The sequence below is a fragment of the Lucilia sericata genome, unplaced genomic scaffold (assembly GCF_015586225.1).
Source record: "Lucilia sericata isolate MDLA Ls3-8-SP2 unplaced genomic scaffold, ASM1558622v1 Contig001486F_arrow, whole genome shotgun sequence".
In the NCBI taxonomy this organism is placed as follows: Eukaryota; Metazoa; Arthropoda; class Insecta; order Diptera; family Calliphoridae; genus Lucilia; species Lucilia sericata.
The window spans coordinates 21,077-93,165 of record NW_023995414.1 but is presented as its reverse complement, the minus strand read 5'-3'; the positions used below and the strand labels follow the sequence as shown (position 1 = coordinate 93,165).

The 72,089-nt window shown below is 29.8% G+C and overlaps 1 protein-coding gene and 1 pseudogene across 1 annotated transcript; both read right to left on the bottom strand.

Annotated features, from left to right (window-relative positions):
• Nucleotides 1–11,526: 11,526 nt before the first annotated feature.
• On the bottom strand, nt 11,527–66,748 carry LOC119611584 (annotated as a pseudogene).
• Nucleotides 18,988–20,916, bottom strand: LOC119611583. Its single transcript, XM_037967230.1, has one exon. The coding sequence runs from the start codon at nt 20,914–20,916 to the stop codon at nt 18,988–18,990; it is 1,929 nt and encodes a 642-aa protein (XP_037823158.1).
• Nucleotides 66,749–72,089: the final 5,341 nt, after the last annotated feature.

The following is a 72,089-nucleotide window of genomic DNA, read 5'->3' as shown; positions in this document are numbered from 1 at the left end:
TAATATTTAGGTCATTTAATATTATTTAGTAAAAGTAACTAAATCTTCAAATTGCATGTTTAATTTTATGCAAAATTTAATATATTAATAACACACTTTTATAAAACTATAAAAAATCCTTACAAACACCTGCAGTTTGCTGTACAAAAAAATGTCAAACACTTAAACGCTATATTACACACCTTGACGTATGATTAATTTATAAATATTTTAATTTATACAGATTACTAATACGTCTCTATGAACTTTAAAACATAAAACACTTTTTTTAACAAGTTTTAAAGAATTTTAAAAATGTTTGTTTAATTTCTTTAGAATCACTAGATTTTTTTGATTTTTTTCTGTGGTTTGAAAATTTGTTATTTTTTTATTTATATTTTTTCCTTTTTAATTATCCTTCAACTTTAATTTCCATTTGTATTTAAGTTTATATGAGTGTAGTGTGTAAATGTGTATGTTGTTGTTTAACAATCTTTGAACAATGAATGCAGTTTTAATACTGAAAACTAAACTTTAGGAATCATGGTAAAAATTCTTTTGCTTATTCCAAAATACACAATACACAAATGTATTAAAACTATACAAACGCACACTCACACACACATACTAAAGCATTTAGCAAAAACAAAAAAAAAAGAGTCCACTACTATTTTATTCACATGATATAAAACAGAGATGGGTACAACAGAAATCATCATAAAAGTACCTTACAAAGCAGAAAAGGAAACAAATTGTTGAAATTTGAAAGTACTAAAGCAATATCTACAAAACTAAAGTTATTAGAGCAATTAACAACCAACAGGACTTGCATATTAAGAAAATTTTCTCATAAACTTTTGCAGCTGCAGGTTACTTTAATCTAATAAATACATTTAAATAATTTTAAAATCCCTTTTTTGGTACCATTTTTTACTATTTTAGTACCATTTCGATATATCCTTTTTGTGCATTCTTGCTAACAAGAAATAAGAAAATCAACAACAAAACTACATCGTACAATAAAAACATAATCATTACACTCTCACACAAACACTCAAATACACACACATTCTTTTTTTCATACTCACGCTCTTTAAATAAATGTCCATGTAATAGTTGTTGTTGTAGTTGTAGCAGGAGTAATAGTTTATAATAGTTGTTGCTGTTGTATAAAAGCACGAGTTGAATATTATACAAAAAAAAGGACATGGACTAACGTCATCACTAAATGAAATTCACTGTCAGACACAAAACTCACACACACTCAAACGCTCTCACACTTAAACACTGAAAACTATTAGGAGCAGGTTTCTCTGCATAAAGCAGAGTGATAACAAAAACTATTAAGATTTGAGTTTAACTCAAAATGCAATTGCATCAGCTGCTTTATTGGCCAAAGAGAGAGAAGAGAGTGATTATTATTCTCTTTTAAAGAGAACGAGTTCATATAAGTTGCTTTTAAAGGAAGTGTGACAATTTTAATTGTATTTAGACATGTTATATTATTTTTTATAGTATTTTGTTTTAGCAAAAGAACAAATAAGCTATGACGTGTTAACGCTATGACCATGTGGCTCATTTTTTCTACTCTTTATAAATTTACTATGATTATCAAGGTAAAAAATAGATTATAGGGAAGAGAGGTCTTTAAAATTTAATAAGTTTAAAGATAATTTAAAATCTCTATACAATAGGTAAACGAAAATAAGTAAATAATAAATTTTAACTAACTAACTAACTAACTAACTAACTAACTACCTAGACTAACTAAATAACTAAACTAACTAACCTAACGAACTAACTAACTAACTACTAACTAACTAACTACTAACGAACTAACTAACTACTATACTAACTAACTAACTAACTAACTAACTACTAACTAACTAACTAACTACTAACTACTAACTAACTAACTAACTTAACTAACTAACTAACTAACTAACTAACTAACTAACTACTAACTAACTAACTAACTAACTAACTAACTAACTACTACTACTAACTAACTAACTACTAACTACTACTAACTAACTAACTACTACTAACTAACTAACTAACTAACTACTAACTAACTAACTACTAACACTAACTAACTAACTAACTAACTAACTAACTAACTACTAACTAACTAACTAACTACTAACTAACTAACTAACTAACTAACTACTAACTAACTAACTAACTAACTAACTAACTAACTACTAACTACTAACTAACTAACTAACTAACTAACTACTAACTAACTAACTAACTAACTAACTAACTAACTAACTAACTAACTAACTAACTACTAACTAACTAACTAACTAACTAACTACTACTAACTAACTAACTAACTACTACTAACTAACTAACTAACTAACTACTAACTAACTAACTACTAACTAAACTACTAACTAACTAACTAACTAACTACTAACTACTAACTAACTAACTAACTAACTAACTAACTAACTAACTAACTAACTAACTACTAACTAACTAACTAACTAACTAACTAACCATCTATCTATCCATCTATCTATCTATCTATCTATCTATCTATCTATCTATCTATCTATCTATCTATCTATCTATCTATCTATCTATCTATCTATCTATCTATCTATCTATCTATCTATCTATCTATCTATCTATCTATCTATCTATCTATCTATCTATCTATCTATCTATCTATATATCTATCTATCTATCTATCTATCTATCTATCTATCTATCTATCTATCTATCTATCTATCTATCTATCTATCTATCTATCTATCTATCTATCTATATATCTATCTATCTATCTATCTATCTAAACTAATTTTGAATTTTAGAAAATTAAAACAAAAATTAAAAAAAAAAAAAAATTAAAAATTTCTTGTAAATATTTCAGCGATTTTTTATACATACTTTTTTAAAATATAAACTAAACTTATTTATATTTGAAAGAAGTCCAATTGATTTTACAATGTCGAAGATAAAAATTCAAAATTTACTCGCTCAATACGAGTAAAATAATCTAAATTTAGAAAAAGATTTTCTATTGTTCTACCATAATCTGTGCAAAGAAGTTACGACTCAAAAAATCTAAAATAAACTAAAACAAATCTGAAATAACAATCTTTTGCAACTGAGAAAAACGTATTAGTATAATACGTGTAAGTATTACACCTTATATACTGCATTCGAAAAAAAAAAACGATCCCCAAACTATTGTTTTCTTAAAAGTTTTCTTGTTATTCCACACTGCTGCTGTGTTCTTTATTCTTTGAAAAATCTTTTTTTTTTTTTTTGTATTTTAAGTCATAAATTTTTCAACTTTTTGATTTTGTCAAACAAAAACTTTAAACATTTTCTTCACAACTTTTCTATTTGTGGTCGTTCACACGCCCGTTTGTATATTTTGTTCCGTATGCAGTACTAGTATTACCCTGATAATGATTATGAATTAGATTTCAAAACTGTGTGTTTTTTTATTCCGTGTTGTTTTGGTTTTAAGGCGTTTATTTTTCATTTTAAATATTTTATTTTGTTTGCTTAAAACTTAACGCCAGAGTTCAACGTTACAATTTCTTGTGTAAATTTACACAAAAACTACACATGCGAACATACGAGATTGTAAGGATGTGTGTATTAAGTCAAAATAATAAAGTGTCTTCTAATTATAAGATATTTACTCTTAGACACACATTTCAAGAGATAAACATTAAACATTTATAAAGGAAATACTAGAATGACATAAATCTAAGATGATAAAAAATTTATAAAAAATAAAGAGAAATGTGTGTGTAGGTATAAAAATGTTGTGTACCAAAATAAACACATAAATGTATGGCTAAATAAGTATGTAAGTATGAAAAATATTATATACAGTGTGTAACAAAAGTGATGAATGTAATTCTTGGCAATAGACTCAGTAAATGATGCAAAACAGATTCAGTTTATTACGTTACGGATCTTTTCGTTAAAACGAGACAATTCTCACTTATTATGTGTAAAGGTCAAAGGTCACCTTTTTTATAAACAAGAATTGAAAATTTCCTAAGAAAGGAAATTTCTGAAAAATTTCATATAAAAAGGAAATTTCTGAAAAATTTCATATAAAAAGGAAATTTCTGGAAATTTTCTTATAAAAAGGAAACTTATGGAAAATTTCTTATAAAAAGGAAATTTATGGAAAATTTCTTATAAAAAGGAAATTTATGGAAAATTTCTTATAAAAAGGATATTTATGGAAAATTTCTTATAAAAAGGAAATTTATGGAAAATTTCTTATAAAAAGGAAATTTTTGGAAAATTTCTTATAAAAAGCTAATTTATCGAAAATTTCCTATAAAAAGTAAATTTATTGAAAATTTCCTATAAAAGTAAATTTATCGAAAATTTCCTATAAAAAGTAAATTTATCGAAAATTTCCTATAAAAAGTAAATTTATCGAAAATTTCCTATAAAAAGTAAATTTATCGAAAATTTCCTATAAAAAGTAAATTTATCGAAAATTTCCTATAAAAAGTAAATTTATCGAAAAATTTCCTATAAAAAGTAAATTTATCGAAAATTTCCTATAAAAAGTAAATTTATCGAAAATTTCCTATAAAAAGTAAATTTATCGAAATTCTCATAAAAAGTAAATTTATCGAAATTTCCTATATAAAAGTAAATTTATCGAAAATTTCCTTATAAAAGTAAATTTATCGAAAATTTCCTATAAAAAGTAAATTTATCGAAAATTTCCTATAAAAAGTAAATTTATCGAAAATTTCCTATAAAAAGGAAATTTATCGAAAATTTCCTATAAAAGGAAATTTATCGAAAATTTCCTATTAAAAAGGAAATTTATCGAAAATTTCCTATTAAAAGGAAATTTATCGAAAATTTCCTATAAAAAGGAAATTTATCGAAAATTTCCTATAAAAAGGAAATTTATCGAAAATTTCCTATAAAAAGGAAATTTATCGAAAATTTCCTATAAAAAGGAAATTTATCGAAAATTTCCTATAAAAAGGAAATTTATCGAAAATTTCCTATAAAAAGGAAATTTATCGAAAATTTCCTATAAAAAGGAAATTTATCGAAAATTTCCTATAAAAAGGAAATTTATCGAAAATTTCCTATAAAAAGGAAATTTATCGAAATTTCCTATAAAAAAGAAATTTTTGAAAATTTCCTAAAAAAGGAAATTTATCGAAAATTTCCTATAAAAAGGAAATTTATCGAAAATTTCCTATAAAAGGAAATTTATGAAAATTTCCTATAAAAGGAAATTTATGAAAATTCCTTAAAAGGAAATTTATCGAAAATTTCCTATAAAAAGGAAATTTATCGAAAATTTCCTATAAAAAGGAAATTTATCGAAAATTTCCTATAAAAAGGAAATTTATCGAAAATTTCCTATAAAAAGGAAATTTATCGAAAATTTCCTATAAAAAGGAAATTTATCGAAAATTTCCTATAAAAAGGAAATTTATCGAAAATTTCCTATAAAAAGGAATATTATCGAAAATTTCCTATAAAAAGTAAATTTATCGAAAATTTCCTATAAAAAGTAAATTTATCGAAATTTCCTATAAAAAGTAAATTTATCGAAAATTTCCTATAAAAGGTAAATTTATCGAAAATTTCCTATAAAAAGTAAATTTATCGAAAATTTCCTATAAAAAGTAAATTTATCGAAAAATTCCTATAAAAAGGAAATTTTTTGAAAATTGCTTAAAAAAAGGAAATTTTTGTGAAAATTTACATAAAAAGATAATTTCTAAAAGTTTCAGAATTATCCGAATGTAGCTTTTGATGAGTCTAACTTCTTAATGTTCGAAATTGTTACTACCCACTGTATATTGTGTACCATGTAAGAGTGCAAGTGTTTGTAGGTAACTTGCAAGCGAGAGTGTGTTTCATACTTCTTGCCATACATAGTATATTTTGTATATAGAAATGTAATGAGTATGTATGTTTTTCATAAAACATACATACATACTCTTACAAACATACATATGTATGTACCAAGAAGGAATAGAATCTGATTGAAATAAGAGATGGTACTAATTGGCTAAAATGGGGGTACTTTTGAAAATGGTAGCAGCTAAATAAAAACTAATTATTTTCAGCTTGTGAGGGAAAAATGTTCCAATAAAGTTCCATTGTCCAATTTGTAATCTACTGTCTACCTTCAGCACTACCATTCCCCAGAAAAATCTTTAGGGGAAACATATAATTTTAGTTTTGTTACTCTTACCTTACAGAATAATTTTTTTAACGGAAAATTTAGTATCATATTAGAAGATTTTTTAGAAATTACGGGACAAAATTCCCCCTTAAAATCAACAATATTAGTACTCACTGAGAAAGTAAAAGAGAAATTAAGAATAAAAAACTCTACACTAAAATAAAAATAAATAAAAATATATATATATTAATATGTATGTATACGGAAGTGAAGTGACTTGTGTTTTGGCGCCATTAAAAACTCTAAGTGTACGTTATTTAAAATTCAAAAGTTAAAGCAACAAAATAATGTATAAAGTTTAATGAAAATATAGTGTGTATCAGTATGTAAGTGGATTTTCGCATCTTTAGCAAAGGGCCCAGACCAAATATATGTAAATATGTATATAACACACTCATACACACATACATAATATCGTATTAAGGATAAATGATGCTGAAAGCAGCAGATGTGTAAAACAGCGGAGATATTTATGCAAAATATCAACAAATATAAAGAAGTATTAAAAAGAGTTAATAATATAAAAAAACTGAATTATTAATATAATGATTATTCAATATACAGATGAGATTCTTTTTTGTACTTCAATGATTAACATAGATTTAAGCAAATTTGTATGAAAAAAAAATCCAACAGAAAAGTGTTTTAAGTAAGTAATTAAAGAAGAATGTTGGTAATATACATATAGTACAAGTATATATTTTAGTTATGGAAATATCAATAAATAGTAAAAAAAACTCTATAATGAAAGTTATAGCGAAATTTTTCCTACTTAATTATGTTTGGTACAAGTATTTTTTATGATTTCAAAATTGTCAAACTTTATTGGTGTAAATAAATTATTTACATTTTGCGTTTTAATTACTTTCTTACATTAATTTGGTAGTTAATGGCAAAAGGAAATGAAGCATAATAATGCAAAGAAAATTTTTTGTTAGTTTTTTTAAAAAGTAATTAAAAAATTCCAGTAAAAAGGAAATTTATGTAAAATTTCCTATAAAAAGGAAATTTATAAAAAATTTCCTATAAAAAGGAATTTTACGGAAAATTTCCTATAAAGAGGAAATTAATGAAAATTTCCTATCAAAAGGAAATTTATGGAAAATTCCCTATAAAAAGGATATTTATGGAAAATTCCCCATAAAAAGGAAATTTATGGAAAATTCCCAATAAAATGGAAATTTATGTAAAATTTCTTATAAAAAGGACATTTATGGAAAATTTACTATAAAAAGGACATTTATGGAAAATTTACTATAAAAAGGAAATTTATGGAAAATTTACTATAACAATGAAATTTATGGAAAATTTACTATAAAAATAAAATTTATGGAAATTTCCCTATAAAAAAGAAATTTTAAGGAAAATTCCCTATAAAAAGGAAATTTATGAAAAATTCCCTAAAAAAGAAAATTTATGGAAAACTTCCTATAAAAAAGATATTTATGGAAAATTTCCAATGAAGATAAATTTATTGATTATTTCCTATAAAAAGGAAATTTATGGAAAATTTACTATAAAAATTAAATTTATGGAAAATTTACTATAAAAAGCAAATTTATGGGAAATTTACTATAAAAAGCAAATTTATGGGAAATTTACTATAAAAAGGAAATTTATGGAAAATTTACTATAAAAGGGAAATTTATGGAAAATTTTCTATAAAAAGGAAATTTATGAAAAATTCCCTATAAAAATTAAATTTATGGAAAATTTACTATAAAAAGGAAATGTATGGAAAATTCCCTATAAAAAGGAAATTTAAGGAAAATTCCCTATAAAAAGGAAATTGAAGGAACATTTCCTATAAAAAGGAAATTTAAGGAAAATTTACTATAAAAAGGAAATTTATGGAAAATTTACTATAAAAGGGATATTTATGGAAAATTTTCTATAAAAAGGAAATTTATGGAAAATTTTCTATAAAAAGGAAATTTATGAAAAATTCCCCATAAAAATTAAATTTATGGAAAATTTACTATAAAAAGGAAATTTATGGAAAATTCCCTATAAAAGGAAATTTAAGGAAAATTCCCTATAAAAAGGAAATTGAAGGAACATTTCCTATAAAAAGGAAATTTAAGGAAAATTTACTATAAAAAGGAAATTTATGGAAAATTTCCTATAAAAAAGAAATTTATGGAAATTTTCCTATAAAAAGGAAATTTATGGAAAATTTCCTATAAAAAGAAATTTATAAAAAATTTCCTACAAAAAGATATATTTTCAGAAATTTTTTATATTCTAAATTTTCATTTCATTTAAAAAGAAAATTTAACAAAAATTCATTTAAAAAGAAAATTGACCAAAAATTTCCTTTGAAAAGAAAATTTACCAAAAAAATTTTTTAAAAGAAAATTTACCAAATATACCTTTAAAAAAAAATTTACCAAAAATTTGCTTTAAAAATAAAATTTTTCAAAAATTTATTTCATTTAATTAGTAATGGTTTTCAACTCCTACTCACAACAATTACATTAATAATAATGTTTTTTTTATCAAAAATGAAATAAAAATATTTTTAAATATTATACAAAAATTTCATAAAGAATTTTCTAAAAATATTTTCACTGGCAAAACACATACCAACACAGCATCAGCTTCTATATAAGCTTGATTATAAAACCGACATATCCATGGACTTGAATATGTACATATATGTAAATGATAATATACTATTTTAAGAAATGTTTATATATACATTTTATATACTTCCTTGATTTATCTACCAAAACAACATAGAAACAACTATTTTTATTTCAATTTCAACAACAACTTTCTATTAAAAAAAATAACCACATTGATATGAAAAGGAAAATGTTTTGAATGGTTGCATACAAAGAGACATTTTGCCAACAAGACCACACAAATCTAAATAAAGACACATTGAGTTTCTTTCCAGCATTGGGCCAACAGGTTAAATAAACATTGACAGAGAGTATAGACAGAAATATTTAATAATACTAAAAGCCGCAAGGAAGTTATAGTTTTTTTTATGTATTGATGCTGACAACTCACAGACGACAATAGACCACAATAAGATTCTGGTACAGATTTTGGAAATGTTTATAATGTTGCCAGCTCTTTTAGGAAAATGCTAGAGGGGGATAAATGATTTATTTAAAAAAAAAATATCCGATCAGGTTAGAGTATCCGAATCTGACTTGATCATGATCTTAAAATAAGAAAAGTTCATCTAGCGCGAAACAATATGATGTGAAAAAAGTCGTCCGACTATTATTTCTTTTGATCAATGCAAGCATACTATCTCCTTGGGATACGCTTTTGTTCAAAACAGAGTATCCGAAATTGACTTGATTCAATCATGTCCTCAATCATGTTGAAAAGTTCTTCTGGCGCCGAACCACACGTTGACAGAAAGATACAAAAAAGATCGTCCGACTACTCTCTCTGTAGGACACGCTTCACTTTTGATCAGGTTATACGAAATTGACTTTTTGCCAGAATGATATGAAAAGATCATAGCGAAAAATACTTTTTTTTGTACAAATTTACCTTAATTACACCAATATAAAGGTAAAAATATCATAGGCCAACGAAACTATTCACTACCAGTATACAGAAAGGTAACTAATGTAATGCATAAGTAGCGAAAATTAAGGTAAGGATATTTACGAACTACTAGGGCCGATACTCTAGAAAAAACTAACAACCAACATTATGATTAATTAATGAAACTTAATTTAAACCACTTGGCATTATACTAGTAGAAAGAATGGTAACTAGTATGATTTTAAGCTCTAGTCAGCTAAGACAAAACTTCATTAGAATATCCGAAATTGTCTTGATTCAATGATGTCCTCAAAAGTTTAAAAGTTCTTCTGGCGCCGAACCACACGTCGACAGGAAGATACAAAAAAGATCGTCGAACAACTATTTTATTTGTTCAACATAGACATAAGATCTATCTGTAGGACACGCTTCACTTTTGAACAGGTTATACGAAATTGACTTGTTGCCAGAATGAAATGAAAAGGTCATTATTGTACAAATTTACCTTAATTACACCAATATAAAGGTAAAAATATCATAGGCCAATGAAACTACTTACTACCAGTATACAGAAAGGTAACTAATGTAATGCATAAGTAGCGAAAATTAAGGTAAATATATTAACGAACTACTAGGTCCAATACTCTAGAAAGAACTAACGACCAACATTATCATTAATTAATGAAACTTAACGTTGCACCACTTGACATTATACTAGTAGATAGGATGGTAACTAGTATTAGATTTGAAGCTCTAGTCAGCTAAGAAAACAACTTCATTAGAGTATCCGAAATTGACTTGATTCAATCATGTCCTCAATCATGTTGAAAAGTTCTTCTGGTGGCGAACCACATGTCGACGGAAAGATACAAAAAAGATCGTCCGACTACTATTTCATTCGATCAACGTAGACATACGATCTCTCTGTAGGTTACGCTTCACTTTTGAACAGGTTATACGAAATTGACTTGTTGCCAGAATGATATGAAAAGATCATAGCGAAAAATACTTTTATTGTAGAAATTGACCTTAATTACACCAAGATAAAGGTATAAAAATATCATAGGCCAATGAAACTACTCACTACCAGTATACAGAAAGGTAACTAATGTAATGCATAAGTAGCGAAAATTAAGGTAAGGATATTTACGAACTACTAGGCCCAATACTCTAGAAAGAACTAACAACCAACATTATCATTAATTAATGAAACTTAACGTTACACCACTTGACATTATACTAGTAGATAGGATGGTAACTAGTATGATTTTAAGCTCTAGTCAGCTAAGAAAACAACTTTATTAGCATTAAATTGAAAAATAAATATCGTATTTACTTAAATTTCAATTTTAGCAATTATTACTTTTACTTTATATCCTTCATTTGCTTGATTACTTACAGATGATAACTTAATTATAAGTAGTTATATGGAAATTTTCACTTATGATGTTAACTTTGGTTTCAATTTGTAAAGATCTTAATCATAGAAACCACAGCATTAGGCAAGAAAGTCAAATACAACAAAACCAATATATTACTAATAAAAACCAAGTAATTTCCAGAAATTTACATAAACATTTACATTAACATTTGTCATATTATAAAACAGGACGTTTGATAAATTTACTCAAAATAAAATTATAATTTTTAGACAAACATTGAAACAGTTTTTTAAGACTCAATATAATTTAGTTAGAAAAAAGTTTGAACCTAACCTAGAAATCTGAAACCTTCAGTGTCTTAATTTATTTGTGCATTTTTTTTTTCTTCTGATAACACTTAACCTAAACTACTTTATCAAATTCAAAATTCTCACTTACCTTGAGCTCAACAATCGCTCAGCTTCATCGGCTGTCATAGCATCGGGTAGGCTGCTATCTTCTCGACTAATAACCTCAGTGGGCGCTGCAACTGGTTCCGTTGCCTGCATTAGTTTATCATCTATATAAACATAATCAACTAAATCCACATCACCCTCAATGGTACGCATTAAATCATCTTCATCTTCGCCAGCACTAGTATCGGCATATTCCAAATCCTGCATATCTAAAACATCAACATTATTGATAAGAGCAGCCGCCGGTGGCGGCCTTTCCGGTAATGCTGGTATGTCAGAAGAACCTAAATCTTCATTTGCATCGAGTGAGGCTATGGGTGCCACACCCTTGGCAGTCGAAGACATGGAACGTGAATTGGAAGATGAATTTGCATTGCTGGCAGCCGAGGCCGGTGACATGGGTGGTGTGGATTTAATGCTTATTTCCGAGCTGCGTCGTCGTATGGGCGACACCACACCCACGGGAGGAGAACTGGCAGTTTTTGTGGGTGAACCTACTAGGGAATTTGAGCCCGAATTAGTTTTAGTGGGCGAAGTTATTTTGTCCTGCTGAGGCTTAGCCGCATAATACATCTCTGTAGGATTATTGGGTAATAAATCTGGCTTAATAATGGCATAAACTGTGCTAGTCTCTTGGGCAAAACCATTGGCATGGAATTTCTTATGCATATCGGAAACTTTGGCGGCGGTATCATACAGCTCTGATTCGCCAAACACCTCACGGGCCTCACTGCCGTCGGGATTAAGGCGATAGCCTACATCTACATAATTAAGACTAGGTTTTTCAGCCTCTTCATCGGCTTCGTCTGCGGCCTGTGGTTCGTTGGCCGATTTATGAATTTTGGTGGGACTCTGTTGCACCAGACGCGTTTGATGTTTGGGACTTTCAAAGTCATAGGCAGGCCTTAGTTTGGCCTTAATTTCGGGTGAAGGTTCATTAAAACCACCCTCGTCATTGCTGTTCGTTGAGGAAATAATGCTGGGCGGTCGAGAGCCTAAACCGGCCGCTGGCATATTAACGGAAATGCTTGATACACGTTTGGAGGAACGTTGTGGTGAAGTGATATGATTTTGTACACTGGCATTATCGGTAAATTCCTGTGTCTGGCGTTCCGTTTTATTAGAGCGTCCTGGAAAATAAACAATAAAGATTTCGGATTAAGTTAATAAAGCAATTTTATTTAATTTTAAATTTTATTCAGATTTATTTTTCCTCATTTAATAATTTTACTAAATCATTTTGTAAACTCAATAACAAACAATTGCGCAATTTTATGTCAGAAGTTAAAGATTTTAAATGTTCCGCCAAATAAGAATTGACCATAAGAAAACTTTTATAACGTGACAATTCACGATCTAAATAATCATTACTGCCCGGTTCAGAATCTCCACATAATTCGGCCTTTATAGCCTCCAATAACTCATTGATATCTTCACGCATTTCCTCATAATCAGGGGGCGTTGTGACAGATCTTGTTTCCACGATATCATGCTTTGATGTTTGGGCGGTATTTGTTTCTTTTAGCGAAGAGGGATTTTTGGGTAAAAAATAATGCTTGTGTGTTGTTACAGATAATTGTGATTGATTTTGGGTTTTTCCCTCCACCGAAGTAACTTTACACAAATCCATAAAAGAGGTTAGAGTAGCATCAAAATTATTCAGAAATTCGGGAGTAAAATTTAGCTGTTGCATTAGATAATTGCAAATGATATCTTCATCTTGAGGATGTGGTGAATCAGCACCTGCAGTAGAACGATTGCAATTACAAGGATCAGCTGAGCATTGACAAGGTTTAGGAGGACAGCTACAAGGGGAACTAGTTCCAGCTCCACCACTAGTTAAATTAAAGGACAAATTGGTGGAACCTACAGATATTTGACCCTGGGATTCAACGCCTTAAATAAATAAAGAATTTTTGAACATGAAATCCGTTAAAGAAAGGAATTAACTTATGATCCTAGCTACCTGTAGAATTTATAGTCTTGGTGGCATTTACCACTGTATAAGAAGACTGCTCGGGACTACAAACACTAGGTTTACTGGGTTTCAGAGTCATGGTCAGATTTGATGTATCCCTGGCTGGTAACTGCATGGTGGAATGAGCATTTGGTTGCATCTGCTGCAAAGCCATGTTTGTATTAGGACACACAGCCACAGCATGAAAATCTATTTTTTCCAATTTCCCTCCCTTAACTGGTTCCTTAACGAAAGGCCCATAAAGTTGACGCTGTACTAAGGCGGTACATAAATGACTGATATAAACATTTCTGAGACGTCTATCATTCAAATCTTCAACTTCATAGGTGCACAAATACTCCAACCATTTTTGAGCTAAATTTTGTTCTTCAGAATTGGGTGGAAACGCTTGAACGGGACAGAGATCCAACATAAAGGGGAAATCTTGAGTAAGAACATCGTCGTAATTGATTTCCATGTTAAGTTATTTATTTTTCAAGAATATCTTTTTAAGTTTTTTTTTACTAAAATATTCTTTAAATGAAAATTTTGTAATTTTTCTCAAATTTTAATTTTTTTTTATATGAAAAGTCAATCCAGTCAGTTTATTAATAGAGAAAGTAACGAATACAGAACTTTGAAGTAGTACACTAGGAAAAAAGACTATATTGTAGTCAAAACTATGGACCAGAACATTGACTAGACTTTAGTCCAAACTATAGACTAGATAGTCCAGTCTAAAGCCTAGACTATAGTTAAGACTATCGACCAGATTTCAGTTAAGACTACAATCTAGTCGAGTCTATAGCCTAGACTATACTCCAGTCTATAGGCTCTATAAACATTAGTATATTTATATTCCTCCTAAAATCGCATGAGTCAAAAAAGTCAGCCATTAGACAGACAACCACGTGTCTGTGTTGACCATATGAGAAAAATTTAGGTTGCCTCATGATTTATGAAAATCAATTTATAAACAAATTTTTGTTTCTAAAATATAATCGGAATATTTTATATATATTTATATCTATATAATAAAAATAGATATAAAAAAAACGAAATATTATAAAGAAAACAATAACAATTAACTAAAACATCATAATTATAACACACGTCTAAAATATTAACAAAAGAAATTTTTATAAAAAATCAAAACAACGCAAAATTTTTTCACATTAAAAATAGCAACTAATAAAAATTTCTCAACATCACACTAATAACATAAAACTAAGAAAAATAGTTCAACCCGAAAATTTATTTTATAAAAAGATGAAAACATTAGCAACAAAATTGCGGTTGTCGTTGTAAATTTTCTTGTGAATAGTTTTTTAAAAAATCTCGAAAGTATTATGGAGAAATTTCCATTTCAAATAGTAACAGGTTCACAGAAATTTTAGAGAAATATTTGTTTGCTGCAAAAAAGGAGAAATGTGCTATAATATACATATATTTGTTAGAAATAAGAATATAATTTTGCTCATTTTAGAGGAATTATACATTACACTATATCCCTACAACTAAAGTAGTTTAATCTCATATGGATATGATTTGAAATCCAATTTAAAGTTCAGATTTAGTTCGGTTCTAGTTCAGTTCAGTCTAGTTACAGTTCTAGTTCAGTTCTAGTCAGTTCTAGTCAGTTCTAGTTCAGTTCTAGTTCAGTTCTAGTTCAGTTCTAGTTCAGTTCTAGTTCAGTTCTAGTTCAGTTCTAGTTCAGTTCTAGTTCGTTCTAGTTCAGTTCTAGTTCAGTTCTAGTTCAGTTCTAGTTCAGTTCTAGTTCAGTTCTAGTTCAGTTCTAGTTCAGTTCTAGTTCAGTTCTAGTTCAGTTCTAGTTCAGTTCTAGTTCAGTTCTAGTTCAGTTCTAGTTCAGTTCTAGTTCAGTTTCTAGTTCAGTTCTAGTTCAGTTCTAGTTCAGTTCTAGTTCAGTTTCTAGTTCAGTTCTAGTTCAGTTCTAGTTCAGTTCTAGTTCAGTTCTAGTTCAGTTCTAGTTCAGTTCTAGTTCAGTTCTAGTTCAGTTCTAGTTCAGTTCTAGTTCAGTTCTAGTTCAGTTCTAGTTCAGTTCTAGTTCAGTTCTAGTTCAGTTCTAGTTCAGTTCTAGTTCAGTTCTAGTTCAGTTCTAGTTCAGTTCTAGTTCAGTTCTAGTTCAGTTCTAGTTCAGTTCTAGTTCAGTTCTAGTTCAGTTCTAGTTCAGTTCTAGTTCAGTTCTAGTTCAGTTCTAGTTCAGTTCTAGTTCAGTTCTAGTTCAGTTCTAGTTCAGTTCTAGTTCAGTTCTAGTTCAGTTCTAGTTCAGTTCTAGTTCAGTTCTAGTTCAGTTCTAGTTCAGTTTAGTCAGTTCTAGTTCAGTTCTAGTTCAGTTCTAGTTCTAGTTCAGTTCTAGTTCAGTTCTAGTTCAGTTCTAGTTCAGTTCTAGTTCAGTTCTAGTTCAGTTCCAGTTCAGTACTAGTTCAGTTCTAGTTCAGTTCTAGTTCAGTTCTAGTTCAGTTCTAGTTCAGTTCCAGTTCAGTTCTAGTTCAGTTCTAGTTCAGTTCTAGTTCAGTTCTAGTTCAGTTCTAGTTCAGTTCTAGTTCAGTTCTAGTTCAGTTCTAGGTCAGTTCTAGTTCAGTTCTAGTTCAGTTCTAGTTCTAGTTCAGTTCTAGTTCAGTTCTAGTTCAGTTCTAGTTCAGTTCTAGTTCAGTTCTAGTTCAGTTTCTAGTTCAGTTCTAGTTCAGTTCTAGTTCAGTTCTAGTTCAGTTCTAGTTCAGTTCTAGTTCAGTTCTAGTTCAGTTCTAGTTCAGTTCTAGTTCAGTTCTAGTTCAGTTCTAGTTCAGTTCTAGTTCAGTTCTAGTTCAGTTCTAGTTCAGTTCTAGTTCAGTTCTAGTTCAGTTCTAGTTCAGTTCTAGTTCAGTTCTAGTTCAGTTCTAGTTCAGTTCTAGTTCAGTTCTAGTTCAGTTCTAGTTCAGTTCTAGTTCAGTTCTAGTTCAGTTCAGTCTAGTTCAGTTCTAGTTCAGTTCTAGTTCAGTTCTAGTTCAGTTCTAGTTCAGTTCTAGTTCAGTTCTAGTTCAGTTCTAGTTTCAGTTCTAGTTCAGTTCTAGTTCAGTTCTAGTTCAGTTCTAGTTCCGTTCTAGTTCAGTTCTAGTTCAGTTCTAGTTCAGTTCTAGTTCAGTTCTAGTCAGTTCTAGTTCAGTTCTAGTTCAGTTCTAGTTCAGTTCTAGTTCAGTTCTAGTTCAGTTCTAGTTCAGTTCTAGTTCAGTTCTAGTTCAGTTCTAGTTCAGTTCTAGTTCAGTTCCAGTTCAGTTCTAGTTCAGTTCTAGTTCAGTTCTAGTTCAGTTCTAGTCAGTTCTAGTTTCAGTTCTAGTTCAGTTCTAGTTCAGTTCTAGTTCAGTCTAGTTCAGTTCTAGTTCAGTTCTAGTTCAGTTCTAGTTCAGTTCTAGTTCAGTTCTAGTTCAGTTCTAGTTCAGTTCTAGTTCAGTTCTAGTTCAGTTCTAGTTCAGTTCTAGTTCAGTTCTAGTTCAATTCTAGTTCAGTTCTAGTTCAGTTTCTAGTTCAGATCTAGTTCAGTTCTAGTTCAGTTCTAGTTCAGTTCTAGTTCAGTTCTAGTTCAGTTCTAGTTCAGTTCTAGTTCAGTTCTAGTTCAGTTATCTAAAGATTAACATATTATGACACTGCCCCTTTTTGACCCCTATGATGTAGGGTATTTCTGAAAATACTTCTATTTAAAATATATGCTTAGTTTATAGTTAAAAAGCCAAAAAGTCTCGCAAAATTAAAAAAAAATAAAAACAAAAATAGACAGCAACAAACAATAAGAAAAAATCATCTACAAAACAAAACCAAATGGTAGCCAAAGAAGTCAAATGTTGTCGCGACGTGAGATTTCAAAATTTTTTAAAAAATATAGAAACAATTTTCGAAATTAATTTTAGAACATTTTAGCTAAAATTATATGTATGTCTGTACTTTAATACTTTATCTACCACAAAAACAAGAATACCAATTTTATTAGCTTTAAAATACATTTTTCAAATATTTTTGTTTATTTAAAAATACAAATTTATATTAAAATTTTACACACATACACAAAATTTAACGTAATTTTGACAAATTCTTCGTGACGTCTTTAATAGATACTATAATTGTTAATTGTTAGATTTAATTTTTTAAATTAAATTTAATTTGTTAGGTAGAGATTGACGACATTTATTAAATGTAAATTTTCGATTTAATTAAAGTTAAATAGAAAATTTTGTTAAATGTGTATTTTTTTTTATATATACTGACCTCGACAGGGGTTGCAGAAATTTCGTATACTTAAACACATGGTTGTTTTAAGAATTTTATCTTAAATATTTATTTGCTTTTAATTTCTTTGGTATGTTTTACTTTTTTTGTATTTATCAATTTAATTTAATTATTAGAGATTTTTATGAAAAACACATTTAAGTTTTATTATTTTATTAGTTTTATAGAATTTTATAGTCATTATAATTTCAACTGTAGAGAAGAATAAAATTTAATTTTTAGCAGTTTTTTTAACATAAAAACAAACAATTTTTAATCAAATCAATGTTTAATTTTGTGAAAGGATTTTAATTAAAATTTAATTAAATGTTACAAAATGACATAATGAATCCAATGGACAATGTTGAGGGCGAAAGGTTTAAGATTAGTTCGAAGGACTATAGTTTAATAAGATCTAATTCAGTTTTAGTTAAGTTCTATTTCAGTTCTAGTTCAGTTCTAGTTCAGTTCTAGTTCAGTTCTAGTTCAGTTTTAGTTCAGTTCTAGTTCAGTTTCTAGTTCAGTTCTAGTTCAGTTCTAGTTCAGTTCTAGTTCAGTTCAGTTCTAGTTCAGTTCTAGTTCAGTTCTAGTTCAGTTCTAGTTCAGTTCTAGTTCAGTTCTAGTTCAGTTCGAGTTCAGTTCTAGTTCAGTTCTAGTTCAGTTCTAGTTCAGTTCTAGTTCAGTTCTAGTTCAGTTCTAGTTCAGTTCTAGTTCAGTTCTAGTTCAGTTCTAGTTCAGTTCTAGTTCAGTTCTAGTTCAGTTCTAGTTCAGTTCTAGTTCAGTTCTAGTTCAGTTCTAGTTCAGTTCTAGTCAGTTCTAGTTCAGTTCTAGTTCAGTTCTAGTTCAGTTCTAGTTCAGTTCTAGTTCAGTTTCTAGTTCAGTTCTAGTTCAGTTCTAGTTCAGGTTCAGTTTCTAGTTTCCAGTTCTAGTTCAGTTCTAGTTCAGTTCTAGTACAGTTCTAGTTCAGTTTCTAGTTCAGTTCTAATTCAGTTCATAATTCAGTTCTAGTTCAGTTCTAGTTCAGTTCTAGTTCAGTTCTAGTTCAGTTCTAGTTCAGTTCTAGTTCAGTTCTAGTTCAGTTCTAGTTCAGTTCTAGTTCAGTTCTAGTTCAGTTTCAGTGCTAGTTCACTTTTAATTCAACAACAAGAAAACACTTATATTTTATGTAATTTTATTCCAATTGAAGATATATTTCAAGATCTTATCTACGGAACCTCTCTCACTTCTATATCAACTTCCTCCTCTTATGCAAAAATAAATGAATTCAGTAGCAAAACCCAAACAACTGGCACAAATGCCAGCAATCCACAAATAAAAGGCTCCTTGTAAGATTTCCATATTCAAAACAACTTTCTTTTTATGTTGTAATGTTGCTGGCATACTGGCACCCACTTCATCATTTTCCAACCAATCAAAATCCTCTTCCAAATCTTGAACAAATTCCGAAGAACGATGGTAATAGTTTTTCTGTCGCGCATCAACCTCAAGCCAATGATTTATGAATCCATACTCATAGAATGAACTTACAATAGTCTGAAATTTATAGATGAAAGGAGAACCTTTGGTCAGCACGTAAGAGGAAGTAAGAGAACGTAAATACTCTTTGACTATGTGGAAAGAAGGACGTTTAGTTTCATCGTTATAGGAATGAGCAACAACTTCTTTGGCTAATTCCCCGTGAAGTATAATGGCCACATTTTTATGTTTTTTCACGAGGGCTAGGGAAAAATCATCAGCACTTATATTGCGTGGAACACGTACACCATTTTTATTGATTATATCAAAGTATTTGGGTTCCAATGAGACCTTTATGGCTTGGAAGACTACATCAAAAGCATAAATGGGTACTTTAAGTTGACACAAATCTTTTAGGTTATCCAATTCCGGTTCATAGATGGGTTGCACAAAACTGCTCTCCAATTTGGCAAAATAAACACTAGTCAAAACATAACTGAATAGAATCCAGGTAATAAGAAATTGCCGGAGAGAGCTAATGCGTGAAAACTCCTCCACCGGTTCTCCCAGTTGAGTTTTTATAAACATTTCCACAATTTCATACCAGCGCCAATGTTTGGGTGAATTCTCAAGATTATGATTGGGCAAACGTTCCACTAGTTTTTGAAGAATTATGAAAATCACAAGAATTAAAAGAAAATTGATTAACAACAAACGCCAAAGGGAATAAGTGAAGGCATTGGCAAATATCAAATACTCGGGACGCATTTCAGCAGCCGGTACCACTAGATATAGCAGGCGCTTTTTATAGGGATATAACTCTTCTATATGAGGCTTAACATGATCTAGGGTGTAACGAAAATTAAAGCCTATATGGGTAAGGCCCGAATGTATATCCTTTAGAGAGCCAGTAAAAGTGCCATTTAACAGAGCGCCATAAGTTTCTCGATCAGTGGGTTCTATATAACGGGCCGAGGCATTTAAACGTTCCACCAAGGTGCGGGCTACCCAGCCGTCGACTCTTTTATAGCCATGTTTGATATGACCCTCCAGAGGTAAGGCTCGCACGCTGTCCTTAAACATGCTAATGCGTAATTCAAAATGATGGAAGTTCCGCAATTTATCATAAAAATAGGGGGCTTCATAGAGAATCTTCAACCGAAATCCTTGTGAAGTAAAAGGCTCAAAAGTATAAATTTCTTGTAAATTCATCACTGCGGCCACTGCATTAAGAATATTTTTAAACCAAACTTTCTCGAAAAATCTTCTCAATGTGTTCACATCATCCAAAAGCCATATGAATAAATAACAATGAGCCGGTTTCCATTTCTGTTTGGGATTCAATAAAGCCAAAACTTTTCGCATAGTTCTATAAGAATCTATAAAATATATACTTAAACTGCTGGCAGATCTTAACGGTTCCACTTGATACTTATCCATGTCCCGTATCACTACCGGTTTCTCAGACATACAATGATAAAATAAATCCCAATTATTTTCATAATTTAAATCAAATACCGAAGAAGTTAACACCTCCGATTCCAAGTTAAGTCTATATATAATATTAACAACAGCATTTTTATTTGTTACAATTTCACAGATTTTCTTATGAAAATGTTGATCTCTTTTGTTAAACTGAAAACCACTTGAGTTTGTAAAACTCCAAAATCCCATCAAAACAATTAGTTTTAATAAATGTTTCATGTTGTTCTTACGCTGGCCAACTAATTTGTTGATTTCATTATTGTAACAATTTAGTTGTACTTGTAGCAAAGATTATCTTGCAACACAAACTTGTTGCATGTTTTTAAACAATTTAACACTATTTTAATTAGCTACCGGTGTTTGTTGGAAATGGTGCTTGGTAGTGGGGATGGTTACAAATATACAAATGCTTTCAGCTGTTGTTGTTTTTGTTGTTCTTTTATTAATTAACAATGTTTGCATAATAAAAATAAATAAAAATGATTTAAAGTTTATTAATTACAACACAACAAAGAAACTTTTTTTTTCGAAATAGAAAAAAGGAAATGTTCTTGTAGTTTCTAGTTTAAATTAGGAAGTAAAGAGGAGTAAGCAACTGGTAAAGAGAGAGAGGTAGATAAAGTGTTACATTACTCATGAGTTATTTGGTATAGGGTTTGCTGTGTCTTGTCTAGTCTATAGTTTAGTTTATAGTATAGCCTATACATAGTCTGGTCTAGTCTAGTCTATAGCCTAGTCTACAGTCTAGTCTATAGTCTAGTCATTAGTCTAGTCTATAGGCTAGTCTATGATCTAGTCTATAGGCTAGTCTATAGGCTAGTCTATAGTCTAGTCTTTAGTCTAGTCTATAGTCTAGTCTAAAGTCTAGTCTATAGTCTAGTCTATAGTCTAGTCTATAGTCTAGTCTATATCTAGTCTATAGTCTAGTCTATAGTCTAGTCTATAGTCTAGTCTATAGTCTAGTCTATAGTCTAGTCTATAGTCTAGTCTATAGTCTAGTCTATAGTCTAGTCTATAGTCTAGTCTATAGTCTAGTCTATAGTCTAGTCTATAGTCTAGTCTATAGTCTAGTCTATAGTCTAGTCTATAGTCTAGTCTATAGTCTAGTCTATAGTCTAGTCTATAGTCTAGTCTATAGTCTAGTCTATAGTCTAGTCTATAGTCTAGTCTATAGTCTAGTCTATAGTTCTAGTCTAGTCTATAGTCTAGTCTATAGTCTAGTCTATAGTCTAGTCTATAGTCTAGTCTATAGTCTAGTCTATAGTCTAGTCTATAGTCTAGTCTATAGTCTAGTCTATAGTCTAGTCTATAGTCTAGTCTATAGTCTAGTCTATAGTCTAGTCTATAGTCTAGTCTATAGTCTAGTCTATAGTCTAGTCTATAGTCTAGTCTATAGTCTAGTCTATAGTCTAGTCTATAGTCTAGTCTATAGTCTAGTCTATAGTCTAGTCTATAGTCTAGTCTATAGTCTAGTCTATAGTCTAGTCTATAGTCTAGTCTATAGTCTAGTCTATAGTCTAGTCTATAGTCTAGTCTATAGTCTAGTCTATAGTCTAGTCTATAGTCTAGTCTATAGTCTAGTCTATAGTCTAGTCTATAGTCTAGTCTATAGTCTAGTCTATAGTCTAGTCTATTCTAGTCTATAGTCTAGTCTATAGTCTAGTCTATAGTCTAGTCTATAGTCTAGTCTATAGTCTAGTCTATAGTCTAGTTTATAGTCTAGTCTATAGTCTAGTCTATAGTCTAGTCTATAGTCTAGTCTATACATCTATAGGCTAGTCTATAGTCTAGTCTATAGTCTATCTATAGTCTAGTCTATAGTCTAGTCTTTAGTCTAGTCTATAGTCTAGTCTAAGTCTAGTCTATAGTCTAGTCTATAGTCTAGTCTATAGTCTAGTCTATAGTCTAGTCTATAGTCTAGTCTATAGTCTAGTCTATAGTCTAGTCTATAGTCTAGTCTATAGTCTAGTCTGTAGTCTAGTCTGTAGTCTAGTCTATAGTCTAGTCTATAGTCTAGTCTATAGTCTAGTCTATAGTCTAGTCTATAGTCTAGTCTATAGTCTAGTCTATAGTCTAGTCTATAGTCTAGTCTATAGTCTAGTCTATAGTCTAGTTTATAGTCTAGTCTATAGTCTAGTCTATAGTCTAGTCTATACATCTATAGGCTAGTCTATAGTCTAGTCTTTAGTCTAGTCTATAGTCTAGTCTAAAGTCTAGTCTATAGTCTAGTCTATAGTCTAGTCTATAGTCTAGTCTATAGTCTAATCTATAGTCTAGTCTATAGTCTAGTCTATAGTCTAGTCTATAGTCTAGTCTATAGTCTAGTCTATAGTCTAGTCTATAGTCTAGTCTATAGTCTAGTCTATAGTCTAGTCTATAGTCTAGTCTATAGTCTAGTCTATAGTCTAGTCTATAGTCTAGTCTATAGTCTAGTCTATAGTCTAGTCTATAGTCTAGTCTAGTCTAGTCTATAGTCTAGTCTATAGTCTAGTCTATAGTCTAGTCTATAGTCTAGTCTATAGTCTAGTCTATAGTCTAGTCTATAGTCTAGTCTATAGTCTAGTCTATAGTCTAGTCTGTATAGTCTAGTCTATAGTCTAGTCTATAGTCTAGTCTATAGTCTAGTCTATAGTCTAGTCTATAGTCTAGTCTATAGTCTAGTCTATAGTCTAGTCTATAGTCTAGTCTATAGTCTAGTCTATAGTCTAGTCCATAGTCTAGTCTATAGTCTAGTCTATAGTCTAGTCTATAGTCTAGTCTATAGTCTAGTCTATAGTCTAGTCTATAGTCTAGTCTATAGTCTAGTCTATAGTCTAGTCTATAGTCTAGTCAATAGTCTAGTCTATAGTCTAGTCTATAGTCTAGTCTATAGTCTAGTCTATAGTCTAGTCTATAGTCTAGGCTATAGTCTAGTCTATAGTCTAGTCTATAGTATAGTCTATAGTCTATTCTAGAGACTAGTCCACCCATTTTGTCCTCCAATGTTCATATGGATGTCAAGGTTGGTCATACAAAATTTGAGAACTACAGCTATCGCTGTTTCTGAAATGTGCGACTTTTAAGACTTGTATGTGGGACCGACCGATAAAGACCTACATATATCCAAATATCCATATTTTTATCCCTCGGAAAGTTTTTTAATTTGTTTATAATTGAAACCCCTAATCGTAATAAACTTTAGTCAAGTAGAGGTTGAAATTGGAAAACAATGTGTCTGTAGCTACAATTAAATTATCTATGTTACTGGCTAATTTACGTTTAAATTACAACTTCGTGTTGGAAGCAAAGTGTCTCTTTAGACACAAAAATATTAAATAATTTCTTTTCAAAACCAGACATTAAGAAAGGCCGTTGGAAAATGTGTAGCTAGACTTAGAGATGAATCACTTATAAAGTAATTACTAAAGAAGATAATTATATATTTTAATACTGATTTAAAAAAATGTGTAAATTGTCATCAATGTGTAAGTAATGAATAAAGCTATAATTACAAAAATAGAAAATTTTAAATTTAGAACACATTCTTCAAATTCCTTTACATCTATATGTACATATGTATGTATATGCAATGTAATCTATTAGAATGTCTAAAATTTATTTTCATTTTCTGGATGTAATAAAATTGCAACATTTGTAATGCTATTTTTAAGAATAACAACAAAATTTGGTCAAAAATATACATAAATTTTCAATGAAAAGAATAATACACACAATCATTGTCTTCTAAGTCATTTACGATACTAAACAAAAATACATATAAAAACAACAAAAAAGATCATTCCCAGACACCATCAAATGTGATGTAATTTAAAACATGACAATGCAAATGTACGAAAAAAAAAACAAGAACTAAATGTAAAGGGTGTCATATTGGGCTATAATGAATCGTTTTAACTCTACATTGATTTAATTCATAATGGAGGTGCCACGCCCCTTATTTTTTATCCGCCAATATATTACCCAAAGATTCACAGGGATGTCAAAGTTGTTCATGCAAAATTGGAGGTTTAGAGCTCTAATAGTTTCCCAGATATTCGTACTTGAATCAAGTATTTTGTGCTTGATTTAAGAACAACCACAGTTCTGACACTGTACCTGATTGATTTGTGAACGGACCGAAAAACATGTATGGTACAAATTTCATCCAAATATCTTGAAAACTAAGGCATGTCTGATGGACATGTCTTATTCGACTTAGAAAGTGATTCTAAATCGATCGGTATACATTAAGGACCAACATTTATGGGCAAAAATCAGCACAAATTTCTAATAACGTCCCCACCTTGTTGATGTAGGGTATAATAAGAGAAAGAATGATAAATGTTAAAAATAAGAATCGAAATAAACTTGAGATATCAACATATTAAGTGAATATACACTCGAAAATTGTAACTAAAGAGGGAAGTTTGAAAAGTTAATTAAAAAAGAAATAATATAAATCTAATACAGAACTTTAAATATACTGCTTCTAGCACCTATTGTTTTCCTTTGATTCAGTATATCGGTTGAAAATTTTTCGAAGATACTGAAACTGAAAGAAAGTCAGATGTTTGATTCATATGAAGTTAGTATTATGATCCCATAGTTTCATGTGATAGAATAAATAAACAAAAATATTACAATAACTTTTTAGTCCTACCTCGTATTTACAACTAGAAATTTTTGTATTTAAATGTATAAATATATGCATATATAGAAATCTTTTAAAAATACTGAGGGACGACTTTAGGGCAGAACAGAAAAATACAAATATTTTTAAGACAAACCGAATATTTGTTGCAAACACACATCATACATATAGTTTACATGTGTTTAGTTGTTGCAATTGCTGCTATTTGATGTGAGAAGCATGTGAAATTAAATTATTCACTGTATAACAGCAACAGTAGCAGCAGCAGCACGAACAACATCACATATTTTAATTTTGAACAAAAATTATACAAATAACAACAACAGCAAAAAATAGATATTTAACCAAGTACAAATATGCAAAAATTTTGGTTAGAACGAGAGAGAGAGATAGAGAAAGAAATTAAAGCAACTTAAAACTGTATTAGAATTAAATATGATGCAAATCAATTTATAAGCACAGTGGGCCATGAATGGTGCTTAAATTGCTTTCAAGTATTAGAGTTTTTCGGTTAATTCAGGTCATTTTGTCTATTAAGTTCTGGCAGTGTTAAAGAAAAGATGTTTCCAAAAAGTTTTCTAAAGAAAACTGTTAGAAACGAAAGATTTCTTCTGAAAGCTTTTCGAAAAGCAAGATTTCTAAAAAAAATCTGTTCTAAATGGATACTTTCTAAAGAAAACTGTTCCAGAAGTAAGTTTTATAAGAAAACTGTTTTCTAAAAGAATGTTTTTTTTTAACAAAACTGTTATAAAAGAAAGTTTTCTAAAGAAAACTGTTCTAAAAGGAATTTTTCTAAAGAAAACTGTTCTAAAAGGAATTTTTCTAAAGAAAACTGTTCTAAAAGAAAATTTGTTTAAACGAAACTGTTATAAAAGAAAGTTTTTTAAAGAAAGCTGTTCTAAAAGGAATGTTTCTAAAGAAAACTATTCTACGAGAAAGTTTTCCAAAGAAAAAGTGTTATAAAAAAGTTTTAAAGAAAGTTTTCTGAAGAATATAATAAAGTTTTCTAAAGAAAACATTTCTAAAAGAGAACTTTTCTAAAGGAAATTGTTTTTTAAAAAAGATTCTCTAAAGAAAATTGATTTTAAAGAAAGTTTTTTAGAAAATTTTTTTTTATAAAAAAGCTTTCTAAAGGAAAAAAACTGTTTTAAAAAAAGTTAAAAAAAAAAAAACCTTTTATATTTCTATAAAAAACATTTCTGTTTACATACCTGTTCTTTAAGAAAGTTTCTCATAGAACTTTATTAAAGAATGGCTCCTACAAAAAACTTTTCTAAAGAAAGCTTTCTATAGAAAACGTTTTCAAAAGAAAACTGTTTTAAAGTAAAAAACTGTTGTAAAAGAAAGCTTTCGACGAAAAATTGTTTTAAAAGAAAGCTTTTATTAACATTTCTAAAAGAAAGCTTTTCACAGAAAACTATTCTAAAAGAGAGCTTTTGAAAACTTTTCTAAAAGGATGCTATCGACAAAAAATAATGTCTAAAAGAAAGCTTTCAACAGAAAACTATTCGAAAAGGAAACTTTCTCTAGAGAACTGCCTTTAAAGAAAATTTTCATAAAAGAAAGATATTTTTGTAAAAAATCTGTTTTAAAACAAAGCTTTATATAGAAAACTATGCTTAAAAAAGTTCGCTATAGAAAGCTCTTCTTAAAGAAAGTTCTCCATAGAAAAGTCCAAAATAATGAATTTTTATAGAGGACCGTGTTAACTTGAATTTTCGACATTTAATTTGTCTAAAGGAAAGCTTTTTTTAAAGCTGTTCCACAAAAAAGCTTTCTACAGAAAACTGTTATACAATAAAGCTTTTTAAAGCAGAGTGTTATAAAAAAAACTTTCTTTATTAAGTTATTTCAAATTTTTTAAATGAAAGTTTCAGTAGGAAACTGTTGCAAAAGAAAGCTTTCTATGTCATACTGTCATATGAAGATCACTTTTAAGATAGTTTTCTGTAAAAAAACTGATCTAATGGAAGCATTAAAAAAACAAAATTGACTAAATGATAGTGTTCCATAGACAACTGGTCCCATGAAAGTTTTGAAACGTTAAAAAAAGTTTCCTACAAAATTGCTAATTTGGTTAGTTTAACTATGATGTATCATTGACGTTATCACTTTGTTGTTAAGTATCAGTCACAACACCATCTTTTACAATATCAACAAATATACAATTTAGTTAAAAATACCTTCTACTAGAAATGACGAAATCAAACTAGACAAAAAAACTTGGCACTAAAATTCAAATATTTAGAGAGGAAATGTTTTAGATTTTTTTGCTTTTATTTTCTTTTTAATTGATTTGAAATAAAAAGCTAAAAAAATATCTAAAGAAACGGAAATAGACAAATAGCAATTGTTTTGCAAAAAAAAACTGAAAACAATTTTTGTTCAAAGTAAAAATATCAGAAACAATGGTCAATGACTACTGACTGACTAACTGAATAAATGCAATTTTTGTAAATAAAAAAAAAATGTATTGACTTAAATGTAGGGGAACCAAAATCAATGGGTCAATGTGATTGCTAACTCATACACAGACAGAGATGCTTAAAAACACACATTTTGGCTTTAGTTAGAGTGTTAGAGATAAAAAAAGAATTCAATTGAAAACCCATTTAAATTACTAAATAATAAAATTCACTTGATCGCCTTCAAAATCAATACAATTTGTTAAATTCACATGCTGTTGATGTTGGTGATGATGTTTTGTTCAACTTGCGTCAAATGTCATTAAAGGGTACGCTACAGCATTTATTATATATGTTGTTGGTTAGATTGTTGGGTTTGATAAAGCTTAAAGAATCAATTTCTTGTATTTTTTTTTTTATGAAAAATATTAAAGTTATTGTGTACATTAAGTCCTGGAAGGGTTAAAGAAAATTTTCTGATGAAAACTGTACGAAAAGAAAGCTTTATAAACAAAACTATTCGAAAAGAAACTAAAAAATGTTTTATTTAAAAAACTAACCTTAAAAAGTCTTCTAAAAAAAATTGATTTAATAGAAAGGTTTCTTCAGAAAGCTGTTTTAAATGAAAACTTCATATAAAAAGCTAAAGAAAACGAATAAAAATTAATGATTTCTTTAGAAAGTTTTCTGAAAAAACTGTTCGAAAAAGAAGTTTTCCAAAGATAATTGTTCTAAATGAAAATGTGATAAAAAACTGTTCTGAAAGTAAGTTTAATAAGAAAACTGTCCTAAAGAAAGCTCTTTAAATAAACTGTTCTAAAATAAAGCTTTTAAAAAAAAACTTACAAAGAAAGTTGTCTAAAGAAAACTGTTTTAAGAGGATTACAGTTCTAGAGGAGTGTATTCTTTAGAATACTGTTATAAAAGTATGCTTTTTGAAAAAAGCTTTTCTAAAAGAAAGTTTTCCAGAGAAAACTATTTTAAAAAGAAGTTTTCAAAAAACTGTTATAAAAGAAAGTTTTCCAAAGAAAACTGTTTCTAATAAATTGTTCTAAAGAAAGAAAGTTTTCTAAAGAAAACTGTTCTAAAAGAATATTTTCCAAAGAAAAGTGCTTTATGAGAAAGCTTTATGAATAAAACATTTCTAAAAGAGAGTTTTGTACAGAAAACTGTTCTAAAAAGTTTTGTAAAGAAAACTATTCTAAAAAAAGTTTTTTACAGAAAACTGTTCTAAACGAAAGTTCTCTAAAGAAAATTATTCTAAAAGTTTGAAAAGAAAACTGTTCGAAAAAGTTTTCCATAGAGAACTATATATAAAAGTGAGTTTTGTAAGAGAACTGTTCTAAGAGAAAGCTTTCTGAAAAACTGTTCTAAAATAAAGTTTAATAAAGAAAAAAAGTTTAATAAAGAAAAAACTGTCAGCAGCGAAAGATTTTCAAAGAAAACTGTCATAAAAATAAGTTTTCTAAAGAAAACTGTTATAGAAGAAAGTTTTCTAAGGAAACTGTTCTAAAGAAAGTTTTCTAAAGAAAATTGTTGTAAGAAAAAAGTTTTCTAAAGAAAACTGTTATACAGGAAAAATTTTCTAAGGGAAACTGTTCTAAAAAAAACTGTTCTAAAAGAAAGTATTCTAAAAAAAAACTGTTCTAACAGAAAGTTTTCTAAAAAAAACTGTTCTAAAAGAAAGTTTTCTAAAAAAATTATCTAAAAAAAGTTTTTTTAGAGAAAACTGTTAGAAAAGAATGTGTTCTAGAGAAAACTGTTAGAAAACAATGTGTTCTAGAGAAAACAGTTCTAAAAAGAAGTTTTTCAAAGAAACCAGTTTTAAACGAATAAAACTGTTCTAAAAGTTTTGTTACCAAACGAAAACTGTTCTAAAAGAAAGTTTTCTAGAAAAAGTTATGTAAAGAAATCTGTCCTTCAAGGAAGTTTTCTAAAAGAAAGTTTTTATAAAAAACTGTTCTAAAGAAAGTTTTCTAAAGAAAGCTGTACTAAAAAATCTTTTATAAAAAACTGTTCTAAGAGAAATTTTCTGAAGAAAACTATTCTAAAAAATAGTTTTATAAAAGAAAGTTATCTTAAGAAAACTCTTCTAAAAGAAACTTATCTTAAGAAAACTGTTTTAAAAGAAACTTTTCTATTAAAAATACTTCCTTAATTATCATTGATCATCATTTCCTGAATATCTTTTCCAACCCCGCTTCTACTTGATTAAGTTTAATATGTACTAGTTTATTTAGTACTTGTTCCCATAACTATAACAGTGTATATTTGTGCCAAAATGTTTATGTTTCCATAAAGTGACTCAATATAACTTATAATAAAGAACAGTATTTGTTGATTGTTCTCGGATCCCTAACCCACTAACATCAATTTGAAACAACAACAATGTGTTTTCTTTCAGCGGAAAATTTTAAAAAAAATTTGCCATTAATACTTGCAGTCGTACGCTGACACACACACACACCCTCACACCATACTCAAAAGATATATAGACACTTTATGGATTTGTGCATTAAAAAAAAATAGATCAATTTGTCAGTCAACAAAATCCAAATTGTTTGTTTTGCACCCTCCATTTTGCAGCAGCAGCGCCACATAATTATATTTCATACATTTCAATATAGAAAGCATTAAATTATGTGTTCTGTTAATATTTTTGTTTCTTTTTCTAAAAAAAAATTTTTGAAAAAATATTTACTTTGTATTTTAGAAAATATCGAAATTATTTTTGCATTACAATTAACGCATTGACATGATTTTCTGTTTTGTTGAAAACTTGAGTATAATTTTGTTGGGTTTGCTTTTAGCCAAAATCAATTTATAATATTTTTTTCTTAAATTCCTAGAATTTAAAATGAGTAGTGTGGTTGTGTGTGTGTGAGGAAAATATTTGTAGATTATATTTTGAAAAATTTATTGGCTTTTAAATATTTTATGTTGTTATTGTTTCAATTTTTATATTGTATTTATTTACTTTAGGTGGCCATGGAATGAAAAGAAATTTATTACAAAGTGATATTTGATTTTGGGAGGGAAGGTGAAAAAAGAAACCAATTTGGCAGACCATATAATCAAAAAATTTTAATTTTTTAAAAAAATGTCTTTATATAGAGATGCTCTTAAAGGAAGCTTTCTATAGAAATTAGTTGTAATATGTCGAATATTTTATAAATACTGTTTTAAAAGAAAGCTTTCTACACAAAACTGTTGTAAAAGAATGCTTTCTATACAAAATTGCTTTAAAAGAAAGCTTTATATAGAAAACTATTCAAAATAAAGGTTTTGTACATAAACTAGTTCTAGAGAAAGCTTTTTATAGTAAAATGTTTCCAAAAAAAAGTTTTTTTTACAGAAAAACAGTTTTTTTTATAGAAAACTGTTCTAAAAAGTTTTCTGCAAAAAAGGCTTTAAAAATATTAAAAAAAAACTTTTTTTGCAAAAAGCTTTATATGTAAAACTATTTGAAGAAAAAGCTTTCTACAAAAAACTGCTTGAAAGAAAAACTTTTTGCAGAAAATAGTTTTAAGATAATATATAGAAGCACATTATCTAAAACCTCTTCTAAAGAAGATTTGTCTAAGAAAAACTGTTCTAAACGAAAACTTTTTATAAAATAACTATTATAAAATAAAGCTTTCTATACAAAATTATTGTGAAAGCTTTCTATAGAAAACTATTCTAAAGGAAAACTGTTCCGAACTCCTAAAAATAAAGTTTTTTATAAGAAAAACTGTTATAAACAAAAATTTTTATAGAAAACTGTTATAAAAGAAATAAAAATATAACAACTCTTAAAAAAGAAAACTTTCTATAGAAAACAGTAACTATTCCAAAAGAAAGCTTTCTTTAGAAAACTGTTCTAAAAAATTACTTTTTCTGTATTAAACAAAAGCTTTCTAAAAAAACTCTATACTTTTCTAAAAAAACTTTATAAAGAAAAGAAAGTAAAATATAAAAATTTTTATAAAAGAAAGCTTTTTTATAGAAAACAGTTTTTAAAGAAAGCTTTCTATATAAAACTGTTCCAGAAGAAAACTTTCTATAGAAAACTATTCTAAAAGAGAGCTTTCTTCAGAAAACTGTTTTAAAAGATTATTTTTTATAAAAAACTGTATTAAATAAAAGCTTTCTATAAAAGCTCTATACTTTAAAAAAAAACTTTATAAAGAAGGGTATTCTAAAAGTTCTAAAAGAAAGCCTTTTATAGAGAAATGTTCTAAATGATTGCTTTCTATAGAAAATTTTTCTAAAATATGATAAAAACTGTATTAAATAAAAGCTTTCTATAGTTATCTTTCGAAAAATGCTCAATAGAAAACTGTTATAAAAGAAAGCTTTCTATAGATAACTGTTCTAAAGAAAGCTTTCTATAGAGATATGCACTAAAAGATAGCTTTCTGTAGAAAACTTTTCTAAAAGAAAATAAGAAACTGCATTAAACAAAAGCTTTCTATAGATAGCTTTTCTAAAAAAAGGCTATAAAGAATAGTATTCTAAATGATAGTTAATAGCAAACTGTTCTAAAAGAAAGTTTCCTATAGAAAACTGTTCTAAAGAGAGCTTTCTATAGAGACATGCTCTAAAAGATAGCTTTCTATAGAAAACTTTACTAAACTAACATAAAAAACTGTATTAAATAAAAGCTTTCTATAGAAAACTGTTCCAAAGTGAGCTTTCTATAAGGAAAAGTTCTAAAAGAAAGCTTTCTATAGAAAACGTTTCTAAAATAAACTGTTCTATAGACAAATGTTTTCAAATAATGTTTTCTATAGAAAATTGTTCTAAATGTAAGCTTTCTATATAATCTGTTATATAAATGAGACCTTTATAATAAATATATAAAGTAAACGAAAGCTTTTATAAGAAGACTTTCTATGGAAAATTTTTCTAAAATAAAGATTTCTATAGAAAACTGTTTTAAAAGAAAACTTTCAAAATAAAATGTTTCTTCAATAACGATTTTTATAGAAAACTGTTCTAAATAAATATCTATATAGAAAATTATTCTAAAAACAAGTTTTTTTTTAGAAAACTGTTCGAAAGAAAAGTTTGCTTTAGAAAACTGCTGAAAAAAGAAAGCTTTCTATAGAAATACGGACCAAATGAAAGTTGCTTGAAAAAACTGGTCAAAAATTGTTGTAGGAAATGATTTTTTATTGAAGACTGGTATAAAAAAAGCTTTCTATCAAAAACTGTTCGAATATAATGGGTTCTCCATAGAAAAAAACGTTTAAAAAGTAATATTCATAAGAAAAGTGTAAGAGAAAGTTTTCTTTCCAAAACTTGACTTAAAAGCTTTTATTTGGAAAACCATTTTTAGTTAATTCAACAGAGTAATAGAGCAAAATCTAGTTTTTATTACTCTTTTTATAAACTTATAAAAAAACTCATAATATTTAGCAACATATTAACACCTTTTAAAAATTATATCCTTATTATTATTTTTTGTTTAAAATAAAATTTAAAATTGCATTGATTTGATTAACATTGTTACAGATTTTTTTAAAAAATTATATTTTTTTAGTTTTGTTTAATAACAATTATATTTTATGTTATTATTTACACACTCAATTAAATACACACTATTTTGAATAAAGAACTAAAAGAATCGTGTTAAACTACACAAAACAAATGCTTAATAAATGTTCTTTTTGTTATATTTTTTGTTTATTGTTATAGTAGAAATTTTTTTTTTTCAAATATTTTATAATATATATTTTTTTTCATTCATAAAATAAACAACAAAACACTGTTCGATGTATTCGCTAAATTTAATTAAAAATTTGTGTTTTTTTTATATATTCAAATATGTTTTCAATTTATTTCAAACGAAATCACACAATGGAAAATGTAATTAATTTAATTAAAACACTATATTATAAAAATTGTTTAAAGGCTTTAAAGAGAAATGTTTAAAATATGTATTTTATATTATTTAAATTTAAAATATATGCACTTTCGATTTTTTTGTTTTTTCAAATAACTTCTACAGGAGCTTAAACAAAAATTTTCTTTTAAACATTTTTTTTTAATTGTTTAAATTTAATGCGTACGCAAAAATGAAAACGTTTTAAATTCAACCGTCACAAAACAACTAAAAAAAATTTATTGCATACTCTCTCTCGTTGGGAAAAAACAGCGGCATTAAGTTCTTTCTAAAGATCATCATCATAATGTTGATGTTTCTGATGATCGTCATCATTATGGCAAAATGCTCTAGCTAGTATAGTTTTAATTTTAAATATATTCTGATATTGTACTCTCAAACATTTTAAAAAGAAAAAGTACACTGAATCTGAATTTTTAAGAAATATATTTTTTTCTTTTGTAGAGTATGAATGATGATGTTGCTCTTTTTTTCATACAACAAATTTTGGCACATTGCCCATTTAGTACTTGTGTACTGTTTTAAAGGAATAAACTGACTCTGACGAGCAGTCTGCCTGCCCCTTTTACAAGTGAACGTCATTTTGTATAATTCATTAAGAATTATGCTCTCTTTGTGCCGAGTGCTTACTCTCTTTAGTTGGCCTGTGGAGCATAAATATTTCAAGATCTTTGACAGATAGAGAGCAAGATAAATAAACTTTTGTTTTTGTTAATTAACCCTTAGGAGGAACGATTTATTTAATACAACAGAGCAAAAGAACATTTTCTATAGAAAACTGAAATAAAGGAACGTTTTTATAGAAATCTGTTCAAAAATAAAGATTTCTATAGAAAACTCTTTCAAAAAAATACTTTTCCATAGACAATTGTTGCAAAAGAAAGTTTTCTATAGAAAATTATTCCAAAAGGAAGTTTACTATAGAAAAAAGAAATAAAGTTTATATAGAAACCTGTTCCAAAGGAAAGCTTTCTATAGAAAAGTTTTTTAAAGAAAATAAAATTGTTTCATAGAAAACTGTTAAAAAGGAAAGATTTCTACAGAAAATTCTTATATAGAAACCTAAGAAAAGCTTTTCATAGAAATCTTTTCAAAAGGAAAGATTTCTACAAAAAACTCTCCCAAAGCTTCTATAGAAACCTCAGTAAAGCTTTTTATAGAAAGCTATTAAAAAGGAAAGATTTCTACAGAAAACTCTCCCAAAAAAAGGTTTCTATAGAAATCTAAGTAAAGCTTTCTATAGAAAACTGTTCAAAGAAAAGTTTCTATAAGTTTCCCAAAGAAAAGTTTCTATAGAAACCTCAATAAAGCTTTCTATAGAAAACTGTTAAAAAGGAAAGATTTCTACAGGAAATTTTCCCCCAAAAAGTTTCTATAGAAATCTAAGTAAAGCTTTCTAATGAAAACTGTTTAAAAAGGGAGAATTCTACAGAAAACTCTCCCAAAGAAAAGTTTTTATAGAAACCTCAATAAAGCTTTCTGTAGAAAACTGTTAAAAAAAGGAAAGATTTCTACAGAAAACTTTCCCAAAGAAATGTTTTTATAGAAACCTCAATAAAGCTTTCTATAGAAAACTGTTTAAAAAGGAACGTTTTTTACAGAAAACTTCCCCAAAGAAAAGTTTCTAAAGAAACCTAAATAAAGCTTTCTATAGCAAACTCTCCCAAAGAAACCTCTCTCTATAGAAACCCAAGTAAAGCTTTCTATAGAATACTGTTAAAAAGGAAAGATTTCTACAAAAAACTCTCCCAAAGAAAAATTTTTATAGAAAACTAAATAAAGCTTTCTATAGAAAACTTTAAAACGGAAAGATTTCTACTCTCCCAAAGAAGAGTTTTTACAGAACTCTGAGTAAATCTTTCTTTAGAAAACTCTTAAAAAGGAAAATTTACTACCTAAAACTCTCTCAAAGAACAGTTTATATAGAAAACTATCTTAGAAAATTGTTAAAAATTAAAAATTTATACAGAAACTCTCCCAAAGAAAAGTTTCTATAGAAATCTAAGTAAAGTTTTCTATAGAAAACTGTTAAAAAGGTAAGTTTTTTACAGAAAACTCTCCCAAAGAAAAGTTTTTATAGAAACCTAAGTAAAGCTTTCTATAGAAAATTTTTCTAAATTGTTCCACAAGAATTTCTATTCCAAATAAAGCTATATTTAAAGGTTCTAGATGAAAGCTTCCTATAGAAAACTATTCCAAAAAAAAACTTTCTATAGAAAAAAAAATTTTTCTATAGAAAATGATTACAAAAAAAACCGTTTGCAAAGAAAATTTTCCGTAAAAAACTGTTCTAAAAGAAAGCTTTATCTGAAAGCTAATTGGAATAAAAGTTTTATGTAGATAACTTTTATTTAGAACAGTTTTCTAAAGCAAATTGTAACAGAAGAACGATTTTTAAAAATAACTGTTCTAAATGGAAGTTCTTTACAGAAATATGTTTTAAAAGAATTTTTTTTATAATAAAATGTTTTAAAAGAAAGTTTTCTGAAGAACTCTGTTCTAAAAGATTTCGATCTAAAGAAAACATTTCTAAAAGAAAGTTTTCTAACTAAAACTGTTCTAAAAGAATATTTTCTAACTAAAACTGTTCTAAAAGAATATTTTCTAAATAAAAAAGTTTTAAAAGAAAGTTTTTTGAAAAATAATGTTTTAAAATAAAGCTTTTTTGTAGAAAACTACTCTTAAAGTAAAATGTTTTATAGAAAACAGTTTTGGAAGAAAATGGAGTACTGTTCGAAAAGAAAACTTTTCTAAAAGAATGTTTTCTAAATAAAAAAGTTCTACACGAAAGCTTTCTGAAGAAAAATTGTTTCAAAAGAAAGCTTTTTTGTAGAAAACTACTCTTAAAAATAAAATATTTTCTACAAAACTATTTCGGAAGAAAATAGAGAACTGTTGGGATAATATTGTTTCTTAAGGGTTAAAGAAACTCGGTAACCATATTCCAAAAAAAACAGAGAGGGAGTTCACAAAAAGAGCAAACTTTTCAATTTCTGCGTAATTGTGAACATTTCCTTATTTATCATTATTAATTTGTTTTTATTTTTGAAGTGTAAAGAAATGCCATGTGATGAACCATAAGAAAGATTACTGTTGTGCGAGATCTTTTAAGCTTTTCCAATACAAAAGATCTTGTACAAGATCTTAAACAAGATCGTTTTAGAAGGCGTGTATGTAGTAGTATTAAACAGTTTGTTTATTTATTTTATTCACTAGATACTTTATGGGATAAGTGGGATTTAAATACTACTTACTAGTTGGCGAGTCCGAAGTAAGTGGTTGCGTATGGGGGAGAGGTTGAATGGATGATAATTTTGGATACAAACAAATAACAATTAAAGAACGCATACATATGTATATATAAATGAGTGGAGTTATAGAGTGTGTGGTCATTTATTTAGATCAATTGTTGTTATAGGAGAATTTTGATTGATATGTTTTTGAAAAAGACATTTATGAAAAAAGATTTACACCGAAAGTTGATATATCATTGTGACAGCTGTGGATGATATGTTCTACTTTAGCACTTCGGCAGAAAAACAATTTTTCTGTTCCCGAAGTTCTCTTAAAGCTGAAGCCTAAAACTGAACCCAAAAAGTTCTATAGGAGAGTGAACTGAAAAATTGTTTATAGAGAACCGGTCGGAAAAGGCTTTGTTTAGAAAATTGTTCCATAAAAGTTTTCTACAGCATACTGAGTCGAAAAAGCTTTTTATTAAAAACACGAAAAAGCTATATAAAGCAAATTGAACCGATAAGTTTTCTATATAAAACTGAACCATAAATGTTTTCTATACAAATCATAACCTAAAAAGCTTTCTATACAAGACTGAAGCGAAAAAGCTTTCTATGGGAAATTGAACCATGAATGTTTGCTATAGAAAGCTTTCTATAGAAAACTGAATCGATAAAGCTTTATACTTTTTAAAAAAAGTTGTCTAAAGAAAACTTCAAGAGTTTTCAATAAAGAGTGCAGCCGAAAAAAAAAAAATATTCTATATTCTAAATGAAAGTTCTGTTCCAAAAAATTGTTTACTATGGTAAAACGTTCCAACAGAAAACTGTTTTAAAAGAAGGTTTTTTTATAGAAAAGTGACTTTCTATAGAAAACTGAATCCAAAGAGTTTTCTAAAGAAAATTCATCCGGAAATTTTCTATTGAAAAGTGAACCGAAAAAGCTTTCTATGAAAAACTAAATTGAAAAAGCTTTCTATAGAAAAAATTTAAGTCTAAAAGTTGTCTACAGAAAACTGAACTGAAAAAAGCTCTCTATAGAAAACTTAACTTCAAAAGCTTTCGATAGAAAAGTGCACCCGAAAACATTTTCTAAAAGCACATATTTTAAAGAAAACTTTTCTAGAGAAAACTGTTGCAAAAGAAAGATTTCTGTAGAAACTGTTCCAAGAGAAAGTTTTCTATAGAAAACCGTTCCAAAGTTTAAAGCACCAAAGGAAATTAAAATATTCTTTAAAGAAAACTAAAACAAGCTTTCTGTATAAAACTGCAGCCGGAACAAATTAAAAAAAAGCTTTTGATAAAACTTCATACAAATTTTAAATCATTTATCAAAATAGAATTTGATTAAAATTTTCAGCTTGATAAACATGTAGTTAAACGATAATTTTGAAAATCTACAAAAAACTTTACAATTTAAATGTTCAAAAAATAGATTTTTTTAAAGCTCTTTATTTTAATGGAGACACCCATAAAAATTTGGACAAAAAAGTGTAATTCTTTGAAAAATAAAAAAAAAACACGAAAGTTAAAAAGTAGATTTCAAAATGCTGTAAATAAGAAAAACCACCCACCAGACAAAAACGCAAACATTCTAATGAAACTGAAACTTAAGAAAACAAAAAACAAAATAAAATTTTAAGCAATTAATAAAACACAAGAGAAACAAAAAACAAAAAATTCTGACTAAGGGGACAATGATCTATCTATCTAGCTAGTGACAATTATGATAAATTAAAACTAAACACACATGAAGCAGCTAATAAGTGGCAGCTACAACAGATGAGACAGACAGACACAAGAAATACAGATTTTAACCCTAACGTATACTTTGTGTTAATAGTAGCGACATCTATGATCAAATTTTACAAGTTTTTAATAAACTCTTGCAGATAAAAGCTTAAAAAAGCTTTGCTACAGATTTATTTACATATAAAAGCTTTGCTATTTGTTTTATATAAAAAGTCTTGCAGAAAGTTTTCGCTCTCTCTCTCTCTTTGAACAGTTTTTGTTTACATTTTTATTTGTTTTTTTTTTCGTTGTGCAGAAATGTAAACAAACTTTGTATTTTTCTTAAGAAAAATCATTATTACACCCATACTAAGGCAAATGCTTACACAATGCATTTTTATACACTCAGCAAAAAAGCTAAGGAATATTAGACAAGGCAAACAGAGAGGAAGAGAATTGCATTTGATAAAAACAAAAAATAAAAGAAAACAAGTTAAAACTGCATAATGCCGGTATGTATTTGTAAAACAAACATGAAAAAATTATTTACAGACAAAAAAATAAAAAAATAACAAAAATTGTGTATAAAAGACAAAATGCAATCAATAAACAAATATTTGTGCATGTACTTACATGAATCTGCATGTTTATACATACATATTCTATAGAAATTTTAATATTTATGAATTGAAAATTGAGTACAGGCAGGCAGTCAGTCAGTCAGTATGAGTGAGTATTTGTTGTTATAATAAAACGTTGTATTTGTTTGTGTGTATTAAACACACTCACTCCCAGTCATTGATTGATTTTGTTGCTTTGAAAAAAACAGTTTAATTCATAATATCCACAAACTAAAAACAAATAAAATTCAAGTGAAAAAATTTCAAAAAAGGAATAAAAAGAAAACAAAATCCAATTTCAATATTTAACTATTATTTTACTATTGTTGTTGTTTATATTGTAAGCAAAAACAAGTCAAACATGGAGACGGACAAGACAATCAACCTATTGACAGCGAAAAATCAATAGAAATTTTTGTATGTGATTTGTTAGGGCGGGAGGGGACAAAGAGGCAGGCAACGAATGGAAGGGAAAAGCAAAACAAGAAAAAGGGGGGCAGGGACAAGGAAAGGAAAGAGAAAGGGAGGAAAAGGAGGGGAAAAGGAGAAGCAGGGGAAAGGCGAGGGGAAAACGGCAGGGGGGGGGAACGAACGAAGGAAAACGAACGAAACGAACGAACGAACGAACGAAGAACGAACGAACGAACGAACGAACGAACGAACGAACGAACGAAACGAACGAACGAACGAACGAACGAGAACGAACGAAACGAACGAACAAAAACGAACGAACGAACGAACGAACGAAGAACGAACGAACGAACGAACGAACGAACGAACGAAAACGAACGAACGAAACGAACGAACGAAAACGAACGAACGAACGAACGAACGAACGAACGAAAGAACGAACGAACGAACGAACGAAACGAACGAACGAAAACGAACGAACGAAAGAACGAACGAACGAACAACGAACGAACGAAAAAACGAACGAACGAACGAACGAAAGAACGAACGAACGAACGAACGAACGAACGAACGAACGAACGAACGAACGAACGAACGAACGAACGAACGAACGAACGAACGAACGAACGAACGAACGAACGAACGAACGAACGAACGAACGAACGAACGAACGAACGAACGAACGAACTAACGAACGAACGAACGAACGAACGAACTAACAACGAACGAACGAACGAACGAACGAACGAACGAACGAACGAACGAACGAACGAACGAACGAACGAACGAACGAACGAACGAAGAACGAACGAAACGAACGAACGAACGACTAACGAACGAACGAACTAACTAACTAACTAACTAACGAACTAACAACTAAACTAACTAACTAACTAACTAATAACTAACTAACGAACTAACTAACTAACTAACTAACTACATTTTAGTGAAAATATTAAATTTTAGGCTAAATATTATATTTTAGTGAAATTTGAAATTTTTGTGAAAATTTGAAATTTTAGTGAAAATTTGAAATTTAAGTTATGTATTGAAATTTTAGTGAAAATTTGGAATTTAAGTGAAAATTTGAAATTTTATATTTTAGTGAAAATTTATATTTTACATTTTAGTGAAAATATTATATTTTATAAAAATATTCCATTTTAGTGAAAATTTGAAAATTTTGTGAAAATTTGAAAATTTTGTGAAAATTTTACATTTTAGTAAAAATATTGAGATTTTAGTGATAATTTGAAATTTTAGTGAAAATTTTAAATTTTAGTGAAAATTTGACATTTTAGTGAAAATTTGAAATTTTGGTGAAAATTTAAAATTTTAGTAAAAATTGGATATTTAAGTAAAAATTGGAAATTTTAGTGAAAGTTGGAAATTTTAGTGAAAATTGGAAATTTTACTGAAAATTGGAAATTTTTGTAAAAATTTTAAATTTTAGTGAAAATTTTAAATTTCGATGACAATTTTAAATTTTAGTGAAATTTGGAAATTTTAGTGAAAATTTTAAATTTTAGTGAAAATTTTAATTTTGGAAATTTTGTTTTAAATTTTAGTGAAAATTTTTAGAAGAAAAAGAGGACATTTTCAATTTAAGACAAAATTGTGCATTTTAGAATTTGAATGATTATGACGCGGAACAAAAAGAACAGGTCGGTCAGACAGGTCAATAGCATTATTCTATAAAGAGTCAAACTGAGTATGAGTTTCCAAAATCTTTGGAGCCACTCAAGCAGCTGTTTCAAAAAGGAACAAAATTCATCCAAAGCAGGAAAATTGGATACCATATTAAAGATGAGACACCTTGAAGAACTATGTAGAAAGATATAGCCTCAAATATGTATGCTCTTTTGGAAAAATTAACGAATTCAAAATAAAGTTAAATTGTTTTCATTTGAGTTAAAGAATACAGAGTTATCCAAAGAAAATTTTAGTTGTTGAAAAATAATTTGGGTTTTTAAAGAAACCCATTAAGAGTTTCCCCAATGGGTTAAACTCTCATTAAAATACCAATTGATAAATAAGAAAAGCTAAATAATATATCCACAAATAAACACCAACGAATTTACGTCATTATTTCGTAAATTATTAGCAAAATCTTTTTCAAACTGCAAAAAAATATTTCTAAAATAAACAACAAACAGCCGCAAAATTTGTCTAGATGACATTAAAGTGAAAATAACAACAGACATCAGCAAAAAAAAGAGGCATTTAATGATATAGAAAACGTCTTTGGGGAAAAATAAACATTAAATTGTCGCTTTTTTCCTTTGTTAAGTTTATAAATTAGTTATAGAAAGTACTATGTTTTAACTAATAAAAGGCGTCTAGTGTCCTGTCATCATTTATTTATACGTTCAAGGATCAAATATTGATTTTTTTATTATTGTAGTTTTTGGGGTGGTTAAGTGAAGTAGTGGGTGTTTAGAAAGTTTAAAATTAAATGAAATGAAAATTTTAGAAACAATTTTTAATGCATTGTTTATGAATGACATCATAGAGATGTTAAAAGTTATTATTGTTGTGTAATAGAGATAAGGTTGAAAGTCGTAAAGCGAGGAAATTTAAATTCCTAATATTAAAATCGCTTTTTAACCTAAAATCGCTTTGAAGTATTCGAACTTAATGTCGAAAATTCGAACTTAATAGCCGAACACTGGAAATTTATAAAAAACTATATTTAAACAAGTTTTGCAGTATAAATTAAATTCTTTGGCAAGTTCGATAATTCGAACTTAATTTCGAAAAATTTTCGAAAATTCGAAGTTAACTGCGAACACAGGAAATTTGCGAAAAATAATTTAAACAAGTTTCACAGTATAAAATTAGTTATTTTAAGCATGTTAGAGCATTCGAACTTAATTTCGAAAATTCGAACTTATTGTCAAATCTTGGAAATTCATAAAAAATTATTAAAAAAAAATTTGGAGTATAAAATTAGTTATTTTAAGCATGTTCGAACATTCGATCCTAATTTCGAAAATTTTTAGAAATTTCTAAACAAAAAATGTAAACAAAATTTGTAGTCTACAATTAGTTCTTTTAAGCATGTTGGAAGATTCGAACTTAATTTCGAAAATTTTTCGAAAATTCGAAGTTGCGAACTCAGGAAATTTTTGAAAAATAATTTAAACATGTTTTACAGAACAGTGTTAGTTATTTTAAGCATTTTCAAACATTCGAATTTAATTTCGAAAATTCGAACTTAATTGCAAAAACTAGAAATTTCTAAAAACTTATTTAAACGAGTTTTGCAGTAAAAAAAGTTCTTTTAAGCATGTTCGAACATTCGAACTTAATTTCGAAACATGTTCGAAAATTCAAACTTAATTGCAAAAACTGGAAATTTCTAAAAATATATTAAAGGCGTTTTACAGAAAAAAATGTTCTTTTAAGCATGTTCGAACATTCGAACTTGATGTCAAAAATTTTCGAAAATTCGAATTTAATTGCGAATACAGGAAATTTGTGAAAAATAGTTTAAACAGGTTTTGCAGTATAAAGTTAGTTATTTTAATTTCGAAAATTCGAACTTAATTTCGAACATTGAAAATTGGTTAAATATTATTACAATTCACATTTTGCCTAAAATGAGTTACTTAAAACGTGTTCGAAAATTCGAAGTTAAATTCGAATATATTTTTTTTTAATTTACAAGTTATTTAGAGCAAGTTCGAAAATTCGAACATTGATTTTTTATTTAAAAATCATTAAATATTCATTTGTAGTACAAAATCTGTTATTTTAAACATGTTCGAAAATTCGAACGTAATTTTAAAGGTTGTTAACAACATAAATATTGTTTATACCCTCTTAGTATCAAATTACATCTATTAATACCCAATTCCTGTTCACCCCAAAAAACTGTCACTTACACTCGTGAAAGTATATCTTTTTTTCATTCTCTATTTCCCTTAAAAATGTCAAAAGTTCACAAAACTCAAAACCCACAAAAGGTGTCAAAAAAGTTGAAATACATTGTGACCACAACTCATTTGTCAGTTTTTCTTTAGAAACATATCCCTCTATACCTAAAGAAATAAATTGAATAAGAAATTCGTTGTCTAAATATTTAGCACACACACAGGCTTTCATAATCGCTCATATCACTCCCATCCCAACCTCCTCTCTCAACCCACTTTTTGCATTTTACAATTTATTTATTTTCTTTGTTGCAAAACAAAAAAAAATTGCAAGAACAGAATAATAAAACCAAATAAAAATCGTGACTATGAGAGCCATGACAAGCTGGCAGTTAGAATAACTTGGTTCCAATATGGGTCAAACATCATCAACAACAATTTCATAATCATCATTAACAGCAGGCAGCAGCAGTAAGAGCTCCTCACTAGTCTCATATCTAACGAGCAGTTAAAAAAGCCAGCAATACAGTGAAGAAGACTTTGAGGATGACAAGAACAACGACTTATTGTTGCAAAAAAAATATATAAACAAATAAATAGAAGAAGAAAAAATAATAAAATAAAACTTTAATAAATACTATTAACTAAAGATATACTGTGAGTAAAGGGAAGTATAGCCCATTAAGAAAGGAGGATTAATGGGGACTTACAAGTCAATATAATATTATATATGTATATATAACAAAGATTTATACTAAAGAATCCTAAGATTCTTAGAAAATTCTTTTGTTTTTAGACGTATGAATCTTTACGGATCTGATCAGTTCTTTTTAATATCACATTTATGTAGATATTTGATTAAATACAAATATTCAGAACTTAATTGGCCGTTAGTTCTTTTTATCCAGGACACTGACTTAAATAACATGAAGTGGGTTACTTCCCCTTTAGGAATGTATTTAAATGTATTCGCTCATGTTACTTTGTGTAAAATTGATGAAACAATGACGTTTTATATAGAAACAATAAAAAATACAAACCATGCCGCCAGGCTTAAAGTGCAAAACACAATTACATACATTTTACCTAACATTAGGGAGGCACATATTTAAAGATGCAAAAAAAACAAAATTAAAATAAACAAATGAAAAAATATTAAAAACTGACTGTTAATAAAACAGATTAACTTTCATACAAAGCATAATAATGTGAACTCGTTTTCTACCTCCTAAGAACCAGTCACGTAACTAGTTCTGGGTTAATTTTCTTCCAGTATAAACTAATGAATTTATCTATTATTTATACATTAAAAGTTTTTCCAATTTCCAAAAGCCTTTCAAAAATCTTCTCGATCTGCCTAAAGTACATTTTTTAATTATTCCTTTATCATTTTAACATCGCTAAGAATGGGAGGAGTTAGAACATAAAGTATCTTTGAATGTAGTCAACAATAAATACAAGTAATTGCTGTAACTTTACTTTATGAACGACAACAGCAGTTACAATGTAGTTTTGAAATAAAATTTACCAAACAAATAAATTCATTTAGAAAATTTATGAGAACTTTGTTCTGATTTTGGTGTTCATTTGCGATAGTGTTAAAAGTACACTCCCGTCGGAAAACATAAACGAGGGTTATACCAAAAACGAAAACAAAATCCTTGAACAAGCTATATTTACAATAGTCAGGCTACAGTCAATCTATAGTAACCACTATAGTCCTGATCAGTCATAGTCAATCTACAGTCCAGACTATAGTCAGTCTATAGTCTAGACTATAGTCAGTCTATAGTCCACACTATAGTCAGTCTATAGTCCACACTATAGTCAGTCTATAGACCACACTATAGTCAGTCTATAGACTACACTATAGTCAGTCTATAGTCCAGACTAAAGTCAGTCTATAGTCCAGACTATAGACCAGATAATAGTCAATCTATAGTCCAGACTATAGTCAGTCTATAGTCCTGACTATAGTCAGTCTATAGTCCACACTATAGTCAGTTTATAGTCCACACTATAGCCAGTCTATAGTCCACACTATAGTCAGTCCATAGTCTAGATTATAGTCAGTCTATAGTCCAGACTATAGTCCAGATAATAGTCAATCTATAGTCCAGACTATCGTCAGTCTATAGTCCAGACTATCGTCAGTCTATAGTCCACAATATAGTCAGTCTATAGACCGGACTGTAGTTAGTCTATATACTAGACTATAGTTAGTCTATATACTAGACTATAGTTAGTCTATAGACTAGACTATAGTTAGTCTATAGACTAGACTATTGTTAGTCTATAGACCAACCTATAGTTAGTCTATAGTCCAGACTATAGTTAGTCTATAATGCAGACTATAGTCAGTCTATAGTCCAGACTATAGTCAGTCTATAATCCAGACTATAATCAGTATATAGTCCAGACTAAACAACTAACGGATAATCTACAGTTTGGACTATAGATAGTCTATAGTTTGGACTACAGATAGCCTATGGTCTGGACTAAAGATAGCCTATAGTCTGGAGTATAGATAGACTATAATATGGACTATAGATAGCATATAGTCTGGAGTATAGATAGGCTATAGCATGGAGTATAGATAGTCTATAGACTATAGGCTATAGCATGGAGTATAGATAGTCTATAGTCTATAGTCCAGACTATAGTCCAGACTATAGTCAGTCTATAGTCCAGACTATAGTCAGTCTATAGTCCAGACTATAGTCAGTCTATAATCCAGACTATAGTGAGTCTATAATCCAGACTATAATCAGTCTATAGTCCAGACTAAACAGCTAACGGATAGTCTACAGTTTGGACTATAGATAGTCTATAGTTGGACTTCAGATATCTTATGGTCTGGACTAAAGATAGCTATAGTCTGGACTATAGATAGACTATAATCTGGACTATAGATAGCATATAGTCTGGAGTATAGATAGGCTATAGCATGGAGTATAGATAGTCTATAGTATGGACTATGGATAGTCTATAGTATGGACTATAGATATTCTATAGTCTGGACAATAGATAGTCTATAGTCTGAACTACAGATAGTCTATATAATAATAGTCTATAAATCTGGACAATAGATAGTCTATAGTCTGGACTATAGGTAGTCTATAGTCTGAACTATTGATAGCCTATAGTCTGGACTATAGATAGTCTATAGTCTGGACTATAGATAGTTTATATTCTGGACTATAGATAGTCTAAAGTTTGGATTATCGATAGCGTATAGTCTGTACTATAGATAGCCTTTATTTTGGACTATAGATAGCCTATAGTTTAGACTATAGATATTCTGTAGTCTGGACAATAGTTTGGACTATAGATAGTCTGAATAGTCTATAGTCTGGACTATAGGAAGTCTATATTCTGGACTATAAGTAGTATGGACTATAGAAAATATATAGTCTGGACTGTAGATAATCTACAGTGTGGACCTATACGTAGATATATGCGGTCTGGGCTATAGAAGGTTTATAGTCTTAACAAAAGTCCATATTCTAGATTATAGATAATCTATAGTCTGGGCTATAGATAATCTATAGTCTTGACTATAGAAATTATATAGTCTGGACTATAAATAGTCCATAGTATACATATGTAGTTTATAATATATTCATGTACGCATTAACACATTCAATATGTTGGCATGACCTCATCACACAACTCTCGTAACCACAAATATGTTGTGAATGCTTCCATTTTTCCAAGCAACCTCCTTTTAAAAGAAAATATTTATTACGTTTCTATACATAAGTATGCATTTTAACACCCGCTTCACGAATTTAACCTACACTAGACAGACAGACAACATTCATTCCTTTCCCACTCTCTTCCATATGAACTCCGAAACATAAAGAACTTCTTCCTGATACCAGAACTGGAGAACATAAAAACAATTGCAAGTGTATAAAATGTGTGTGTGAGTATGTTGTCAGTCATGTAACTCATTTCCAATTGCGGTATGCAACAAACACACATGCATCATTACATATAGAGGACACACATGTTGTACGTTGTTTGTTATATGAAATGGAATGATAATATCATCATTATGCAGTTGTTGGTGTTTTACACTTTTCGTTGTAAGTTTTTGTTGTTTGAACATTTTAATGTTGTTGAAATTGTATTAATACGAGATTACAAGTAAAAACACAACAATTTCAACAACTATAAAAAATTCTGTTGTAATGATGCGTTACAGAGTGGCTTGCAACAAATGCGAATGCAAACAGCAAAAAAAAAAACTGTTTACCACATGCAAATTCCATTTGAGAAGATTTATTTTTTTATTTTCGAAAAAATAGATTAAAATAATTGTAAATGATATTAAACACATAAGTAAGTTGAGAAAACAAGGCATTTGACCTGATAAATAGGAAGCGTAAAATAAAATTGCAAAATTAACAATTTTTCAATTTTATTTTACGCCCCTATATAGGCTATAGGCTATATTTGAACTATAGTTAGTCCATAGAATGGACTATAGTCAGTCTCGTATGGACTATAGTCAGTACTATAGTCAGCCTATAATCAGGTCTATAATATATTCAGTCTATAGCCTGAACTATCGTCGTCGTTCTAAAGTCTGGACTATAGTCAGTCTATAGTCTTTACTATAGTCTAGTCTATAGTCTTTACTATAGTCAGTCTATAGTCTGGACTATAGTCAGTCTATAGTCTGGACTATAGTCAGTCTACAGTCTGGACTATAGTCAGTCTATAGTCTGGAGGATAGTCTGTCTATAGTCTGGACTATAGTAAGTCTACAGTCTGGACTATAGTAAGTCTATAGTCTGGATTATAGTCAGTCTAAAGTCTGGACTATAGTTGGTCTAACGCCTGGACTATAGTCAGGTCTATAGGCTGCCTATACTATGTTTGTCTAGGTTGTACTATAAATATTACATAACTCACCTTCATTTTCGCTCTTCCGTCTACGAGGCATACTGTTATAATACTGTTGTTGGCATTTTCCGACTTTTCCGTTGATTCATTTTCCTGTTTCTCATCTTCGGTATGCACCGGCGACGAGGGTCCCGACGACGAAGCACTGGCTGCCGGCGAGGCTGCCGAATTCTACTACCACTCAGCAGACCATTACCACTGGCTGTGGAATTACTATTGCCCAGACTATCAATGGAGGCTCGTTTGGCAGCATAAGCATATGGTGGTTGTTTGGTGGGCGAAACGGGCGTTTCAGTCTCCACTAAATCTATAGATTTTTTACGTGGTTTTTTCGGGTGGTATCGGTGGCGGTGCTATGCCATTCTGTTCATCGATTGAACGTTGTTGGGCAGCTGCATGCGGCGGCCGATTTGGCTGGTGGAGGTGGTGGTGGTTCGGAGATTTTTGTGGGTGAAACGTACACGCTCCGGATTCAGTTTTATGGGACTGATATTTTTCGGCTTAACCGCTGGTATGGGTGGCAGTGGTGGCGATTTTAACTGGACTACCGATTTTATTAGAACTGCGCGGTTTTATTTCGGGCGGTTGTACGGAATGTCTTACGGGCGGACTGGGTGGTTTGTCCTGTTCATGAGCTAGACTGGCTAAAATGGAGAGAACGTGTTTCCATTTGATTGCTCATTTGTGATTACTTAATGGCGAAGTTAAGACCGATTCTTTCTGTTGTATAACCGAGCTGGGTATTAATACTGTACCCGGCCCAGTGCGTATAATATCGCAGCGATTTAGATCACTGTGAGAACGTGTTGTCTTGTTTTGGTAAAGTGTGAGGTCCACTTTTTCTGTTTTTCGATTAATTCGCGTTAGTTTAAATTTTCGTTCGGGTTTTTCGGGCTTATCGGCCGACAACAGGGGCACTTACGCCACCCGCGCCTGAGGAAGAATTTACCACTTTCTTCGGTTTTCAAACGTGATATATATGTTGAAATTTCGGACTAGGCTCCATTATGAATTTAGAGTTGGCCAAATTTGGTCCACCATTTAGTTGATTACAGTTATTATTGGCCATCGAGGGCAGCCACCTGACAACCGGACGGAAATGGTGAACGTCGTAGGTGGTGACACAGAACGATCTGATGATCTCGACGATGAACGATCTGAATGATTTTGTAAATCACAGAGATTATCTTTCACGCGAACCCGAACGTTTAACACTTAAGTTTGAATTACTCTCGACACCGAGTTTTTCGAAAAGAGCTCGTGCGTTATTAAAACGAGCCGAATGGGATTCTGTGCGTACAACGGTCACTGGTGTACCGGCAGCTGCATTAGCAGCCGCGGCGGCGGCAGCAGCTGCTGCGGCTGCTGCTGCAGCAGCACTTAATTGTTCAACTGGTTGTATCTCAATCGGTTTGCGTTGGAAAAGATTCGCTATTTGCGAAACTTTACCAACGGGCTGTTGTTGCAAAGGTTTCTCCATTTTGACGATTATAACGGTAGTAGATTGATTTTAAAGATGCTGGGGCGGTAGATGTCTGTAATAATCAAAAAAATGTAGAAAGTGTTTAAAAATTGACTAAGTAAATGTTCAAATTACAATATAACTAACATATAAATTGTATATAAATCTAAGAATATAGTTCCAAGACAAAAGTTCAAGTATACTTTTAGTTCTAATTCAGTTTTAGTACAGCTCTATAATTATATATATATATATAATTCTTGAATTTAATACACATAAATTATATAAATCTAAAAATTCCAAGACAAAAGTTGAATTATACATTTAGTTCTACTTCAGTTCTAGTTCAGTTCTAGTTCAGTTCTAGTTCAGTTCTAGTTCAGTTCTAGTTCAGTTCTAGTTCAGTTCTAGTTCAGTTCTAGTTCAGTTCTAGTTCAGTTCTAGTTCAGTTCTAGTTCAGTTCTAGTTCAGTTCTAGTTCAGTTCTAGTTCAGTTCTAGTTCAGTTCTAGTTCAGTTCTAGTTCAGTTCTAGTTCAGTTCTAGTTCAGTTCTAGTTCAGTTCTAGTTCAGTTCTAGTCAGTTCTAGTTCAGTTCTAGTTCAGTTCTAGTTCAGTTCTAGTTCAGTTCTAGTTCAGTTCTAGTTCAGTTCTAGTTCGTTCTAGTTCAGTTCTAGTTCAGTTCAGTTCTAGTTCAGTTCAGTTCAGTTCTAGTTCAGTTCTAGTTCAGTTCTAGTTCAGTTCTAGTTCAGTTCTAGTTCAGTTCTAGTTCAGTTCTAGTTCAGTTCTAGTTCAGTTCTAGTTCAGTTCTAGTTCAGTTCTAGTTCAGTTCTAGTTCAGTTCTCTTCAGTTCTCGTTCAGTTCTAGTCAGTTCTAGTTCAGTTCTAGTTAAGTTCTAGTTCAGTTCAGTTCTAGTTCAGTTCTAGTTCAGTTCTAGTTCAGTTCTAGTTCAGTTCTAGTTCAGTTCTAGTTCAGTTCTAGTTCAGTTCTAGTTCAGTTCTAGTTCAGTTCTAGTTCAGTCTAGTTCAGTTCTAGTTCATTCTAGTTCAGTTCTAGTTCAGTTCTAGTTCAGTTCTAGTTCAGTTCTAGTTCAGTTCTAGTTCAGTTCTAGTTCAGTTCTAGTTCAGTTCTAGTTCAGTTCTAGTTCAGTTCTAGTTCAGTTCTAGTTCAGTTCTAGTTCAGTTCTAGTTCAGTTCTAGTTCAGTTCTAGTTCAGTTCTAGTTCAGTTCTAGTTCAGTTCTAGTTCAGTTCTAGTTCAGTTCTAGTTCAGTTCTAGTTCAGTTCTAGTTCAGTTCTAGTTCAGTTCTAGTTCAGTCTAGTTCAGTTCTAGTTCAGTTCTAGTTCAGTTCTAGTTCAGTTCTAGTTCAGTTCTAGTTCAGTAGTTCAGTTCTAGTTCAGTTCTAGTTCAGTTTTAGTTCAGTTCTAGTTCAGTTCTAGTTCAGTTCTAGTTCAGTTCTAGTTCAGTTCTAGTTCAGTTCCAGTTCAGTTCTAGTCAGTTCTAGTTCAGTTCTAGTTCAGTTCTAGTTCAGTTCTAGTTCTAGTTCAGTTCTAGTTCAGTTCTAGTTCATTTCTAGTTCAGTTCTAGTTCAGTTCTAGTTCAGTTCTAGTTCAGTTCTAGTTCAGTTCTAGTTCAGTTCTAGTTCAGTTCTAGTTCAGTTCTAGTTCAGTTCTAGTTCAGTTCTAGTTCAGTTCTAGTTCAATTCTAGTTCAGTTCTAGTTCAGTTTTAGTTCAGTTCTAGTTCAGTTCTAGTTCAGTTCTAGTTCAGTTCTAGTTCAGTTCTAGTTCAGTTCTAGTTCAGTTCTAGTTCAGTTCTAGTTCAGTTCTAGTTCAGTTCTAATTCAGTTCTAGTTCAGTTCTAGTTCAGTTCTAGTTCAGTTCTTCAGTTCTAGTTCAGTTCTAGTTCAGTTCTAGTTCAGTTCTAGTTCAGTTCTAGTTCAGTTCTAGTTCAGTTCTAGTTCAGTTCTAGTTCAGTTCTAGTTCAGTTCTAGTTCAGTTCTAGTTCAGTTCTAGTTCAGTTCTAGTTCAGTTCTAGTTCAGTTCTAGTTCAGTTCTAGTTCTAGTTCAGTTCTAGTCAGTTCTAGTCAGTTCTAGTTCAGTTTCTAGTTCAGTTCTAGTTCAGTTCTAGTTCAGTTCTAGTTCAGTTCTAGTTCAGTTCTAGTTCAGTTATAGTTCAGTTATAGTTCAGTTCAGTTCTAGTTTCAGTTCTAGTTCAGTTCTAGTTCAGTTCTAGTTCAGTTCTACTCAGTTCTAGTTCAGTTCTAGTTCAGTTCTAGTTCAGTTCTAGTTCAGTTCTAGTTCAGTTCCAGTTCAGTTCTAGTTCAGTTCTAGTTCAGTTCTAGTTAGTTTTAGTTCAGTTCTACTTCAGTTTTATTTCAGTCAAGTTTAGAGCTTTAACAAATTAAATATGTATGATTCACTTTAAAATTTTATTATTTTTATCACTAACATTTTTTTCATACCCCTAAACTTGTCTTACCATTTTGAAATATTTTTTGAAGAACCTTGCCACAATTCTTTAAAGAAAGATGAAAATACAAACAATTTAAATTTCCCTTTAACACTATTGTTTAAATCCGTTTCAAATAAATGTTTTATTTGCCTACAATCAAAACGTTTTCATACGATAATTTGTATTTTTCAACACGTTGCAAATGCTCTGATTATCTTTTCTGTTCTTTTATATTACACCAAATCAGTACAATTTTCTTGTTAGTTTTTGTCAGCGAAAAAAAGCGTCTAAAGTAGAGCAATACTTTGAAATGAATAAAGAAAAGACGTAAAATAATAAATACATACGAGTATAAATTTTGTTTTATATGACAAACCATACAAACGCAATTGTTTAGTAGACACAAGTACATTTACAATCAGTTCTTTAGGTTGGAAAATAAAGACGACAAAAGTGATTGATACATTACATATGGGTGGGAGTAGATCGTTATATGAGCACCCTTTTGGGGAATAATTGTCATATGGATGACATTTTGAAATTTGTTTTGGAGGAAATTATTGTTAGAAAATATGTATACACTACGTTTATAACAGTCATGGGCATCGATCATGTGAATGCTTAATTGTGAGTCCATCTGAAATTGATCTTTAGCGTATTTAAAAGATAAAACTCTCTGTTCAGTTATTAGAATACATAGATTTCTACTGATTTTACAACCAACCATTATTGTGGTAGTTTGCCTATCAATGCCCACTTGTACAGATTGCATTACAAATATTAAAATTAATAATTGATTTTTTTTCATTTAAACAATAATAGAAGTATTAGCTTCAATTGTGTTACCAATCAACTTTCAAACTAATCCTACCATTTCAGAAAATATACCAATTTAAAAGAAAACTAATGTCAATAACATTTTATGACACTCACTACATAACAGACGTCAGCACAGATAGGCAAGAGGATTCAAAACTATATACTGAGCCTATTGTACACAACATAAATATCATTGCACAAACATCGACAGAATATTTGCTTTCAAAAGCTTTCCAATTTCGAAATTTTATCAATGTATTCGTCATAATCTCTTTATGCCGTTCACTGCTTTATATACCCCAAACGAAGGTGTAAAGAGTGTGCGAAAACAATCACGATACAAATATCTATTTCATGACAATTAATACAAAATATATTTTGTTATTGTTTTTTTATATTTATTGCTATTATTTCTTTTTTTGTTATCGTTTAACATGAAATTGATTTTAAAGAAAATGTTTTACTTTTAACAAAATAATTACAACAAGAACAACTAATCAGCGAAATTGAAGCACAACAAAATGTGAAGAAAAATAAATAAAAAAAGAAGAAACACACTAACAAAAGAAAGTAAAAAACAAGTGTGAAATTTAAACCAAACAAAATATTATTAAAAAACATATGATGAGAAAGTGTAAAATGTTTGTAAACAAATACATATCGATAATTAGTATAGAGATGTAACTGTACCGATAAACTGGCTTAAAACTGAAAGTGTTATTACTTTTCTTTAAATAATAGAAATCCATCTGCTAAATTTTAAATATCGGAGAAATTGGATTGTAATTTTGTTTTATTTCAGTTTAGTTCTAGTTCAGTTCAGTTCTAGTTCAGTTCTAGTTTAGTTCTAGTTCAGTTCTAGTTCAGTTCTAGTTCAGTTCTATTTCAGTTCTATTTCAGTTCTATTTCAGTTCTAGTTCAGTTCTAGTTCAGTTCTAGTTCAGTTCTAGTTCAGTTCTAGTTTCAGTTCTAGTAGTTCTAGTTCAGTTCTAGTTCAGTTCTAGCGTTCTAGTTCAGTTCTAGATCAGTTCTAGATCAGTTCTAGTTCAGTTCTAGTTCAGTTCTAGTTCAGTTCTAGTTCAGTTCTAGTTCAGTTCTAGTTCAGTTCTAGTTCAGTTCTAGTTCAGTTCTAGTTCAGTTCTAGTTCAGTTCTAGTTTAGTTCTAGTTCAGTTCTAGTTCAGTTCTAGATCAGTTCTAGTTCAGTTCTAGTTCAGTTCTAGTTCAGTTCTAGTTCAGTTCTAGTTCAGTTCTAGTTCAGTTCTAGTTCAGTTCTAGTTCAGTTCTAGTTCAGTTCTAGTTCAGTTCTAGTTCAGTTCTAGTTCAGTTCTAGTTCAGTTCTAGTTCAGTTCTAGTTCAGTTCTAGTTCAGCTCTAGTTCAGTTCTAGTTCAGTTCTAGTTCATTTCTAGTTCAGTTCTCTACAGTTCTAGTTCAGTTCTAGTTCAGTTCTAGTTCAGTTCTAGTTCAAATCTAGTTCAGTTCTAGTTCAGTTCTAGTTCAGTTCTAGTTCAGTTCTAGTTCAGTTCTAGTTCAGTTCTAGTTCAGTTCTAGTTCAGTTCTAGTTCAGTTCTAGTTCAGTTCTAGTTCAGTTCTAGTTCAGTTCTAGTTCAGTTCTAGTTCAGTTCTAGTTCAGTTCTAGTTCAGTTCTAGTTCAGTTCTAGTTCAGTTCTAGTTCAGTTCTAGTTCAGTTCTAGTTCAGTTCTAGTTCAGTTCTAGTTCAGTTCTAGTTTTCAGTTCTAGTTCAGTTCTAGTTCAGTTCTAGTTCAGTTCTAGTTCAGTTCTAGTTCAGTTCTAGTTCAGTTCTAGTTCAGTTCTAGTTCAGTTCTAGTTCAGTTCTAGTTCAGTTCTAGTTCAGTTCTAGTTCAGTTCTAGTTCAGTTCTAGTTCAGTTCTAGTTCAGTTCTAGTTCAGTTCTAGTTCAGTTCTAGTTCAGTTCTAGTTCAGTTCTAGTTCAGTTCTAGTTCAGTTCTAGTTCAGTTCTAGTTCAGTTCTAGTTCAGTTCTAGTTCAGTTCTAGTTCAGTTCTAGTTCAGTTCTAGTTCAGTTCTAGTTCAGTTCTAGTTCAGTTCTAGTTCAGTTCTAGTTCAGTTCTAATTCAGTTTAGTTCAGTTCTAGTTCAGTTCTAGTTCAGTTCTAGTTCAGTTCTAGTTTAGTTCTAGTTCAGTTCTAGTTCAGTTCTAGTTCAGTTCTAGTTCAGTTCTAGTTCAGTTCTAGTTCAGTTCTAGTTCAGTTCTAGTTCAGTTCTAGTTCAGTTCTAGTTCAGTTCTAGTTCAGTTCTAGTTCAGTTCTAGTTCAGTTCTAGTTCAGTTCTAGTTCAGTTCTAGTTCAGTTCTAGTTCAGTTTCTAGTTCAGTTCTAGTTCAGTTCTAGTTCAGTTCTAGTTCAGTTCTAGTTCAGTTCTAGTTCAGTTCTAGTTCAGTTCTAGTTCAGTTCTAGTTCAGTTCTAGTTCAGTTCTAGTTCAGTTCTAGTTCAGTTCTAGTTCAGTTCTAGTTCAGTTCTAGTTCAGTTCTAGTTCAGTTCTAGTTCAGTTCTAGTTCAGTTCTAGTTCAGTTCTAGTTCAGTTCTAGTTCAGTTCTAGTTCAGTTCTAGTTCAGTTCTAGTTCAGTTCTAGTTCAGTTCTAGTTCAGTTCTAGTTCAGTTCTAGTTCAGTTCTAGTTCAGTTCTAGTTCAGTTCTAGTTCAGTTCTAGTTCAGTTCTAGTTCAGTTCTAGTTCAGTTCTAGTTCAGTTCTAGTTCAGTTTAGTTCAGTTCTAGTTCAGTTCTAGTTCAGTTCTAGTTCAGTTCTAGTTCAGTTTTACTTCAGTTTTAGTTCAGTTCTAGTTCAGTTCTAGTTCAGTTCTAGTTCAGTTCTAGTTCAGTTCTAGTTCAGTTCTAGTTCAGTTCTAGTTCAGTTCTAGTTCAGCTCTAGTTTCAGTTCTAGTTCAGTTCTAGTTCATTTCTAGTTCAGTTCTCGTTCAGTTCTAGTTCAGTTCTAGTTCTGTTCTAATTCAGTTCTAGTTCCGTTCTAGTTCAGTTCTAGTTCACTTCTAGTTCACTTCTAGTTCACTTTTAGTTCAGTTCTAGTTCAGTTCCAGTTCAGTTCAGTTCAGTTCTAGTTCAGTTCTAGTTCAGTTCTAGTTCAGTTCTAGTTCAGTTCTAGTTCACTTTTGATTCACATCTAGTTCACTTTTGATTTACTTCTAGTTCACTTTTGATTTACATCTAGTTCAAGTTCTGATTACCAAGCAAGATCAAATTGGGACCGCAATTGTTTAAGAGTTTATTAACCTCTAAGAGCGGGTTTTTGAGATGGTAATCAAAAGCCAATTAATAATCAGATTAGTTAATCTAAAAATAAATTTAATCTTATGTTAATCCCCTTTGATGTTTTTGAGTACAAGATCAAACTACGCAGTGTTTGCCATACAAAACAACAGAAAATGTCACTGTTTGTTATCAAAACAATGCATGTTTTATAAAAAAGAAGAAGACAATTGTAAATTTAATATGAAAATTAATGAAAACTTAAATTAAAAACAAAAAACTGTATTTTGAAGTGTCCATAATTTATACTAATCAATAAATAGAACATTTTAATGTTTATATTTATAAAAATTTTATTAATTTTTTTGCATCAGCTGTTTACACTTTTGCATTTCGTGCTTAAGATTAAACCACCTCCATTGGGCGCTTAAACTTGCAAACAAAATTAACTAATTGAGTACTCAAAAACATCTTTCGAGGATTAATTTTAATTTAATCGCTAATCTTTCACCTAAAGATTGGCCCTAATCGATAAATTTATACTGCGAAATCATGATATGTAATGTAAAAAAAATTTCTTAGAAAACAACTTACATTTCAGGTTTATACATATAGATCGAGATTTTTTTATCGCGAACAAACAAAACTTTACAACTTAAAACTTGATAATTCAAAAAAGTTCATATTTAAAAGTGATTAAATAATCGTTATTCACGTTTCAAATGGGTTGCTATTTGAAACAACTTATTTCATCACACAAATACGTAAATATTTCACTTTAATATTCACTAATTAAATCAACAATTACTAAATGACAAGTAATTAATACTAAAATAAATGATAACAACTTAATACTTTAAATTAATTTTTTATTGAATTTTTTTTTTTATATCAGTTTGGGGGGTTTTCTGTCGGTTATCAACCAAATTAAACACTTTCTAAGGCAGACAGATTAGAAATCTCGTTTTTTCTCATTCAAATGATCTTTTGGCACTGATTAATAAATTTATTATTTCAATTAATTAGAATTTGTTTACAATAAACTTTGCTCGTTTTTTTATAAATAAATTTAAATTAATTTTATTTTACTTTTAAAAAAAACTGCAGTGGTCGCATAATGAATAATTTAAACAAGACTAAAAGTTGTTTTAATTTTTACAAATTGTTGAATTAAATATAGAATCCAACAGAAATGTTGTTTGTATATTATTTCTTTTAATAAAAATCTTTATCTTATCTTTAGGTCTAAAGCAATGAGTTAAAAAAGTGTGAGAAGAGCAGAGAAAACCTGGTATGTAAGTAAATGCCAGAGAAATTAAATGACAAATTTGTTAGAGGTTTTTTATTTATAGCATTTTTTTATATTTATTTAGATAAGCAAGACAATTACACAAAAAAGATAAGCCCTAAAGATAAAAAGTCAAAATTAAAAATATAGACGTTACAAACGTTTGACAAATATGTAGTTGAGATTATATATTAGTAGAATACATACATGTAAGTAGTTGTGTCAAAGTTGTGCTAACTGTTTAATGAAAGATTAATGGAGAAATATGTGGGAAAAATTTTGTTAATTACACTATTTCAATGTTCATCCTGCCATTTATATAAATGGTCATTTAAACAGTTAAATTGGAGTTTATTAATAATGAGAGAACCTTAGTATAGTTATATTACTCTCAGATTTCCTAGGTCTGCTCGAATTCTCGTTCTTAGTTTCTGTTCTATGTTCTGTCTAGTTTCTGTTCTAGTTCTGTTCTTAGCCTGTTCTAGTTCTGTCTAGTTCGTAGTTCTGTTCTCAGGTGTGTCTGGTTCTAGTGTTCTGTTGTCTAGTTCTGTAGTTAGTCTAGTTCTGTTCTAAGTTCTGTTTCTAGTTCTGTTCTAGTTCTGTTCTAGTTCTGTTCTAGTTCTGTTCTAGTTCTGTTCTAGTTCTGTTCTAAGTTCTGTTCTAGTTCTGTTCTAGGTTCTGTTCTAGTTCTGTATCTAGTTCTGTTCCTAGTTCTGTTTCTAGTTCTGTTTCTAGTTCTGTTCTAGTTCTGTTCTAGTTTCGTCTCTAGTTCTGTTCTAGTTTTCTAGTTCTGTTCTAGGTTCTGTTCTAGTTCTGTTCTGTTCTGTTCTAGTTCTGTTCTAGTTCTGTTCTAGTTCTGTTCTAGTTCTGTTTCTAGTTCTGTTCTAGTTCTGTTCTAGTTCTGTTCTAGTTCTGTTCTAGTTCTGTTCTAGTTCTGTTCTAGTTCTGTTCTAGTTCTGTTCTAGTTCTGTTCTAGTTCTGTTCTAGTTCTGTTCTAGTTCTGTTCTAGTTCCTGTTCTAGTTCTGTTCTAGTCTGTTCTAGTTCTAGTTTCTGTTCTGTTCTGTTCTAGTTCTGTTTCTAGTTCTGTTCTAGTTCTGTTCTAGTTCTGTTCTAGTTCTGTTCTAGTTCTGTTCTAGTTCGTTCTAGTTCTGTTCTAGTTCTGTTCTAGTTCTGTTCTAGTTCTGTTCTAGTTCTGTTCTAGTTCTGTTCTGTTCTAGTTTGTTCTAGTTCTGTTCTAGTTCTTGTTCTAGTCTGTTCTAGTTCGTTCTAGTTCTGTTCTAGTTCTGTCTAGTTCTGTTAGTGTTCTAGTTCTGTTCTAGTTCTGTTCAGTTCTGTTCTAGTTCTGTTCTAGTTCTGTTCTAGTTCTGTTCTAGTTCTGTTCTAGTTCTGTTCTAGTTCTGTTCTAGTTCTGTTCTAGTTCTGTTCTAGTTCTGTTCTAGTTCTGTTCTAGTTCTGTTCTAGTTCTGTTCTAGTTCTGTTCTAGTTCTGTTCTAGTTCTGTTCTAGTTCTGTTCTAGTTCTGTCTAGTTCTGTTCTAGTTCTGTTCTAGTTCTGTTCTAGTTCTGTTTAGTATGTTCTAGTTCTGTTCTAGTTCTGTTCTTGTTCTGTTCTAGTTCTGTTCTAGTTCTGTTTAGTTCTGTTCTAGTTCTGTTCTAGTTCTGTTCTAGTTCTGTTCTAGTTCTGTTCTAGTTCTGTTCTATAGTTCTGTTCTAGTTCTGTTCTAGTTCTGTTCTAGTTCTGTTCTAGTTCTGTTCTAGTTCTGTTCTAGTTCTGTTCTAGTTCTGTTCTAGTTCTGTTCTAGTTTTGTTCTAGTTCTGTTCTAGTTTCTGTTCTAGTTCTGTTCTAGTTCTGTTCTAGTTTCTGTTCTAGTTCTAGTTCTGTTCTAGTTTTGTTCTAGTTCTGTTCTAGTTCAGTTCTAGTTCTAGTTCTGTTCTAGTTCTGTTCTAGTTCTGTTCTAGTTCTGTTCTAGTTCTGTTCTAGTTCTGTTCTAGTTCTGTTCTAGTTCTGTTCTAGTTCTGTTCTAGTTCTGTTCTAGTTCTGTTCTAGTTCTGTTCTAGTTCTGTTCTAGTTCTGTTCTAGTTCTGTTCTAGTTCTGTTCTAGTTCTGTTCTAGTTCTGTTGTAGTTCTGTTCTAGTTCAGTTCTAGTTCAGTTCTAGTTCTAGTTCTAGTTCTGTTCTATTTCTGTTCTAGTTCTGTTCTAGTTCTGTTCTAGTTCTGTTCTAGTTCTGTTCTAGTTCTGTTCTAGTTCTGTTCTAGTTCTGTTCTAGTTCTGTTCTAGTTCTGTTCTAGTTCTGTTCTAGTTCTGTTCTAGTTCTGTTCTAGTTCTGTTCTAGTTCTGTTCTAGTTCAGTTCTAGTTCTAGTTCTGTTCTAGTTCTGTTCTAGTTCTGTTCTAGTTCTGTTCTAGTTCTGTTCTAGTTCTGTTCTAGTTCTGTTCTAGTTCTGTTCTAGTTCTGTTCTAGTTCTGTTCTAGTTCTTTTCTAGTTCTTTTCTAGTTCTGTTCTAGTTCTGTTCTAGTTCTGTTCTAGTTCTGTTCTAGTTCTGTTCTAGTTCTGTTCTAATTCTGTTTCTAGTTCTCTTCTGGTTCTGTTCTAGTTCTGTTCTAGTTCTGTTCTAATTCTCTTCTGGTTCTGTTCTAGTTCTGTTCTAGTTCTGTCCTAGTTCTGTTCTAGTTCTGTTCTAGTTCCGTTCTAGTTCTGTTCTAGTTCTGTTCTAGTTCTAGTTCCGTTCTAGTTCTGTTCTAGTTCCGTTCTAGTTCTGTTCTAGTTCTGTTCTAGTTCTGTTCTAGTTCTGTTCTAGTTCTGTTCTAGTTTATGTTCTAATTCTATTCTAATACTCTTCATATACTTTTTTCCTTTTCAGCATTTAACGTAAACAAGTTTCAAAATAGTCGTGTTCCTATTTTTATTATTAGTTTTTCTTGAATTTAAAACTATTTTTAGTGCAACAGTCAAGTGCGTTTAAGTAAAACAAATTGAAAAAGCACTTTACCCAGTTTTTATATTTATACTTCTAGACAATTTGTTGTCATTTTATATTTAGCATAGAAAACAAAAACAAAAAACTAAAAAAATATTTTAAATATGAAATAAATATTTAAAGCTGTAACGAATTATGATGTAAACTATTACAGTAGTATTAAATATAACACTTTAAAGTTAAAACTATTAGAACAAAATCTAAAACATATAATTTTGGCTAAGTTAGGGTCTCTAGTCGCTGCATTATGGGAAAAGTTCCTTTGAGAAACTTTTAGAAAATTGACTTGTTTATCTTTTTCAAAACAATATATTTTCATGTTTTAGAAAATGACAAATTCTTAAGAAGACATCCCTGTTACAAATGCTCTTTTAAACCCATAATACTGACCACCATACATAAACAATTTCACCCATCCTAAAAACGAAATAGAAAACAACTACAACAACAACAGCAAAATTGTGCTACAAAAAATCCTCTTACAAGTTCTTATTACGAGTCTTTTGGTTCTTTTGAACCAGAAACAAAAACAAGAACAACAAGCAGCAGCTAAATAAAAATGTAGGTTTCTGTTGCTATTGCTGTCATTGTAGTTGTCAGTTGCTGCTGATGACGTTCTTGTTGCTGCTGCTGCTGTTGTTGTTGTTGTTCTAGTCTTGTTGTTACCATCATAATTATTAATAAATCTTAACAAACTGTTTTCTTGTCTAATTTATTTTTATGATGTTAAACATGTTTAACATTAAATCGGACGGGTTATTCTGTTTTTTGTTTTGCTTCGTGGCTGTAGTTGGTTCAGTCGTGGTTCGCTTGTAGCAAATTTGTTATTTAGTAGATGGATGGTTATTTGTTGTAAATTTAAAACACAGTGGGATGCCAACAAAATGAACTCTTTAATGTGGGAAAGTAATAAAACGAAAGACAATTATGAGATAATATTTATTTAAGGAAATTGAATCTCATTCTGAAACAAGAATATACATTTTTTGCAAGAAAATGGACAACAGCATTTTTCTATTTATAGTACAGACTATAGACTATCTATAGTCCAAACCATAGACTACGAATAGTTCAAACTATAGACTATCTGTAGTTCAAACTATAAACTATCTATAATCCAAACTATAGACTATCAATAGTTCAAACTGTAGACTATCTATAGTTCAAACTACAGACTATCTATAGGTCAAACTATATACTATCTATAGTCCAAACTATAGAACATCAATAGTCCAGACTATAGACTACCAATAGTCCAAACTATAGATTATCTATAGTCCACACTGTAGACTGTCTGTAATCCAGGCTATATACTATATATAGCCCAGACTATAGACTATCTGTAGTCAAGACTGTAACTATCAATAGTGAAGACTAGAGACAATCTATAGTCCAGGCTATAGAGTAACTGCAGTCCAGACTATAGACTAACTATAGTCCAGACTATAGACTATCCATAATCCAGACTATAGACTATCTATAGTTTAGACTATAGACTAACTATAGTCCAGACTATAGACTATCCATAGTCTAGACTATAGACTATCAATAGTCCAGACTATAGACTATCAATAGTCCAGACTATAGACTATATATAGTCCAGACTATAGACTATCTATAGTCCGGACTATAGACTATCTATAGTCCAGACTATAGACTATCTATAGTCCAGACTATAGACTATCTATAGACTATCTATAGTCCAGACTATAGACTATCTATAGTTTAGACTTTAGACTATCTATAGTCCTGACTATAGACTACCTATAGCCCAAACTATAGAGTATCTATAGTCAGGACTATAAACTATCTATAGACCAGACTAAAGACAATCTATAGTCCACACTATAGACTACCTATAGTCCAGGCTATAGACTATCTATAGTCCAGGCTATAGACTATCTATAGTCCAGGCTATAGACTATCTATAGTCCAGACTATAGATATCGTATAGTCCAGACTATAGATATTGTATAGTCCAGACTATAGACTATCTATAGTCCACAGACTGTCTGTAGTCCATACTATATACTATCTATAGCCCAGGCTATAGGGTATCTATAGTCAGGACTATAAACTATTTATATATATATAAATATTTCAAGACAATCCATAGTCCACACTATAGACTATCTATTTTAGTCTTGTTTCTTCAATTCAAAACACTTTTAATTAATTAAAATCAAGTGATATGACAGTCGTAGTTTTCCCCTCTGCAGAAACCAGATTCTTAAGAAATCATAATTTTTCTAATCCCCATTGAAAATGACAACTTATTATGAATTTGTTGGTCATAATTATAAACTATTTAATTCAAAAGCAAGTGGGTTTTCTGATCAAAGTCTAGTTGCATTATTTAAATTGTAATTATTTTTTATATGTTAATTATGTGATTTTTTTTTTCAGATTTCTTGCAATAATGTTGGTGTTGCGGAATTTTTCCCACAATATGTTAATGCTGTGCAAGGTGCTTAAAGGTTGGTTGGGGCATTATTATTAGCTGTTTATTGTTATTGAAACTTGCAACAATAAAAATGTATCTTAAACTAAAAAATTGACTTAATGTGACAAAGAATGGTATTGAAAAAGATTAATTACAGAAAAGGAAATTAGTCGGAAATGTGGTTTGAAGTTTAAACAAATAAAGTTTTAATTAAGTTTCAATTAAATCGTGCACTATGGGTAGTTTACATAAATGTTCGAAAATCATAGTTTACACGTGTCATAATCAATAGTCATTAATTTTTTTAATAACTTTTCTTTATAACTTTCTTCCCGTAACATTACAACCAACTCTTGTTTAAATTAATTATTTATTTTTCCATGCTCTTTTTTGCTTTTTATATTCTGTGACTAAAATAAATTCTCTGTAGTTTTCATGGTCATGCTTTCTCGTATATATAAAACGTAAACTTCACTTTTTTTAATCCCATAAAATTATGGACGTGTCATTCAATTTAATCAGTTTCTTTTGGAGACAAACTGTCGCCAAAAAAATTGTTAGTACATACATACATATAAACATGCATAAATAAAACTTTCGCTACGAAGAAAATGTTGCTATTTTCAAAGCTTGTACATTCTACATTGTCCGATATATAGAGTCTATAGTCTGGATTATATATAATCTATAGTCTGGACTGCAGATCATCAACAGCCTGGACTATAGATAGTATATAGTCTGGACTATAGATAGTCTATAATCTGGACTATATATAGTAATAGCCTGGACTATAGATAATCTATAGTCTGGACTATTGGTAGTCATAGTCTGGACTATAGATAGTCTATAGTCTGGACTATAGATAGTCTATAGTCTGGACTATTGGTAGTCATAGCCTGGACTATAGATAATCTATAGTCTATAGTCTGGACTATTGGTAGTCATAGTCTGGACTATAGATAGTCTAAAGTATGGACTACAGGTAGTCATAGTCTGAACTATAGTTAGTCTATAGTCTGAACTATATAAAGTCTGAACTACAGATAGAGTATTGTCTGGACTATAAATAGACTATAGTCTGGACTATAGATAGTCTATAGTCTGGACTATAGATAGTTTATAGTCAGGACTATAGATAGTTTATAGTCAGGACTATAGATAGTCTATAGTCTGGACTATAAACAGTCTATAGTCTGGACTATAAACAGTCTATAGTCTGGACTATAAACAGTCTATAGTCTGGACTATAAATAGTCTATAGTCTGGAATATAAATAGTCTATAGTCTGGACTATAGGTATTCATAGTATTGACTATAGATATTGAATAGTCCGGACTGCAGATCTATAGATCATAAACTTGAAGACTATCTATAGCCTGGACTATAGATAGTCATAGTCTGAACTATAGATAGTTATTGTTTGGACTATATTTAGTCTATAGTCTGGACTATAGTTAGTCTATAGTCTGGACTACAGTTAGTCTATAGTCTGGATTATATATAGTCTGAACTACAGATAGTCTATTGTCTGGACTATAGATAGACTATAATCTGGACTACAGATAGTCTATAGTCTGGACTATAGATAGTCTATAGTCTGGACTATAGATAGTCTATAGTCTGGACTATAGGTAGTCTATAGTCTGGGTTATAGATAGTCCGGACTACAGATAGACAATAGTCTGGGCTATAGGTAGTCAATAGTCTGGACTATAGATAGTCTATAGTCAGGACTATGTATAGTCTATAGTCTGGATTATAAATAGTCTACAGTCTGGACTATAGGTATTCATAGTATTGATTATAGATATTGAATAGTCTGGACTACAGATCTATTGATTATAGACTTGAAGACTATCTATAGTCTGGACTATAGATAGTCATAGTCTGGACTATAGTTAGTCTATAGTCTGGATTATATATAGTCTGAACTACAGATAATCTATTGTCTGGATAGTCTACAGTCTGGATTAAAGATAGACTATAGTCTGGACTATAGATAAACTATAGTCTGGACTATAGATAGTCTATATTCTGTACTATAGATAGTCTATATTCCGTACTATAGATAGTTTATAGTCTGGACTATAGATAGTCGATAGTCTGGACTATAGATAGTCTATGGTCTGGACTATAGGTAGTCTATAGTCTGGATTATAGATAGTCTTTACTACAGATAGACTATAGTCTGAACTATAGGTAGCCAATAGTCTGGACTATTGATAGTCTATAGTCTAGTCTATAGATAGTCTGTAGTCTGGACTATAGATAGTCTATAGTCTGGGCTATAGGTAGTCTATAGTCTGGACTATAGATAGTCTATAGTCGGGACTATAGGTAGTCATAGTCTGGACTATAGATAGTCTATAGTCTGGACTATATGTAGTCATAGTCTGAGCAAAAGTTAGTCTATAGTCTGGACTATATATTGTCAGAACTACAGATAGTCTATTGTCTGGACTATAGATAGTCTATAGTCTGGACTATAGATAGTCTATACTCTGGACTATAGATAGTCTATACTCTGGACTATAGCTAGTCTACACTCTGCACCATAGATAGTCTATAATTCTGGACTAAAGATAGTCTATAGTCTGAACTATAGATAGTCTATAGTCTGGACTATAGATAGTCTATAGTCTGGACTATAGATAGTCTATAGCCTGGACCATAGTTTATACGCTGGACTATAAATATGAACTACCCAGACCTATAATAAACATTTGTTGAACTTGCCTCCACTTCCCTTTTCATTCGGTTTGATGTTTAAAAAAAAATACTTATTATCTCATTGTTTACACTTAAACTTACTCACCTTTTAAGTCGACTTTGTCTTTTTTGTTGTTTCTTTCGTTTTTTCTTTTTTGTTAATTTCGGCTTAAAATGTATTAAATAAACAATATAAATACTTTAATTCCAGGAATGTATTGTTTGTTTTGTTGATCGGTTGTTTCGATCCCAGTTTTCTTTAAAGTGGCTAAAACAACACCACTACTGGGCTGCTGTTGAGTAAATATTTGTTGTTGTTGTGTTGCAGTTTTTCCTATTACTTGTAACTAAAATGGCGAGAAAAACGAAAAAAATTACACAAAAACTCTAAAGTTTACTTCATTTTTACATGTTTGTTGTATTAATTATTTTTTTTTTTTTTGGTTTTTAGTTGTATTCTTTGTTTTTTGTTTTATCTCTCTAATTTTGCCTGGTTGTTTTAGTTGTTGTTTATTTGTATTGTTCTTGTATAGTTGTCGTTGTATTTTTACATAATCTTTATGTAAATATTCTTGTAATGTTTGTTGTAGTTTTTTTTTGGTTTTCAATTCTGTTTTGTAAATTGTGGAGAACTGCTTCTGATTGTGATTCTGCTGCAGTTGTTAATGAATGACTGCTGCTGGTGTGTCTGTTAGCTGCTGTTGGCCTGGTGGTTTACAACTACTCTGTTTGTGTTTTTGTATTTGAAGTTGTTGTTTTGGCTCTTGCTATTTATTATTGTAAAGTGAGACAGTTTATTTTTTGCTTTTATTCTCTGTTTAGTTTGGCTTTGTTGTATGGTAGTCTGTTAAAAAGGGGAGTTTTGGGGTTAACACAACAATAACAATAATAATGAGAGCAATAAAACAACAAAAACAGAAACACAATACCAGATACCATTTACTTGGTGGTTGCACTCTTTTTTTGTTTTTTTTTTAGCTTTTTTTCTTCTTACCAGTACATGTGTTTTGTTATTATTTGTTTATTGTAGTTGCTTTTCTTTTATTTATGATTATTTTTCTTTAATTTTTTGTTGTTGTTGCTTTTTTTAAACTTTTATGCAGCTGTGCACTCAAGCATTTTTTCGGTTTAAATTATAAACTGCAGCAACTATGAAAATGCTAAATGTTAACAGATGAATATGCAAATTGCAATTATTTCTTTCGTTCCGTTTAGTTTTTTTTTTCTGTCTTTTTTCGGAGAAGGGGTTACGTATCCAATATTTCAAGTGCTCAAATCTGCAACGAATACAAAAAAAAAAACAACATAAAGAAACAATTATGATTTGTTTGGTTTTATATTTTTCAATTTATTGATAAAAGGAAAATATTAAATCTTTTATTGTCAGTGAGATATTGAATTTTATGAAGGGGAACGTTTAAAGTTTTCAAAGGTTTTTCCAAAAATAACAACAATGGAAAAAGTAACGGATATGAGGGATTTTTTTAATTAATGTTTTAGCTAGAGAAAATTTAAATATTTTTTTTTAGAAAACACATTTTTTTGGTAAAAATAAGAAATACTGATTTAAAAATCTTCACAAAAGCATTATATATTCTGGACTACAGTATGGACTATAAACTATATTACAGACTAGACAATAATCTGGACTATAGACTATAAAATCATCGTGTGTACTATAAACTGGACTATAGACCGGGCTGGACTAAAGTCTGGACTATAGACTGAACTATATTGTGGACTATAGTCTGGACTATAGTCTGGACTATAATCTGGACTATAATCTGGACTAGAGTCTGGACTATAGACGGGACTATAGTCTGGACTGAAGACCGCATTTTATTCTGAACTATAAAATGGATTAAAGTCTGGACTATATACTGCACTATAGTCTAGACTATAATCTTTACTATAAACTGTTCTATAGTCTGGACTATAGATTGGATTATAGTCTGGACTATAGTCTGGACTATAATCTGGACTATAGTCTGGACTATAATCTGGACTATAAACTGAACTAGAGTCTGGATTATAGACGGGACTATAGTCTGGACTATAGTCTGGATTATAGGGACTATAGTCTGGACTATAAACTGAACTAGAGTCTGGATTATAGACGGGACTATAGTCTGGACTGAAGACCGGATTATAGTCTGCACTATAGACTGCACTATAGTCTAGACTATAATCTTTACTATAAACTGTACTATAGTCTGGACTATAGATTGGATAATAATCTGGACTATAGTCTGAACTATAGAGTGGACTATAGTCTAGACCGGACTTTAGTCTGAACTATAAACTGGACTCTAAACTGGATAAAGTCTGGACTATAAACTGGACTATAATATGGAATATAGTCTGGACTATAACAGTCTGGACTATAAACTGAACTAGAGTCTGGACTGTAGACCGGACTATAGTCTTGACTAAAGACCGGACTTTAGTCTGAACTATAAACTGGATATAGTCTGGACTATAAACTGGACTATAATCTGGAATATAGTCTAGACTATAGACTGGATTAAAGTCTGGAATATAGACTGAACGATAGTCTGGACTATAATTTGGACTATAAACTGGACTATATCGTATGGACTATAGACCGGACTTTTGTCTGGACTATAGACTGGACTAATCTACACTATAGACTTTACTATAGTCTGTGCTATAGACTGGACTATAGTCTCTACTATAGACTGGTCTATAAACTGTACGGAATATAGTCAGGTCTATACCCTGACTAGACTATAGTCTGAAGTATGGACCAGACTAGAGAGTTGACTGTAGAGTTGATTACAGTCTGGACTATAATATGGAGTATAGACTAGTCTATATTGGACTAGACTATAGTGTGGACTGTAAACTAAACTATAGTCGGGACTAAAGACTAGACTATCATGTGGACTTTAGACTAAACTATAATTAGACTATAGTGAGAACTAAAGACTAGACTATAATGTGGACTGGACTATAATGCGGACAATAGAATAAACTATAGTCTGGACTAAAGACTAGACTATAGTGTAGACAGTAGTCTGGACTATAGACTAGACTCTAGTCAGGAATATAGACTGAACTATAGACTAGATTATAGTCTGGACTATTGTCTTGTCTATAGTCTATAGCTATAGTTAGGTCTCTTTAGTTAAGAATTTAGTCTAACATATCTTTGTAGCTCCCTAACTCCACCTGCAAATTTTAAATTAACAAAAAACAACAATTCCACCGGATATATTTAAGTTTCAATATTCTTATTATTGAAACTAGTAAAAGTTGTTTAAAATCGAAAAAAGTGGTAATATTTATTATTTAGAAAAAAAAGAGCACGAATTTGTAATTAAATTTACAAGGCTATAATGTCTTGTTACATTTTAAATGATTTTTTTCAAATTAAAATGGATTTTTAAAACAAGTTTTTTTTCTATACTCTTGCTAAATTACTATTTTAACTATTTACTTATAGATTTAATCGACTTTGTACAACATTGTCTTCCCGTATTAAATACTTGTGTATAGTTTTCATACGATATCAAACATTCTATTTCACACATTAATTATACGATTCTTGGGTTTATTTGGATTTTTTTCAGTTTTATTTTTGCTGGCCAACTAACAATTTGTATTCTATAAAGTGCAAATTGTAAACACACTTTTACCATGCTAATCTATGGTTATATACGATAGAGCGGTGGCTATAGTAGAATGATAAAATGAAATGAAAAAAATTGTATTAATTTAACACCAATAAAGAACCTTTTTACTTGAGTTCAGAAGATATACGTTCAGGTATAAAGACCAAGTGAGCAATTTAACTGAGATTAGGGAAATATTTAAGCAGCAACTTCTTCAAAAAGAATATTAAACATTTGAGAAAGGTTTGAGATTAAACTGTTTCCTAAATATCAGACGTTTGAAAATGAATCGAAATAAAACTCTCTCAACTCTACACAGAGGGAAAAAGAAATATATACGCCTGGTACGTTGCGTTGTCAACATCTTTGGTGTCAATTTGGTACCAGGCGTGTATATTTCCTTTTTCCTCTGTGTAAGTATTTGAGAATCAAAATTGGATTGAAAGGATCTGAAGACAGTCATTTGCTTCCATTCACTTTATTTGTAACCCATAAGTAATGGGAAAGCTTTTTTATAAGCAGTAAAAGCTTTCAACATCTTTTGCTTGGTTGTCCTATATACATTTTGGGTGGGGAGGTTAAAAGAAAAAAACTAGTAAAAAGAGATCAACAACTAAAGCATAAGACCCAACCCAAAAAAATACTTTGACTAATAAATAAATACCAAAAAGCAAATAGCAAATATTAACTGTTGGCGGTATTGGTGAAAACTTGCACTGAACTGGAGTTGGTAGTAGCTATAATGTGCGAACAAGTATGCCTCAAACAGATATAGCAAACAGCAGCAGCGGCAGTTCATTCATTAATTAAACTGCCACAGCAAATACGAGTAAATATAAGCGCAGAAATCTAGTGGCAGTTTTATAGAAAACAAAAATGAAATAAAAATTAAATTAAATTCAAAAAGATTGAAATTGTAAAAATACAAAAAAAAAAAAAACTTATCATCAATACAATCACGTATTCAAGCATAAAGAAATTGAATTGTAAATCACATGTGTAAAAGAGTATGAGAAATAAACAGACATACAGTCATATATATAGACACCTAGAGTCATATCATATTAAAAAGGGCGCAGAAGAGTTGTTTATAGAGCAGCAGTAACTACTACTGACTTGGATTCTAAGTAGGCACTTTACGGTACTTGTGTTAAGGTAAAAACAACAATAATTCTTGATTTTTTTTATCATGATTGAGGTTATTACTGGTACTTGAGTTTTAATTTATGATTTAAAATTGTTAATAGTATGGTTTTTTTTAGATTTAGTTCTGTTTTTTGTGAATTTAGAATAAAATTGTTTTAAAATGAAAGCAATTTGATTTAATGAGAAACTTTTAAACAAAATTTTATTAGATTTCAATGGATTCTATTACAAAACTTCGGCAAATAAATTAGAAATTCTGAAATATTCAAAATTCAAAAGTTAGCAGAAAAGACTTTTGATAGAAATGTATATTTTTCAGAAAGCCGTTTTTATATAGAAAAGAGTCTTGTCCAAAAACTTGCTAGTAGAAAGTATTTCTGTTGCAAAGTATCTTATCATTTTCTATATAAAAGTATTTTGTTATTCTATAGAATAGTGTCTTGCATCAATGACAGTTTTCTATAGGCGAGTGTCTAGTCATGAAGGTAGTTTTTCTGCAGAAAAGTTTCTTCACAAGAAGATAGTTCTTCTAAAAAAATGTCTTGACAGGAAGTTTTTCTAAAGAAAAATGTCTTGAAAGCAAAACAGTTTTTTCTAATGAAAAATGTCTTGACAGAAAGACAGTTTTTCTAAAGAAAAGCAAGACAGTTTTTCTGTCTTGACAAGAATATAGTTTATCTATAGAAAAATGTCTAGACAAGACGACAGTTTTTCTTTAGAAAAATTACTTGAAAAGAAAACAGTTTTTCTATAGAAAACTGTCTTGACATGAAGCCAGTTTTTCTATAGGAAAATGTCTTGACATGAAGACTGTTTTGCTATAGAAAAATGTCTTGACATGAAGACAATGAATTGACAAGAAATCTGTTTTTCTATAAAAAATGTCTTGACAAGAAGTCTGTTTTTCTATAGAAAAATGTCTTGACAAGAAGGCAGTTTTTCCAAAAAAAAAAAAATTATTGACAAGAAGATAGGTTTTCTATAGGAAAAAGTCTTGACATGAAGACAGTTTTTCTATAGAAAAATATCTTGCCAAGAAGACAGTTTTTCTATAGAAAAATGTCTTGAAAAGAAGTCAGTTCTTCTATAGAAAAATGTCTTCAAAAGAAGAAAGTTTTTCTTTTAAAAAATGATTTGACAAGAAGACAGATTTTCTTTATAAAAGTTTCTTGATAAGAAAGCAGTTTTTCTATAGAAACGTTTCTAGAAAAGAAGTAATTTTTACTATAGAAAATTGTTTTGACAAGAAGACAACTTTTCTGTAAAAAAAAATATCTTGAGAAGAAAACAGCTTTTCTGCAGAAAAATATCATAACAAGAAGAACGTTTTTCTGTAGAAAAATGTCTTGACAAGAAGAAAGTTTTTCTATAGCAAAATTAAAATGAAAAATGTTTTGACGAGAAGACAATTTTTCTATAGCAAAATGTCTTGACAAGAAGAAGGTTTTTCTATACAAAATAGTCATGAGAAGAAGAAAGTTTTGCTGTAGAAAAAGTTCCCTGATAATAAGACAGTTTT

Coding starts and splice junctions, on each gene's coding strand:
- LOC119611583 (XM_037967230.1), bottom strand. CDS start 20,916: ATGAAACATTTATTAAAACTAATTGTTTTGATGGGATTTTGGAGTTTT.